The sequence below is a fragment of the Ammospiza caudacuta genome, chromosome Z (assembly GCF_027887145.1).
Source record: "Ammospiza caudacuta isolate bAmmCau1 chromosome Z, bAmmCau1.pri, whole genome shotgun sequence".
Taxonomy (NCBI): Eukaryota; Metazoa; Chordata; class Aves; order Passeriformes; family Passerellidae; genus Ammospiza; species Ammospiza caudacuta.
The window spans coordinates 77,916,875-77,977,078 of record NC_080632.1 but is presented as its reverse complement, the minus strand read 5'-3'; the positions used below and the strand labels follow the sequence as shown (position 1 = coordinate 77,977,078).

At 56.1% G+C, this 60,204-nt stretch overlaps 3 protein-coding genes across 13 annotated transcripts; 2 read left to right on the top strand and 1 right to left on the bottom strand.

The window, feature by feature from the left end:
- Window positions 1-365: 365 nt before the first annotated feature.
- Window positions 366-7,442, bottom strand: CREB3 (cAMP responsive element binding protein 3). 3 transcript variants are annotated; one of them, XM_058823797.1, is made up of 11 exons: window positions 7,378-7,442; window positions 6,495-6,933; window positions 5,665-5,802; window positions 5,324-5,582; window positions 4,992-5,104; window positions 4,694-4,786; window positions 4,081-4,187; window positions 2,672-2,740; window positions 2,432-2,516; window positions 2,216-2,297; window positions 366-1,795 (listed from the first exon to the last, which is right to left on the bottom strand). In XM_058823797.1, the coding sequence occupies exons 3-11, from the start codon at window positions 5,800-5,802 to the stop codon at window positions 1,455-1,457; spliced, it is 1,287 nt and encodes a 428-aa protein (XP_058679780.1). In that variant the 5' UTR covers window positions 6,495-6,933; window positions 7,378-7,442; the 3' UTR covers window positions 366-1,454. The 3 variants fall into 3 exon arrangements, with proteins under 3 accessions (XP_058679780.1, XP_058679781.1, XP_058679782.1); XM_058823798.1 differs by lacking the exon at window positions 7,378-7,442 and adding an exon at window positions 7,243-7,318; XM_058823799.1 differs by lacking the exon at window positions 7,378-7,442 and having other exon boundaries at window positions 6,495-6,587; window positions 6,802-6,934.
- Window positions 7,443-7,961: 519 nt separating this feature from the next.
- On the top strand, window positions 7,962-42,790 carry TLN1 (talin 1). Of its 2 annotated transcripts, none has more exons than XM_058824255.1 (57): window positions 7,962-8,004; window positions 14,017-14,183; window positions 16,388-16,485; window positions 16,719-16,848; window positions 17,082-17,234; window positions 17,514-17,656; window positions 18,056-18,183; window positions 18,665-18,725; window positions 18,998-19,102; window positions 19,454-19,609; window positions 19,849-19,950; window positions 20,176-20,252; window positions 20,413-20,593; window positions 21,251-21,364; window positions 21,689-21,797; window positions 21,978-22,186; window positions 22,305-22,403; window positions 24,368-24,535; window positions 24,806-25,100; window positions 25,197-25,363; window positions 25,697-25,825; window positions 26,130-26,243; window positions 26,436-26,549; window positions 26,706-26,840; window positions 26,991-27,119; window positions 27,217-27,319; window positions 27,391-27,599; window positions 27,681-27,800; window positions 27,962-28,159; window positions 28,487-28,626; window positions 28,730-28,823; window positions 28,977-29,066; window positions 29,237-29,359; window positions 29,540-29,683; window positions 29,973-30,134; window positions 30,222-30,362; window positions 30,593-30,774; window positions 31,129-31,261; window positions 31,382-31,483; window positions 31,574-31,744; window positions 31,909-32,058; window positions 32,187-32,288; window positions 32,392-32,511; window positions 32,805-32,951; window positions 33,627-33,793; window positions 34,034-34,217; window positions 34,457-34,582; window positions 34,866-34,982; window positions 35,060-35,245; window positions 35,344-35,451; window positions 38,459-38,564; window positions 38,706-38,830; window positions 39,124-39,249; window positions 39,383-39,445; window positions 39,676-39,858; window positions 40,521-40,646; window positions 41,589-42,790. In XM_058824255.1, the coding sequence occupies exons 2-57, from the start codon at window positions 14,054-14,056 to the stop codon at window positions 41,718-41,720; spliced, it is 7,626 nt and encodes a 2,541-aa protein (XP_058680238.1). In that variant the 5' UTR covers window positions 7,962-8,004; window positions 14,017-14,053; the 3' UTR covers window positions 41,721-42,790. The 2 variants fall into 2 exon arrangements, with proteins under 2 accessions (XP_058680238.1, XP_058680237.1); XM_058824254.1 differs by having other exon boundaries at window positions 7,969-8,004; window positions 14,020-14,183.
- Window positions 42,791-46,087: 3,297 nt separating this feature from the next.
- On the top strand, window positions 46,088-59,596 carry TPM2 (tropomyosin 2). 8 transcript variants are annotated; one of them, XM_058824203.1, is made up of 9 exons: window positions 46,088-46,294; window positions 47,187-47,312; window positions 53,398-53,531; window positions 54,554-54,671; window positions 54,793-54,863; window positions 55,613-55,688; window positions 55,820-55,882; window positions 56,198-56,267; window positions 59,299-59,596. In XM_058824203.1, the coding sequence occupies exons 1-9, from the start codon at window positions 46,181-46,183 to the stop codon at window positions 59,379-59,381; spliced, it is 855 nt and encodes a 284-aa protein (XP_058680186.1). In that variant the 5' UTR covers window positions 46,088-46,180; the 3' UTR covers window positions 59,382-59,596. The 8 variants fall into 8 exon arrangements, with proteins under 8 accessions (XP_058680186.1, XP_058680188.1, XP_058680185.1 ...); XM_058824205.1 differs by lacking the exon at window positions 55,613-55,688 and adding an exon at window positions 55,093-55,168; XM_058824202.1 differs by lacking the exon at window positions 59,299-59,596 and adding an exon at window positions 56,599-57,376.
- The last annotated feature ends 608 nt before the right edge of the window (window positions 59,597-60,204 follow it).

The window sequence follows — 60,204 nt, the reverse complement described above, 5'->3', positions numbered from 1 at the left end:
GAAAGCAGCGGCGGGGCTGACACCGGCTCCTCGCGCTTCCGCCAGGGGAAGCTGCTGCTTCCGCAGCGCTGGAGGCTTGCGTGTGCGTGGTGGGTGCTGGCTGCTCACCACATACACTTTTCTCCAAGAGTGCTTTTGCACCTTTGAAGCGGGGTGAGAGCAAAGCAGCAGCCCTGCAAACCCACACTGTGCCTCAACACACCCCTGTGCAGAGCCACAGCTAGGCGACTTCCCCTGCATTGCTCTGAGAGGGATTGCCCCCAAACCTCCCCTGGGTTTCACCCACAAGGCTCCCAGCCCCATGTAGAGCCCCAGCAGCCCAGCACCTTGCCAAAACAACCAGAGAGGACACAGTCACACACCATTAATATTTATTTAGACTCTATTAATAAGGAAGCTATTCATTATTATTCTGATCCAATTTGAAGCTATCCCTGCTCATTGCACGGAGAACTGGACCAGATGACCTTTAGAGGCCCCTTCCAATCCAAACCATTCTATATGACTTTACGGAATGTCCTGCAGTAGGACAAGGACATCTCTACAGGTACCACTAAGCTGCACTCTGGCAAAGACACTGCTCACCAGCTCAAAGTGCTTCTGTTCAACCCAGAACCATTGACTGCATCACCAGCCAGCACAGCAAGGCTTGGGCACACAAGGACCTGGCTTTGAAACTGTCCTGTGGCCAGGAAAGCCTTCAAAAGAGCAAGCAGCTCTGCTGCTCTCTGAACACGCTGCCTCAGCAGTCTGGCTCAGGGCATGCCTGCTCCCTGAAGCCCAAAAGCCTGCAGGAGATGAAAGGCTCAGCCCTTACAGTAGGCAAACAGCACACATGGCTCAGGAAGGACTCCAAATTACCTCCTCTAGCCAGGCTGGGAGCTGTGGCCATGGCTCAAAAGCTAGCAGGAACAGGTGACATGCTGGGTCTGTCGCAGCAGCAGGCAGGACTACTCCTGTGAGAGCACTGAAGGTCAAACTGCTCCCTCACACCTTAGAAATCAGGCAACACTGCAGGATTAAGGAGCACTGACATGGAACATATGTTTGGGGCCACAACACAGACTAGGAAGTGCCTTCATCTCCAGCTGGGCAGTGAAGAAGCAGGGCAGCAGCCTCCACTGCCAGCTGCATCCAGTCAGACCAAGTACTGGCATCTCAGTCCGACTGCCTCCACTCTCCCTGCCACAGCTCATCCACACAAGCCACCAGATGCACTCTGGGCTGCAAGCCACATCAGCAGCCCCAGTGAAATTCTCAGAATTTCCTGTCCCATGTCAGATGGAGTCGGATAAAAAATGTCAGATCAATTCCTTCCTGGTAAACCCTCTGAGTCACTGGCAATGAGAAGAGTATTCAGAAGAAACTGCTTGGAGAGATAATCTGTTACTGCAGATCTGTCCCTGCTCCACGGGATGCCCAGTATCATCCCAAGGAGCAGGATGCAGCACTGGTCACATCTCATTGGCATGGTGCTGCTGGATGAGAACTCTGTCAGGGTGTTCTACCCACTCCTGACCCTTGGATTTCCATGGCACCAACACTGCTGCTGGCAAAGGGTCACTCTGGGGCGGGCCCGGCTTGGAGCCTGCTGCTATCGGAGGGTCAGAGGATGAGTTGCTGTTGAAAGATCTGGGACTGGAGTTAAGTGGACTCTGCCCCTCTTCCCATGACTGACTGAGGTTGCCCAACAGCAAGGAGTCTCCAGGCTCTGGGCTGAAGCCCTCCAGTTCCGTGTCATGCTGGACATCAGGTGCTCCCTGGTTCGGAAACTCGCGGATCTGCCGTGACAGCACTGTAAGAGAGGTAGAGCCAACTCCGTCATTTCCAGCCTCCCACCCTCCTGTGCTAAGCATGGAGCTACCACAGAGCCCAGGAGAGAGGACAAACTGTTTAACCAGGACTTCCTCTTCCCAGGGGAGGTGGGGAGAGGATGCTGCACAGCTGCCAGGCACAAGCACAGTTTGTGCTCCAAGAGGGACCGGAACTCTCCTGTCCTTGCACCGCCCCTGGCACAGGGCCCTGCTTTCAGGCAGGCCTCTGCAGCAGGGCTGAGGAAGAGTCCAGAGCTGGGGCAAGACAGCAAGAAAAACCTAGTTGTAACCCCAGGCAAGGGGATGCTCAGTTGGAAGCACCCCAGAGCTCAGGCTGTCTCTGGGGAAGGCAGCACTTCACCTGGAGCCACACCTCAGCCCCAGCCTGGGCACTCACTCACCCTTGAGCTCCTGCTGTGGCTCCACACTCCCGGGTAAGCGGATGCTGGGAGACAGAATGAGGCAGAAGGACAGAACCAGGATCTGGAAGCAGAAAGATCAGCACAATCTCAGCAAAGGAGATGGACAGGCATCACTAAATGCAATAAATACCTCTCTCCCTATCTTGTGAGGACAGCAGGAACTCCTCCACGGACACTGGGGCTGAAGCCACTTACCATGGTGCAGGTTTTTCTTTTGGTAGTTTTGGGGGCGGACCGTCTCACCAACGCCTGCAGTTTCTGCAACTGCCTGAGCAGTGACCTGCAGTAGAGCAGGAAATGCAGGTTAGCACAGCAGGTGGACCTACACCTGTACATTTCCCTCCACCCTCTGCAGCCAGGGACAGGCCACAGTCCTGAGAACAGGAACAGCCTTCCCCACCACTTCTCCTGCCAAACCCAACAAGACAAACTCACATGTTCTGCTTCTGCAGTTGCTGCACCTTCTTCTCCAGTTCATGGTTTTCAGCTGTGCAGGCTGCCACCCTTCCCAGGAAGGATGAGAGGTGTAGGGGAAAAACAGAGATATTTTGTTGGTCAACAGTGGAGACTTCACATCAGACACCACCTCTGGGTGGCTGGGGCAGACAAAATTGGTCCTGGGGTCCACCTGGTATCATGTGCAGCAAAGCCCAGACAGCACCACCTCATACGAGATATGGGCAGGAATGAAGACCTGCCAGTACTGCAGAGAAGCAGGATTGATTGAATCCAGTTGGTTAACCCCTATGGATGCTCACTCTTAGCATCACACTAGCCCTGCAGATCTGTGACATCAGGCTGTATTACTAGCTAGCCTGACCTGAAAACACATTTGCCCTGGCAGGTCAGCTACCTGACTTGAACAGAGCAAGCTCTGGGCCATCTCCAAGCACAACAGAACCAGACAGGCTTCATCCTGGTGTTCTGAACCCTCTGCAGGGAGCTCTTGCCCCACAGAGCCAGCCTCACTTTTTGCTGAGGGTGACAGCAGCCCAGCAGCTGAACAGCACAGCAGCTTGTAACAGGCACCCCCTGATCCCAGACCTGGCAATGTCATCAGCACAACTAAGGCCAGGCAGGTGGGGAGCTACCATTCTCTGACAAGTCATGTATTCATTCCCTGTCCCTTGTTATCAGGCACTGAAGGTCCTGTGCACCAAGTACCAAAACAAACAGATTTCTTCTTCCTCTCCCTGCCAGCCTGAAAGTCCCTGGGCACAGGCCCTTCCCTTACCAGTCCTGAAGGTCACAAGCACACAGCCAGCTCTGTGTCGCTGACAGCCCTATCACAGAGCAGGAAAGCACAACAGCACAGAGTGCACTGTCCACAAAATCAAGCAATTAGAAAGTCCTAAGGGCATCTTAGGAGTAGGATTTCTGCTGGACAGATCACAAGCCCTCTGCTCAAGGACACATCTACCACTGCCTGCTTCCTCCCATGACTGAGGGAGAGACTTGTATTATTTGTATCATTTTTGAATCTACGTTATGATCATTATATTAATACAGAGAACCATCTATTAAGATCTGATCTCATCTGCAGAGGGCCTGGGTGACTAGAAATTATAAGTTAAGACGTATTAGAATGAAGGTGATTAGAAATTGTAAGTTAAGTCATATGATAGATCCTGTATTGCAGCAGTTATAGCCTGTACTACATTGATTCTGCTTGTAGAGAAACTGTGCACTCTACTCACAAACCGTCTGCTATACTAATCGTAACATGATAGGAAAATGAGGTTCTGGCTGAAATGACAATTTAGGGCCATCATCATTCTGCCAAGGATCCATAAAAGAACATATGGCTCCCCTCAGTGTTGGATGACACTGCTATGTGAGCATACCTGTTTTCCAGGCCATCTACATAGATCTTCCTGCGGCGACGACTATCCTGAGCTGCCTGCTTGTTCCGAATCTTACGACGCACTTTCCTCAGAACTCGCTCCTCAGCCTGCAAGGATCACCTCATTAACAGCAATCCCAGGGTGCTGGCAATCCCACCCTCTCAGACTACCCTCACATATCAGTGACCAGCCCTAGTGCTCGTGTCCTCTGTCCTTCCCACACCGCTGAATAAACTGCAAGGCAAACCCTGGCCTGCTGATGCAGCCAGCAGCTTCCATGACTTATCGAAAATAAGGTGTACCTACGGAAAATTAAAAGCACACAGACCACAAGCCACTAGGCAAGCAGGAAAAAAATAGCTGGAGGCACTGTGGTGTAACTGCCTCCTGCAAACAGCCATGAGTAGGGAGACTGACAGCAGCCAGAAGCTGCTGTGCACATGGATGACACCCTGGACTCAAAAGAAGGAAAAGGACACCAAGCCCAGATGAACACTGCCCTGAATGCAGCACCTGGACACCAATATTCTCATCAAGGTACTGTCCTGCGGTTTCAAACCCCTACACTACCTGATACATTTGAGTGGTCTGTTTGGTTCTAGTGAGAACTCACTTTGGTCAGTGGCAGACAGGTTGGTAATATAACACCTTCTTTCTCCAGAAGCTGCTTCTCCTCCTCTGTCAGGACCAGCTCTGGGAAGTCAGACTAGAAAACAGCAAAAAAAAGCCTACTGAGAATGTATAAAACAGGGAGTCCATCCTAGGCCAGCAAGGGCATGCAGCAGACACAAAGAACTGGAATCAGTAACGTCATGCTTTCCCTCAGCAATACGCCTCATAGGAGCCAAGTCAGAAGAGAAGGAGAGATGTGAGAAGCAAAGGCTGGGGTCCACAGGCATGGGAATCAGTACCTGTACCATGGATCCAGGCACAAGCTGGGGTTCATCTTCCACGGCAACAGCAACAGGGGAAGTGGTGCTCTGTTCCAGTGCCTCACTTGTGCCTTCCAAACCCACCCATGCCCCTGGGGAAGGAAAGACAAGTCAAATGCTGGGCCCCACTGAGGCAGCACCTGACCAGCCAGCTTTGAGTGGCATGAAATAGCAATTTTACAACTACAGAAAGCCTCTACTCTCGGCTCCCTCCATCTCTGCCTGACACCCACCAAAACAAACCAGTATGGGACTGCTTTTCTCTCTTCTGCCTGCAGCCAGGGCAGAAAGAGTCCATTCACATCACTCACCTAGCTCAATGGTAACATCTCCTTCTGTCACATCAGACCTCACACTTTCCAGTGCAGGCCAGTCCTGGTGAAGGGAGTAGTTATGATCAACCAGCACAATGTCTTGGCTGGCAAAATTGCTACCAAGGCAATGGGACAGATGCTGATCCTCAGAAATGCTGCTGTCATTGTTGGCAGGCAAATAACTGAGCCTGTCTGGTTCATCTTCTAAAGGGCTCAGCAGTGAGCTGATGAAGTCATCCATCTCCTTGTCCAGGAGCTGCAGAGGAACAGCTTTTACTCAGCAGGGAGACAAACCTCCTAAACCTCAGCTCAGCAGCAATTCCTCACAAAGAACTCACCTCAGGCATTGGCAGGCCCCAGTCTTCCAGCAGACCATTCTGCTCCCCTGGGATTTCAGGGCAGGGAGCATCATCCTTCAAAAGAAAGTCAAGCAGATCCACATCTGCCAGGGCATCCAGTTCCTCTGGGCACGACATCTGAGCACGACACCCAAAGTGAGCACAGGCACAACAGGAGACACCAGCCTTGCTTTAAGGTGTCTCTCAGACCCTATAGACAAAGTACCCCCATGCAATGTCAACAGCAGGGATGGGCAGTTCACAAGTATTTCTCCAGCCAGGCTATTACAGCACCACCAGTGACAACAATACAGTATTTTCCCCATGAGATTATTGGGACCCAGCCACAGGAGCCACGCTCCATCCACCCAGAGCATAAAAGCTGAAGGAAGGAGAGGAAAAGTGAAACAATCCCAGACTCAATGGTGTGGAGAGCATGCAAGATTCTGCTGTTCCACAGAAGCCTGAAGGTGCCATAACCCCTGGTGTGCAGCCAGCAGGGAGACCTTCTTGTCCCATGAAAATTAAGAACAGTCACTGTTGAGGTTTTAACTACAGAGATTCTGTAAATTACTAAATTATGATCAAATTCTAAGTAATCAATGACTGAAGAAAAATTAAATGGCAATCAAACGGCGATTAAGTGATCATTGAACAGTGATTAATGATTTGACAGACCTAGACTTAGCAATTCAAACAGCTGTCAAACCTTGTACTATTTACCATACTTGTAATAAATAAGTCGATATTGAATTAAATAAATAGATGGACATATATAAATGTCACTAGCACGCAATATACCTTTAAGCTGAAAGTAAAATACTCCTTACCTTGCTGTAGGGATCAGACACTGCTAAAGAGTCTCTCAGCCCTGAGGAGTGACCTGGAGAGCTGTTCCTGCTGCCAAGGACGTCAGGGCCCAGCTGCAGGAGAGCAGCAGAGCTCGGTGGCTGGAGGCGGCCACAGGCACTCCGAGGGCAGGGAGGGACTTGCAGCCAACCCTGCCTGGCCCTTGTGCACCTGTGTGGCAGCTTCAGCTCTGTCCGGCCCCAGCTCCGGCGGCTGCTGTTATGTCCTGACAAGACATGGCCCAGGAGCCTCGGACCCTGAGGAGATGCGGCCCCGCATGGCGCTCACCGGGATCAGCCCGGCCGGCTGGTGGGCGACGCCTCAGCCCAGGCAGTGCTCAGGCTGTCAGAGCGCAGGCATCCATCGCACCTCTCCATCAGCACTGCTAAGCTTTCACATCTAGCTGTCAAGTGCCACGGTCTGGAAAAAAAGAAACCCAAAAAACCCCATAAAAAATAGAATACCACCAAAACCACCTGAAATCCCACCCAGAACCAGAAGGTCAGGGCAGTCCCCCGCCAGGGCGGCTGCGCCTGCTGATTGAGGGAAGAGCTGCCAGCAGAAAGTTCAGCAACAAGAGGAGCTGGGCAAATCCGGGCAATGTCAGGACCCATGGCTTCCACAGGAGCAGCTTCCCCCCAGGGAGTGTGCGCCAGGCGGGCAGCAGGGCCAGCACAGGAACAGGAGGAGCAGGTGCGGCAGAAGGAGCGCAGAGGCCGGGACACCCACCCGAGGAGAACCAAGCAGCCCGTCTCAGCCCTGGCCGTGGGCCGGACCCGGATCCCCTGATCCCCGGGCCTCCTGGACCCTCCCAGCAGCGGAGCCCCGAACCGCGGCCGAGGCCGACGCCCTCCAGCCCCTCACCTCAGCCTCAACCTCAGCCTCGCCTCCCCCAACGCACCGCGGTGACGTCACCCGGTCTCCCAGCGGGCCCCGCGCGCATCGTCCCTGCCCCTCCCGCGCTGACGCCCCGGTCGCTCATTGGTTGGGGGAGGAATGGGGGGGGCGCCGGGAGCGCGCGCGAGCGGCGGGAGCGCGGAGCGGGCGGGGAAAGGAGGGGAGGGGAGGGGAGGGGATGGGATGGGAGGGGATGGGATGGGGGAGACGAGTAGAGGGGAGGGCGGTGGGTCCGGGGTCATGCGAGGCCCTGGGGGTGTCCCGGGGCGGGTGGGCGCCCGGGCGCCCGGGGGTGCGGTGCGAGCAGCGGGTGGAGTACGGCCACGCTGCGCGGGCGCGGAACCGTGCCCAGCCCCGGGCCGTCGGGCCAGGCCGCGCGGGCACAGAGTAGCGCTGTCCGTGGGAGCGGGATGCCCGTGGCGCGGTGTCCGGGTGGAGCGCAGCCCCGGGGCATGGTGCGCGGCCGTGCCGTGTCACCCCGTGGCGCGCCGTGTTCTGGCGCATGCGCAGCGGGGGGGCGGGAAGCGGGCGGTGCCGCCCGCTCAGCTCCCCTCAGCGTCGCGGGGCCGCCGCGCTGCTCCTGCCCGCGCAAAGGTACGGGGACGGGGGACGGAGGACACACGGTGTCCCGGTAATCGGGGAGGGGGGGCTGCAGAGTGGGGTCCTGCGGGCCGGCAGTGCCCTGGCTCTCGGGGGGCTGCCGGAAACGGATGTCTCGGGAACCCTGCCCTGCACCCCGCCCGGTAAATGGCGGGGAGGCAGGGAGGAAGCAGCTTTCCGGTTACCGGGGTTTCCCTGCTCCAACCGGGGCTTGTCCGCGGGGCTGCCGTGACCGGAGGGCTTCCGGGGTTCACTCTGGCATGCCCAGATCGCCCCTGGGGCCGGCGCCACCCGAGCACCGACGCCCACTGGAGGCTCCGGGGCAGCACGGGCTGGCGCGGCCACGTTATCCCTGGCCACGTTATCCCCGGCCCTGCCCTTGCCCTGCCTCACCAGGCTCGGGCCTGGAGTCCACCGTGGCGAGGCCCGGGGCAGCATCCTCACCTCGGGGGTCCCTGGGGACCCAACTGGACAAGCCTGGCCGTGGCCGACGGTCCGCGGACCTTGGGGAATTTGGGGCACGCCAGGCGCAGCTTTTCCCCCGGCACCCCGCTCACCCTGCCAGGACGTGGGGAACAGCGAGTGGCAAGGGTGTCTGTGTCCTGCTGCGTGGTTTTGGGTGGGACACGAGGGCACAGCACTTCCCATGGCCATACCGAAGCCAGGGAGGTCACCGCAGCAGTTCCCACCAGGACACACAGCTGGCCCGGGATGGGGCGCTGGGGTGGTTCCCAGGCAGGATGGGAATTGCCCCAGTCGGGGAAGGCGTGGATCGCCCCCTTGTCCCGGCCGAAGCAACTAACCAAGCAGGGGGAAACGCTGCCCCATCCTCTGGCTGTTCCCTGCCGGATCCTGCCCCAGCCCTTGCAAATTCCCTATCCCTTTGAATCTGCCGGCAGGATGTCTACATGCTTCTGCCGTGGCTTCATCGCTGGCTGTTAGACCCATATTTGGTAGCGATAATTGTTTACTCCCTTCTCTCTCTCCGAGCCTCGCTGCTGAGAAGGGGAGGGCACATATTTTTGGGATCTTTAGTTTTGCCAAAAGCTGTGAGTTGCCCAGTGAAGGGTTCAGACTGCCTGCCAGGTCATAGGGTGAAAGTGCCCAAGTGCTAAGCGAATGTGTGATGGTGCATGGGAAGCACCAGTCAAGCACTCCGTTCCCTTGCTGAATGGCAGCGGCGGGAATCTGGTGCTTCCCAAAGTGACACATCCCATTAGATTTAGAGAAGGGGGAGTGGGAAGGTTGGGGAAAGGGGAAGAGGATCCTGTGGGATGCCCTTCTTTTCAGAACTGAGCTTTGGTGGCTGCTGGGTGAAATGACCCCAGAATGCAAACATGCTCTCTTCTTTCTTTCACCTTTCTGCCTGCCCAACAGCACAATGCTGGGCAAGTTGCTTGTTGTGGGAACCATGGGTGCCCAGATCAGGGCACCCAGTGCTTTCCAGAGGTCATGACAGCATGAACTGCACCTCAATCCCCGCTCTTAGGGTCCTGTGCTAGAGGACCAGCTTGCTAAGGATGCAGGGGAGGCTGTGGCTGGAGTCCCACTGGCTTTCATGCCTGCCTGCATCATGGGCAGTCTAGAGGTGCCACGATTTGTGCTCCGTTCCTTTGGAGGTCAAGGGATGCCCAGCAGGAGCAGACAGGATGTGAGATGTGTGCGAAATGTTGGCAGTCAATAGCTGGAGCTGCTTCAGCTCAGTGCATGTGAGCAGGCAGGCAGGCTGCGGCTGCGATCCTCCAGCCCAGCTGCCTGGCCCCTGCCCATTTCCCATGCAGAGCAGGGCTGCCCTCCCTGCAGGAGTGAGACGATGCTCCTGTCCTAGCCATGGGCAACAGTGGAGTGGTCACAGGGGTGCTGTGTCTGGCCTTGACAGCCACTCATGCTCCCCGGGAGCAAGCTTAGCTCGGCTGGAAGAAACTGTCCTCCCATCTGACGTGGACATGCAGCTGGGAAAGAGGAACTGGGCTGAACGGTCTCACCAGCGTGTGACACTAAACCAGCTGGGGCTGCTGGCTCAGCCTTCCCATTGGTGCAGGGCTGAGCTCTGTCTGCCTCAGTGCCTGCTGTGGCTCTGTGTACTGGTCCTGCACTGGAGAACCCAGCCAGAGCCTAGTCTGGCTTCTTTTTGACCCTGTTGATGCTGCTGGAGTGCACATGCTGACATAATGGCCAAACCACTGCTGCAGACATTGCGTTTTGGTGGCCTGGTATCTTCCTAGCTGTGCCAGTGGCTGTGCCTGTGGAAAACCCCAACACTGGGATGGTTTGCAGCAGATAAAGCTTCCTGCAGCCAGCTCCCAGTCCAGGGGGTGTCCACAGTGGGGCTTTTCCCATGTGAAATCTGGTATTGACATTAAAAAAAGAGGGAAAAAACCAAACTCCATTACAAGACTTCTTTTGGAGAATCCCTTAAGAGAGAACGTAATAAAAATGGCAGAACTGTTGCATCTGAAGATTTGCAGCTTTTTCTGGAAACTCATCACAAGTGTTCCAGGTGTCCACAGTTGAATTCTGCTTGATTTTTTTGTCTTTTAACACACATACGCTTCCACGTAACCGTTACTGCAGCAGTGAACTCCTCCGACAAAAATACAGTAATTCCATCACGTGACCAAAAACCCACTGTCTGTGTCCCTGGCAATGTCACGGTGGTGCCTTGGGCCGCACAGGTCCCATCTGCCCGCAGCCCTGCCTGCACTGAGCCTGCCCTCAGGCAGAGCCCGGAGGCCTCTGCTGCTGTCTCGGTTTTGCTCACCTTGCGTGGGGTGCGATGGAGGAGGAAGCCACAGCAGCTCCTGGGGGAAGTGGTGGGACCACACCAAGGTTAACCCGTCCCTGTCATCACCTTGCGATTGGCTCAGAAGTGTGCCCGTGGTTCAAAAAGGGTTGTACACAACTTGCTGTAAAATGCAGAAATGTGTTAACCCGGCTGTTTTGGTGCCTTATCTGTTTTTGCATACTGACAATGTGATTGAGAATAGGTTTGACTGAGAATGGGTTTGCTTTCTCTGGAGGTGAGCCAGCAAAAATTTGGTGTGTGTTCATCAAGACTTGGTTTGTTTGGGTTTTTTGTTTTTCTTCTTTCTAGGGGGACAGCTTGACTTTCGCTGTCCTTTTTTTTTCTGGTTTGCAGTGCCAGGCTCCCACGCTGTCTCATTTGTTACATCCAGTCCAGCTTTTCTCTCTCCACATGGTTCACAGAGGGGAGAGATCTGTAGGGACCAAGTTGCCAACCTTGTGTGATTAGTTGCCACATTTTGCTGGCAAACCTCACCCCGGTTTGAGAGGGTGTCCTTTTGCAGCAGAGGATGTTTCTACTCTAGACACTGCTGTGAGCAAAGTTCAGCTGCTAGAGCCTTGACTTTTTCCATAAAATATGGAAATTGAAGTGAACCATCTTCCTTTTTTCTGAGGTTTTCCTTGATGTCATCAGCATCTTCCCTGCTGACCTCTGTAATATTTTTGTGTTTGGGAGTGGGAAGGCTTGAGCAGTCATCTTCTTGTGGGGTCTTGGGAAGCACAGTGACCCCTGTGAAGGGTGTGCTAAGGGGTGCCTCTGGTGCATGCCTGGTTTTGGGTGGCTTTGTGAGGGCAAGAAGCGGATGCAGAACTAGTGGCAGATGTCCTGGCTCCTCTCAGTTCCTCTCTACTGTCTGACGTCCTCCACTCCTTCCTCCATGGTCTCTGACCTTGTCTTGTCAGTGGCATGTTCTCCTTTTCCTGCAGAGGGATGGAAAGCAGCTTTATGCTCAACTTGAGAATATTTTTAGATGTAGAGAAGTTGGCCTGGTGACTGCAGCAGCCTGCCCTGCACATAAAATACTTGGAAAACCCTTTCCATGACAGGGTGTTCCTCGTTTGTTCAGCCCCACAGCTTTGCTAGTGCTTCCGGATAGATGGCAATGGCACGGGCGAGTGCCTCTGCCACCTCCTTCCCTCCACCGATGGGCTCTGGAGCTGAAGTGCATTTCATTCCTCAGCAGCGGAGACAGTGGGGGCCACGGGCCTCCGCAGAAACATTGCAGAACGGCTCAGGAATGCAGAGCTGGAGCCGCTCCATGTGCTGGCGGAGGCGGCACGCTCCTTGGTCCCTGCCTCCCACCCTGCACCACCAGCGTGGCTTTATGGCTCTGCAGGAGCAGAGCCCCTGCCCTCTGACTTGCTCCTGGCCAGAACTGGACACGGATCCTGCCCCTAGGCTGCTCAGGTCTGTGTTTGAGAGCAGCCTGCTGCTGGTGTACCCCCTCCCAGGTGGACTGGAGCTGGCAGCACTGGGGAGGGATGTACAGACTCACCAAGTGCTGCTGCACTGCGAGGAAGGCTGCCAGCACATTTTACCCAAGAACCTTCCCAGGCCAGGCTGAGGATGCAAGATCAGCTTTCCCTGACAGCCATAATAGGAAGTCTGGCAGGAGCAAATGAATCTAAAAGAGAATAAGCAGATGTGTATCCCACCAGTGCTCTTGCATCCTCCCATCACTGGAGTTTAAGGACAAGGCAGCCTGGGTCAGCAGAACAGGGGACTCGCTCTGTATGAGCAGGCACTCAGGGAGGGGAAAAGGCGTGTCCCTGCTGGAGAGCATCGGGTTGGGCCAGACAGGGAATTCTGAGGGAGGCATGGAGTAGTGGGGCAGGAGCAAAGGACTTGGGAGGGACTCTGAGGGGTTTGGCAACTTGGGAAAGCACTGAAACCTGTTTCACAGTAGATCTGTGAAGGGAAAGGCTCTTACAAGCTGCATCAGGCAAGTGGAGCACTTACATATGACCTCCTTTTACTTCTGTTACTTCTTTCAGCTTTTACTCTGCAATACAGATATTGCAGTTCTGATTAGGTGTTATTAAAGCTCTGGTGTGTTGGAGCTCTGTTGAGGAACGCTTGCTCAGAAGCTGCTCTGTGCAATCCTTTAAGCCTGAACTCTGCAACTACCTGATAGGAGGTTATATTGAGATGGGGGCCGGTCTCTCCTGCCATGCCTGCAGTGAGAGGACAAGAGGAAATAGCCTTAAGTTGAGACAGGGAAGGTTCAGATTAGATATTAAAAAAAAAAATCACTGTTAATGTGATGAGGCATTGGAGTAGGTTGTCCGGGGAGGTGGTGGAGTCACCATCCCTGGAGGTGTTTAAGAGGTGTCTGGATCTGGTGTTAGGTGATATGATCTAGTGATTTAGGGTTTACTGTGGTAGTGCTACGTGGGTGGTTGGACTAGGTGATCTTCCAACCCTGATGATTCTGTGATTCTGTTCTATGAAGCTGATCCTTCAAGCTGGATTCTGCTTGAGTCCTTTTTCAGATGTCATGGTCTGGCTCTTGTATGCCCATGCATTGAGACCTGTCACAGGTGGTCCCTTGCCCTCCTGTGCATTGCCCTGTGCCTTGGGCTGGGATCTGCTGCCAGATACCAGATCTCATGAGCACACCTTGGGTGTGATTGGTGCTTTTCCCAGGTAATTGAATTTAATGTGTGAATTCAATGCCTGGTGCCCTTATCTTGCCTCCCTGTGCAGCTTCAGGCTTTTCCATCCCTCTGTACTCAGGCTGCCAGCTCAGCACCGTCTGCTGGCGACATGAGGGGTCCTGATAGCTGGGGCAGGGCCCTGCCAGCTCTGGGTCAAAGCTTGGTTTTCCTCTTGTGGCTTCTGTGTCATGGCAGGTTTAATTATAACCCCTTCCATCATGCTCTCACAGCTTATCTAGTGTGCTCCCTCATCCTCACTTCCTTTCCCTGGCAGTATCTTTCTTGGGTACCAGCTGCTGTCATTCCCACAAGGCAAGTAAATTTGGCTTTAGGACCTTAGGGCAAGGAGGTGGGGGTCCCAGTGCTGGGCTCAGGTCCCAGGTCTGGAAGGTGGGACCTCACAGCTTGCCAGCACAGGCTGCAGCCCTTTCTTGCCACTGGAAGCTGAATCCTGGCTTTCAGGTGCTGCCAAAGGGGGAGGGAGCAAGCACACTGCACACTGTTTGGGGCCAGCCATCAGAGCTCACCGTCTGTCTCCTCCAGCAGGTGACGCAGGAGTGGGGACAGCCCAGCCGCCACCATGGTTGCCCTCTCGCTGAAGATCAGCATTGGCAATGTGGTGAAGACGATGCAGTTTGAGCCCTCCACCATGGTGTACGATGCCTGCCGCATGATCCGTGAGCGGGTGCCTGAGGCACAGATAGGACAGTGTAAGTCCATGGTGGGACTGGCTGCCATGCCAGGGCTGCCTTGGCTTAGCTCCTGGCATTTCACTCGTCTCCCTTTTCTTTTCTGTCTGTGCCTCTCTGGCACTTTGCCAGAGAAGTGGTGGGGTGGGAGGAGTGGGGTCCAAGTCCTCTTGCCCAGTTGATGTGAGGGTCTGAGTTTCTCAGACTCCCTCCTCAACATCCCAGAAAAAAGTTTGTGTGTTTAGAAGTTAGGAAACTACATTTGGAAGTGAAATAACTCTTTAAGCAATTTGAGTCCACTGCCCTTTCTGTCTCTGCTCTTCCGTCCTACTTACATTCATCACCACTAGCTAGGGATATGTGAGTTTAAACAGTTGCAGGGGTAATAGCAAACATTAATAAAACATTTGAGTTAATTTTTGATTTCTTGGGCTATATATAATCTCCCCTTGGTCTGTATCCCGCTGGCAGCTCTCTGCCAGACCCCTGCTGGTGCTCCATTACCTTTCTAGGCTGCCTCAGCTCCAGTATTTTCTTGCTGCCGCTAGGCTCACAATTTAGTCTATAGCTCATGAGCTCATGATGTGACTCACACCCACGCGGATGTGGCCTGTCCCCATCATGGATGGGGGGTTGGAGCTCTGGGACGCTGTCTCAGGGGCTCTCCTGAGTCCCTGAAACCCCCAGAAGCGGCTGTGCCATGGAGGAGAGACAGCAAAGTGGAGGTCAAGAGTCGTGGGAAGAGGAGGGGGAGTGCAGCGACATCTGGGAGCAGCACATTCCTTGAGGTTGAAAGGAAATGCCTTCTTATACCATGCCCGGCTGGTCAGCAGTCCAGCAGACTATGGCTTTCAGCTTCAGCAAGGGACTTGATGTCTTTGGATATGCAGGGCTATAGTGGTGTTGGAAGGAGCATTGCATTTCCTGCTCCTGGGTGTGAGCCAGCCTGTTTATAAAAAAAGCAGCAAGGGGAAGGCCTTAAAGGGAACTTCTTATTCCTGCGTTCCTTTTCAGTTGCTCACAGCCTTTCTTTTCCTGTGTGTTCCTTGCAGCTTTTACTTCTCTTTGCTGTTTCTTACACAGTGGCACTTGGGCTCCTTTTTTGAGCTGCCCTGTTTTTTTGTCACCTTTGGGCTGGGGGAGCTTTGGTGTAAGTTTCCAGCTTTGCTCTTACTCTGTCTCAGGAAGTGCCTCTCCCTGCCCAACCCATGGATCTGGGGCAAGCTGCTCAGTTTTCAGCGCTTTGGATTTATCCTCTTGGAATTTGCTTTGAAAACAGTTTGGTTTTTTGTTGTTCTTTTTTTACTTCAAAAATAAAATGGCAAGCTTTCATGATTTTTTTTGCTCCCTGTTTAGTAGGATCTTAACAGCAGTGTTAGCCAGGCAGGCGCAGGGCGGCTCAGGAATTTGTCCCTCCCCAAAGAGAGCTGCCAACAAGATGACGAGTTATAAACATAGCCAACCAAGACAGCCTGCGGCGCAGGATTGTTGCAGAGGTGGAGAAGGACCTTTCCAGGGCAAAGCCAGGCGTGGTCCTGGCCTCTTGCTACATAAAAACGGGCCTGTCCCTGTAGGCCTGAGCTGGGGAGTCACTGGCGAGGATCCAGCAGCAGCCCTTTCACCAGGCACTCCACCCTGAGGGAGCAGGATTTGGTGAATGATATTTACTCACCACCTCTGAGACCTTGTAAGCCTTGAGCTGGTTCTCGTTCAGCAAAGAAAGGAGTCCCAGCTCCTCTAGGTTCCATCATTCAGGTTGTCTCTCTGTCTTTTCAAACTGTACTGTGTCCTGAGGAGATGCAGACCCTACCACCAGAGTACTCTAAGTGTGGATTGCCTAGATTTTATAGACCAGTTCCCAGCACCCTTCCTGGTGATCCCCCAGCATTTTACTACCTTGCTTTCATTACTACTACACATTGCACTGAAGATTTCAGAGAGCTGTCAGCCCCAACTGCAAGCTCTTCCTTCTGTTGTGTCTGTCAGTTCCAAGTTCAACATTGCGTAGGCATGCTGCAGATGATTTTTTCCACAGATAACTGTGGTAAAACCTCAGAGCTTGCGTGCCAACTTTGTTTGTCATTAGGTTTGGGCTTCAGCCTTCACAGGGCTGCTGTGCTTCACACACTGGCTTGCTCCGGTGCATATTCCTGGGCACAGAGTGGCATTGGGGTGGCCTTATGCTGCTCAGGACTACCCTGTTAGAGACTGTACCTGTTTTTCAGCCAATGATTTTGGGCTCTTCCTCTCGGATGAAGACCCAAAGAAAGGGATCTGGCTGGAGGCTGGGAAGGCTCTGGACTACTACATGCTTCGCAATGGGGTAAGTATCCATCCCACATCCTTCCAGCTGCATCCTTCGCTCCATGGTTGGATGTCTTGCTCATGGCGTGGAGGTGGTGTGGGTGCCTGCTGTACTGCCTTGTGTTATGCCCTGCAGCACGCCCTGTCACCCCACTATTGCACCAGGCAGGGGGGAGCTGTTTGCCTGACTGTGGGGTGTGGGTGCCCTGCACTGGTGCCACTGCTGGTAGCTGTGCTCTGCTGTGCCTGCAGGATACCATGGAGTACAAGAAGAAGCAGCGGCCCCTGAAGATCCGCATGCTGGATGGGACAGTGAAAACAGTGATGGTGGATGACTCCAAAACTGTCACGGACATGCTCATGACAATATGTGCCCGGATTGGTGAGGAGAGGACAGTGACAGGGGGGAAGAAAGGAGGTGGGGAAAGAATGGCAGAATCTGACAGGCTTCTGGGGGAGAAGCAGCAGCAGCTCTGTTGCAGATGGCCTGGCAGCAGGGGTATCTGAGGGGTGCGTGACTCTAGGGAGGAGATACTGCTCTGCACCCCTGCGTTGCTCCGTGCTCTGTGTTTGGCAGAACAGTCCTTCTGAGTTTGGTTCTCTGATCTCTTGCAGGCATCACCAACTATGATGAGTACTCACTTGTACGGGAGATCATGGAAGAGAAGAAAGAAGAGGTTACTGGCACCCTCAAGAAGGACAAGACCTTGCTGCGAGATGAGAAGAAGATGGAAAAGCTCAAACAGAAGTTGCACACAGATGATGAGTGTAGGTGTACTGGGAATGGGGTCAGCCTGTGCCGACAGCCTTGGGGGAGGGGAATAGGGACCCCTGTAAGGGGAAGAGGGTGTGGGGAGAAACATGTGCATGAAGGAACATGTGTCTACACTTCCTAGAATATCTCCTGCCTGTGGGCCCAGGGCAGACGGGTGAGAGCTGGGATGCATCAGGCAGACATCCATTCCTCACTCAGCATAAGCAGCCCCAGGGCCAGGACCAGCTGTGCCTTAGTGCCTGTCCCTACTCACACCCTGGCATTGTCTGCAGTGAACTGGCTGGATCACGGCCGGACCCTCCGTGAGCAAGGCATCGATGACAATGAAACACTGCTGCTGCGGCGCAAGTTCTTCTACTCTGATCAGAACGTGGACTCGAGAGATCCTGTGCAGCTCAACCTGCTCTATGTGCAGGTATAGCTTCCCAGAGCACCTGGTTCCACTGCCTCCTGCCAGCCCCTGACAAGTCTGGTGGCTGAAGGTTTTGTCAGGAGCCATGATGGGGAGGTACTTTGGGATACCCAGCTATGTCCTGGCTAAGAGCCAATACTGGCTATCCCAGCCCTGTCCTTTGTATACTCCAGATCTCCCCAGGGAATGCCAGTCAGCTCTGTCTGGTAGGAACCATCCTGAAATGCTGCTGCTGTTCCTCCCCCAGGCTTGATGCCTCTGGAGAGCAGCCTGGTCCTACATACACCTGTTTTTTAGAACCACTTCTTTTAAGTCTGTAAAACATGTGCTTGATATGGAGGAGAGCAGTGACAGGGCTGCATGGCTGCCCAGCCCACAATGGTGTCTTCTATTCCCAAACAGGCTCGTGATGACATTCTGAACGGTTCCCACCCTGTCTCCTTTGACAAAGCCTGTGAGTTTGCTGGCTACCAGTGCCAGATCCAGTTTGGGCCATACAACGAGCAGAAGCACAAACCAGGCTTTCTGGAGTGAGTGTCCTGGGGAGCCCCTGGGCTTGTCTTGAGGCAGCTGGGGTAGCTTGGCAGCACCGAGTGCCACACTGCCTTGTGCGGCTCTGGGGGTCTGGGTGCCCCTGGAGCAACCCCTCTCCTCCCTCACAGCACAGTGCCCAAGCACAGGGATCCACACCAGCTATGAGGGCTGCCAGCCCCCCATCATCTGGTAGCCCTGTAGGGCCATGCAGTCAGCTGCTGTGGGGGTGGCCCCAGCCCACCCCCTGGCCTGCCTTGATGCCACACAAAGGGCTGCATTATCAGCACCTTTTCCCCACTCTTAACTAGGGGAAATCCAAGGACAGCTTTCATAGCTGGAGCAATCTCTCCCACATCCTTACTGCTTCCAAAAACTTCAGCTTATGCCCTTGTCTGTGGCTTTCAGTTGGACTTTTTCATAGTCAAGGACAGGCTTTGGGCTCTGCTGCTAACAACTCACTTGGCTGTCTTTTGGCAGGCTCAAGGATTTCCTGCCCAAGGAGTACATCAAGCAGAAAGGAGAACGCAAGATCTTCATGGTATGTGCAGTGTGGAGGTTGAGATCTGGACTTTTTGTTCCTCCTCACTAAAGGTTGAGGCACTCCTGTCTGAGGAGGCAGCACACACCAGTCTGGTGGGTGAGAAACAGGAGCAGGAGCTGTAGGTGGGCAGACAGGGCAACTCCTGAGATCTCAGAGATCAGAGCTGGTGCAGGGGATGCTGGTGGGGTGGGGAGAGCTCGGAAGAGCTGTGCAATGGTGTCAAGGCAGGACTGTGGATCTGGTGCAATGTTCTGTCTTGCTGTTGGCAGGCCCACAAGCAATGTCAGAACATAAGTGAGATTGAAGCCAAAGTTCACTATGTGAAACTTGCCCGTTCCCTCAAGACATACGGGGTCTCCTTCTTCTTGGTCAAGGTACAGCAGCAGCACCCCTGGTCCCACTTCAGACTCACCAAAATTCTGCTTCTTCAGCATCCATCTGTTGTGTCTCCAACTGCTTCCCCTCAATCTATGTTGCTCCAGTTTTTTTTTTTGCATTTCCCCTGTTGCATTTCCCTGTGCACTGCCTTCCTATTCCTGGGTTCATGCTGTTAAGTTATATTCAGCATTGTCAAGATATATTCAACATTGTCAAGTTGTGATAATTGTCACCACTAGAAAGTGTGGCCTTGCGGGTGTTTTGGTAGCAATGGCAGACCTCAGATGTCTGTGCGCCTGTGGATCCATCCTGGGGATAGCCCACAGACCTTCTGTTATGGCCCACAGGAGAAGATGAAGGGGAAGAACAAGCTGGTGCCACGACTGCTGGGGATCACCAAGGAGTGCGTGATGCGTGTGGACGAGAAGACCAAGGAAGTGATTCAGGAGTGGAGCCTGACCAACATCAAGCGTTGGGCAGCCTCACCCAAGAGCTTCACCCTGGTAGGGACCAGCACTGGTCTCCCATGCCTCCTTTCCACTGGTACCCCTGCACATGGGCTGCTCTCACTCCAGCCCCTCTCTCAGCTGTTGCTCCATGGTGGCACAGCCTTGCCCTGCTCTGGTGCCTCTCCCAGTGCTTGCTTTGATGGCTAGTGCTCAGGTGCTTAGTGCATACCAGAGGGGCTCAGGATGGCTGCCAGTGCCCTGCTCCGGTGCTACCCTGTGCCCTGCTGTTGCAGGATTTTGGAGATTACCAGGATGGTTACTACTCAGTGCAGACAACAGAAGGGGAACAGATTGCCCAGCTGATTGCTGGCTACATCGATATCATCCTCAAAAAGGTGAGACTGTGCTGAGAAGGGCACTGATAGCCTGTCTCCAGGGAGGCATACAGAATGTGCCTTCCAACTGCCTCCACTCAGCCATTGGCTGATGGTACTGCTGGGAAAGCTGGAGGCAAGGCAGGGGGACCCTGCCCTGGGTCACCCTTTGTGAGCTGGTATGGTGTCTGGGCTGCAGGAGAAGGGGGAGGGCTTGGGAGTATCATTTTCTCTTTCATTTTGCAGAAAAAGAGCAAAGACCACTTTGGACTGGAGGGTGATGAGGAGTCCACCATGCTGGAAGACTCTGTGTCTCCAAAGAAGTAAGTCTCCCAGGAGCAAGGCAGCTGCCAAAGACAAGTTGAATGGAGAGTGTGCTCAAGCAAAGCTTGCAGCACAGCAAGGAGGAGGAGCTGCCACGCTCACAGAGCCTGGTGCCAGCAGTGCAGGCATTCCTTTACCTGGTATTTCTCCTCATCTCAGGTCGACAGTCATGCAGCAGCAGTTTAACCGTGTAGGCAAGGCAGAGCTGGGCTCAGTGGCCCTGCCAGCCATCATGCGGACAGGGGCTGGAGGGCCAGAAAACTTCCAGGTGGGCACAATGCCACAGCCTCAGCTGCAGATCACCAGTGGCCAGATGCACCGAGGGCACATGCCTCCCCTGGTAAGCTCTTCTTGTGCTCACCATAGGGCACAAACTCTGAGAGGTGACTGTCAGGCTTGTGTAGACCAATCTGTTTGGGTCCATGACCAAGCACTGTCTTACTGTGAAGGGCAGGGGCTTTGTGCCACTGGTTTTGTGTGCTTGCTGGCCTGGCTGAGCCAGTGTCCTCCTGCACCTTCTCTGCAAACTTGAGCTACACCCCAGCATTTTAGTCTGGCTAGGGACTGCAGTCTCTCTTTTCAGCCCCATTAGGTCCGTGGTTTGCAGCAGAACCCAATGCCATGTTTTGGTGCCCCCATCTCCTGTGCAGCTGGAGGAACACTTGGAAAAGGCCACAAGGAGGCTGATTTCTTTTGCCCCATGCAGTCTGTTGTGGGCGCTTGCTGTGAAAGCCTTGTGGGATCTCACAGTGTCTTTTTCCAAGTCCCCGAGAGCTGTTTAGCTGTGAGATTTAGTTGCAACCATGGTGGGATGAGGCATTTTCCAGTGGGAGTTGCAGAGGGGAAACTCCCTTTTTGCTAAGTCCACCCCACTATGTGGAGAGCTACCTAGTGCGGTGCCATCAGCAGCACATTGCAGGGGAGCATTTGAGCCAAATATGTAATCCTAGATTCCAAGCCTTTGGCATATCTCACTCTTTCTGTCTCTGTGTTGCAGACCTCAGCCCAGCAAGCCCTGACTGGCACTATCAACTCCAGCATGCAGGCTGTGCATGCAGCCCAGGCCACGCTGGATGACTTTGAGACCTTGCCACCTCTTGGGCAGGATGCTGTGAGTGCTGGGTGAAGGTGGGGTGCTGGGGGTGAACCTTACTGGAAGCTGGGCTGGGTCAGGCTGGCCGCATTCCCAGAAGTATTAGCAGCTCCTGGGAAGATCTGCTGCCTGGAAAGAGATGGGGTTGTATCCCACTCTGCGGGGAGACATGGAGGAGACACTTGGCCATGTTGTTTGGTCAGGGTGGACTAGAGAATTTGGGTGGCTACAGTTCTTTCCACTTTTTTCTTTGTATCCTCTTTCTTGCATTTCTCTCTGTGAGCATGTGTGCAGCTATCCACCACTTCTACCACCTTCTCCTGATCCTTTTCTCCCACTCAGGCATCAAAAGCTTGGCGCAAAAACAAGATGGATGAGTCGAAGCATGAGATCCACTCCCAAGTGGATGCCATCACTGCTGGCACGGCCTCAGTCGTCAACCTTACTGCAGGTATATGGAGAACTAGAGAAGAGGAATGCCCCAGTTCAATAAAATATCTGGTCTCTCTTGTCTGGCTGAAAGACTCCCTCTGCTCCGTGAAAGGAAAACCACATCAGTGACAGGTGTTAGGATGCTCCTGGAGCATCACTTGGAGCACATCCCATCCTGACTCCTCTCTTACCTGTGCAGGGGATCCAGCAGACACGGACTACACCGCTGTGGGCTGCGCTGTCACCACCATCTCTTCCAACCTGACGGAGATGTCTAAGGGTGTGAAGCTGCTGGCTGCGCTGATGGAGGACGAGGGAGGGAACGGGCGGCAGCTTCTGCAGGCAGCCAAGAACCTGGCGAGTGCCGTCTCAGACCTGCTGAAAACAGCACAGCCTGCCAGCGCTGAGGTGGGGAGCTGGAGGGGCTGTGGGACTGAGAGGAAGGGGGAAGCCAAGGGAAACCACTGAGTGAAGTTTTTAAGGCTTGCTCATGAGCTTTGTGTCGGTTTTGCCTTGTTCCTTGCAGCCTCGCCAGAATCTCCTGCAGGCTGCTGGCCTGGTGGGACAAACCAGTGGGGAGCTTCTGCAGCAGATAGGGGAGAGTGACACTGACCCCCGGTTCCAGGTGAGTGCACCCAGCAGCAACCAAGGACTGCCACTCCATAAAACTATTGGCCTTTGCACAGGACTTCACAGGAGGAGCCCAAGCTGAACATTCGCCAGTGCCCAGTCGTGACTTTGTGAGGGAGGGGACAGACCATTGCCCATCTCTGTCTCTAGAGTGATATAACAACTCTTATCTTGTGGATTCTGTGTAGATCCCAGAAAACCGGTGTGCTTGGAGCCTGCCTTCCTCTGAACCAAAGACGGTAAAACAGGCCTGGCTTGGCTTGGTGGTCCCTGCCATCTCCAATGTGAAGGGGGCTCCTCTGGGAACTATAATCTGAAATCTTTGGAGAAGGGCTCTTGCAAATTCTGCTTTTCTGGTGGTTGGATCTCAGAAGTCCATGCACTCGGGTTGCTGCTGGAGCAAGTGCTGCTCTGGAGATCACCCCTTGCAGCCACCTCAGTTCCTGCCTGCTGCTCCCTGCCTGTGGGAGATGCCTGCCTGTCCCCATCAGAGACCCAGTATGGGTGGAGCCTTGTGTGGCAGTTTTTTTTAGATGAGCTGTCTGCCAGCTGGCTTTCCCATGATTGCTCCTGCCAGCACAAAGGAGGTAGCAGTGTTCTGGGGAGAACAATCCAGACATTTTAGAGACCAAAATGCTCCAGAAAAAAGGCGTTTCCATTCATGGCAGCCACACAGATTCAACAGAGTAGAGAGGCCTTGAAAGATATCCAAGGGTAGCTGAAAAGCTAGAAGCAGAGCAGAAAGCCATGTTTGGCCATGCAGCAGTGCCAGGACAGAATATCCCCAAAGGTCAGATTTTGGACCTGGAAGACAATTTGCAGTCAAGCAGCAGGATGTTCTGCCTCACAGTTATCAGACCTGAGTGTATGTACTTCCTTTGATGGGCTCAGATGCAGTGGTCTGGGGACTCTGGAATTGGATGCATGCACTCTCCAGTCTTTCCTCCTGTCGCACAAGGTGATGGATTGCAGTTGGAGTAGTCTTGGCTTGCAGGAGGCAAGGGAATGCTGTGACTCTTCTGGTTTGGTGGCCAGAGGCTTACTTGTTGTGGGGTGCAGGGCTGTTTGCTGTGATCACACACACAGCAGCAGGTTGGCAGCAGCAGTAGGCGGAGAGCCCTGCCCTGCCTACCAGGATTTTTGCTATAAGGGGTGGTGCTACCAGTTTTCACCAGCAGTGTGCCGCAGGGGCTAATCCTGAAGGCTGCAGCATGCTGTCATATCTGGTGCCCTGCAGGAAAGCAGTTCACCATGTGCTGGTCCCTGCCTCTTGCCTCCTGGCACTGGCTGTGTACCTGCCACCCAGGAGAGAGTAGGCTGGTTGCCTTGTCACACCTCTCTGTTAGCTTCAGGAATAACAGCAGAGATGTATTCTAGCTTGTCAGCCAACAAGTTAGAATTGAAGATGAAAATAGCTGGCATACCTGCAATGCCCAGAGGTGGCCAGCATGGGAGTATCTCCCACTTGCCTCTTGCTGGCAGCTGCCCATGGTGTGGGTGTGCCAAGGCTGGCTTGTGCCTGCTGTTTGGCCGGAAGGGTTTGTCATCTTTTCACCGTGTTCAAATGTTTGCAAACCAAATCAAATCCAGGAAGTACCAGCAGTGCCTTGCAGCAGTTTCTTCCTGTGGTACAACTGGGGACAGGTGGTTGTCTGGGGAGTCGGTACTGCAGTGATGCTGAGCATTGCCCAAGCTCCTATGGGTGGTGTTTGTGGCAGTGCAGGCTGCAGCTCAGGGCCAGGCTACAGCCTCACTGCCAGCTTTAGAACACAGTGGAGATGGGATCAAGGTGCTGCCAGCCTTTCCCGCTATTCAGTGCTGCTGGTGCTGGGACAGAGTGGATGAAAGGGCCCTGAGGGCTCACATTTCCCATCTGAATATTTCACGAGAGCCTTGCAGATGGCTGCGGCTGCTCCCACTGCCATGGCTGCCTCGTTGACCCTTTCTGTCCCCTCCCAGGACATGCTTATGCAGCTGGCAAAGGCAGTGGCCAACGCTGCTGCTGCGCTGGTGCTCAAAGCCAAGAACGTGGCTCAGAAAACGGAGGATGCTGCGCTGCAGACACAGGTGATCGCAGCCGCCACCCAGTGTGCCCTCTCCACCTCCCAGCTGGTGGCCTGCACCAAGGTAAGCAGCAAGGTTAATCCCTGCCTCAGCATGCGTGTGAGCTTCACCTGGCTGGGGGGCAGCTTTGCAGCGGGGTCCTAAGTGTGCCAGGACCACATGTCCTAAGGCAGGACATTGGGAATCTGGCACAGGATGCATGGGCTGCCTCTTGTTGGAGGCCCTGCTGCTGTGCCCAAGCAATGGTGATCCTCTTTGGAGGAGCAGAAGTTTGGGATGGCTCCTCCATGGAGCATACCATGCTTGCTGCCCAGCCTTTGTTCTCCCTTCCAGGTTGTGGCTCCTACAATCAGCTCCCCAGTTTGCCAGGAGCAGCTGATCGAGGCTGGCAAGTTGGTGGCCAAATCAGCTGAGGGCTGTGTGGAGGCCTCTAAGGCAGCCACCAGCGATGACCAGCTCCTGAAGCAGGTGGGGGTGGCAGCCACAGCTGTCACCCAGGCCCTGAATGACCTACTGCAGCACATCAAGCAGCATGCCTTGGGTGGACAGCCCATCGGGCGGTACGACCAGGCCACTGACACCATCCTCAACGTCACTGAGAATATATTCAGCTCCATGGGCGATGCAGGTGAGAGTGAGACAGCCAGGGCAGAGAACAGTGGGTATGGAGGTGTCAGAGAGCCCTTGGGACTTGCTAACAGGCCACACTTCCATTCTGTTCCAGGGGAAATGGTGCGTCAAGCTCGTATTCTGGCCCAGGCCACCTCTGACCTTGTCAATGCCATCAAAGCTGATGCTGAGGGAGAGACAGACCTGGAGAATTCACGCAAGCTTCTGAGTGCAGCCAAGATCCTGGCTGATGCCACTGCCAAGATGGTGGAGGCTGCAAAGGTCAGTGTGTGGGGAAGGGTGGATGCTGGCTTTGGCCCTGTCCAAGGCTCAGTGCTGTGTAGGGGATGAACAGCAGCTCCCAGAGCAAGGTCTTGCATTGAGCCAGGGACCTGTGGTGTGGGCTCCTCCTGTGAAGGAGCTTGCAGAAGCTGTGTGTACTAGCAGAGAAACTGTTATTGCTCCTGCTGCTGGACTCTTCCAGAGAGGCTGTTAACATCTCCCAAGTACTATAAACAGGGCTGTCTTGTGGGGGCCAGAGTAGAGGTGCTGCTCCAGGAGGAAAAGTGACTCTATGGTCCCTGAGAGGTGTGATGGGTTTTCTGTTTTCTCCAGGGAGCTGCAGCCCACCCGGACAGCGAGGAGCAGCAGCAGCGGCTGCGTGAGGCAGCAGAAGGGCTCCGCATGGCAACCAACGCTGCAGCCCAGAACGCCATCAAGAAGAAGCTTGTGCACAAGCTGGAGGTGAGGTGCTGGGCAAGGATCTGCAAAGGGCAAGCAAGCACAGTCAGTGAGCAAGGCCTGTCCAGGAGCCCCCATACAGCTCCTCTTTCCAGAGGGGTAAAGTCCTTTTCAAGTACAAGTGTCCATGCTGCGTCACAGAGAGATCTCCCTTCCGTTGTGTGCACTGTGTTGTTTTGGGGTGCTGGGAATGCTTAGGTGCCACAGGAGTAGGCACAGGAGAAGTTGTTTGGGGGATCTTCGCCCTGATCATGGCGGGGGGGCTCAATACAGACTGCCAATGTTAACCTGTGCCTCCCTGTGCCAGCATGCAGCCAAGCAGGCCGCCGCCTCGGCCACGCAGACCATCGCTGCCGCGCAGCACGCCTCCTCCTCCAACAAGAACCCTGCTGCTCAGCAGCAGCTGGTGCAGAGCTGCAAGGTAATGCCCTGGGCCTGATCCCGGCATCTCCTGTGCTCCCTCTCCCTGTCTCATCTCTCATTAGCTATGCTGGTGTTTCCTGCTCCGCCACAGTGGTCAGACTGGACCCTTGGGTCCTCACTTAGGTCCTGTAGGAGCTGGTCTGGGTTGAATCCATGTGTGATCCTCTCCAGTGACCCTATTCTCTGGCAGGTGGTGGCTGAGCAGATCCCGATGCTGGTGCAAGGTGTGAGAGGAAGCCAGTCCCAGCCAGACAGCCCCAGTGCCCAGCTGGCTCTCATTGCTGCCAGCCAGAACTTCCTGCAGGTACCCGTGCTGCCCAGAGCCTCCCATGCCAGCTCTGGCATTACAGCTTTCCTACCGTGCCTGTCCCTTTTAAGACTTCGGGAGATCTTCTGCACATAGGCAGCTGAGATGCTGCCTGTTTGTTCTCTTCTCACTGCTTTTTTTCTGGCCCAACAGCCCGGTGGGAAGATGGTAGCTGCAGCCAAAGCCACTGTCCCCACCATAACGGACCAAGCCTCTGCTATGCAGCTCAGCCAGTGTGCCAAGAACTTGGCTGCAGCTCTGGCTGAGCTCCGCACAGCAGCCCAGAAGGTGAGAGACTGAGTCCCATCCTGCAGTGAAACACCAGCTGTGCAGAGTGGTGGGGAATGGTGGGGACAGCCTGGTGGCGGGTTCTGGTCTCTACCACAGCCAAGTGGGCTCAGTGGTCACCTGCTCACCTTCCCTTCTGCTCTGTCACAGGCTCAGGAGGCGTGTGGACCCCTGGAGATAGACTCTGCACTGGGTCTGGTGCAGAGCCTGGAGAGGGACTTGCAGGAAGCCAAGGCAGCTGCCCGTGATGGCAAACTCAAGCCTCTTCCAGGAGAGACGGTGAGGGTGCAGGGAAGGGTGGCTCAGGGTGGACTCTGGGGCAATGGAGTTGCCGAAGGTGCAGCTCACCAGCATGTCTCAACTCGGCCCCATGCAGATGGAGAAGTGTGCACAGGACCTGGGGAACAGCACCAAAGCTGTCAGCTCTGCCATCGCTCACCTCTTGGGAGAAGTGGCCCAGGGCAATGAGAACTACACAGGTACTGGCCTCACAGCAGGGCTGGGGGAAGGGGCACTGAGCTGACAGGCATTGACCTCTCCATCCCCCCAGGAATTGCTGCCCGGGAAGTGGCCCAGGCCCTGCGCTCACTCAGCCAGGCTGCCCGTGGTGTGGCAGCCAACACCTCCGACCCGCAGGCACAGAGTGCCATGCTAGAGTGCGCCAGTGATGTCATGGACAAAGCCAACAACCTCATTGAGGAGGCCCGGAAAGCAGTGGCCAAGCCTGGTGACCCAGAGAGCCAGCAGCGCCTGGCCCAGGTGGGGACAGGGGGTACCCCAGGCTGTGGGAAGGGTGTGGAGCTGGCTGGGAGGTGGTGACCTCTCTTTGCTTCCCTGCAGGTGGCCAAGGCAGTGTCACAGGCCCTGAACCGCTGTGTTAACTGCCTGCCAGGGCAGCGGGACGTGGACGCTGCCATCCGCATGGTGGGAGAGGCCAGCAAGAGGCTGCTCTCAGATTCGGTGAGCTGAGCTGGGGCGGGAGGGGAAGGGGAAAATCTGGCGATGCAGGCTAGTCCAACTGCATTGGGTCACTCTTGCGTATCCCCAAGCATGTGCCAGACTTTCATCTGCTGTCTCCTACTCATCTCTGTGCCTCTCCTAACCTCTCTCCTTCCTTCCAGTTCCCTCCCAGCAACAAGAGCTTCCAGGAGGCGCAGAGCCAGCTGAACCAGGCAGCAGCAGGGCTCAATCAGTCTGCCAATGAGCTGGTTCAGGCGTCGCGTGGCACCCCTCAAGACCTGGCCAAGTCCTCTGGCAAATTCGGACATGACTTCAATGAATTCCTGCAGGCAGGAGTGGAGATGGCCAGCCAGTCTCCGGTGAGAGGAAATGCTTGTGGGGTATCCTGAATGAAGGCAGAGATTTGGGGTATCTGAGAAGGTAGCTGACCAAAGACAGTGTCCAGGCAGTGGTGGTTAGGGTGGCTGTGGCCAATGCAGCCAGGGAGATGGGGACTGGAGCTGTGCAAAACCACAGCAACAGGGAGAAGGTGGCTTAGGTTAGTCCAGCAAGAATTCATGTTTCCTTGCTGTTGGTGGACAAGTTGGATGAAGGGAATTAGCTCAGCTTGAAAATCCCCAGAGTGGACCCAGGATAGGTGTGGACTTTAAGAGGTGCTGCAGAAAACTCATTTTGGCTTATTGCAGAATAAGGAGGACCAGGCACAGGTGGTGTCGAACTTGAAGAGCATTTCCATGTCCTCCAGCAAGCTGCTGCTGGCTGCAAAGGCTCTCTCTGCTGACCCTGCTGCCCCCAACCTGAAGAATCAGCTGGCAGCAGCAGCACGGTAAGAGGAGCTGCTCCCTGAAAGCTGCTGGCCATAGACAGTAGTGGGGCTGGGTGGTGGGGCATGCATTGATGTGTATATCTTCCTCCCATGTCCCTGGCAGGGCTGTGACTGACAGCATTAACCAGCTGATCACCATGTGCACCCAGCAGGCCCCAGGCCAGAAGGAGTGTGACAATGCCCTGCGAGAGCTGGAGGTAAGAAGCCACATATTGACAAGGCACTGGAGGGGTTGAGATGTTGGGTATGGGGGAACTGCATCCCACTGCAAAGAACAGGAGGGAATGAAGAGGAGATGCAAGTGGAGGATGCAAAATTTTCCTCTGGGTGTGACACCTGTGTCCCTGCAGACAGTGAAGGAATTGTTGGAGAACCCCACCCAGACTGTCAATGACATGTCCTACTTCAACTGCCTTGACAGTGTCATGGAGAACTCCAAGGTAAGCCCTGAATGGAGGTTTAGGGAAGACCAAGGAGGGCTTTGGAAGGATATGTGAACAAAGGGAAAGGTGATTCCTCCCCTACCAATGAAACACAGTGAACTCTGATCCTGGGAGCACTGTGGGAATCGGAGGCGATCTCCATAATCAGTGTGTGGTGTGTCCTGCAGGTGCTGGGAGAGTCCATGGCTGGCATCTCTCAGAATGCCAAGAACAGCAAACTGCCTGAGTTTGGTGACTCCATCAGTGCCGCCTCCAAAGCTCTCTGTGGGCTGACAGAGGCAGCTGCCCAGGTGAGACACACTCAGTCCCAGCCCTGAGCCTTACCCCAGGGGCATAGTTGTTGCATGCGCCCCCACCCCTGCCTTTCCAAATCAGTGGGAAATGCTGCCAGACTCCTCAGCAACCCATGTTCTCTGTCAGACTCCCTGCAGTGTGCAGGCTCTCTCTCACCACATCTCCCATGTTCCTAGGCTGCCTACCTTGTGGGGGTCTCAGATCCCAACAGCCAGGCCGGACAGCAGGGCTTGGTGGATCCCACTCAGTTTGCTAGAGCTAACCAAGCCATCCAGATGGCCTGCCAGAACCTGGTGGACCCTGCCTGTACTCAGTCCCAGGTGAGTGTGGGGTGGGGTTCCATTATAGGCATTTGAGTGCATCAAAAGGAATGAAGCTAGTTGGAAATGCTACATCCCAAGATGATGGCTACTGTCTCATTAGGCCCCATCAGCTGCACTGGGAACCAGCCGGCAGCTTTGGTGCAGTGGGGCATGCAGGATCTTGATGATCCTTCTTTGGGGCCCAAAAGGGATGCCTGTCGTCACTGGTGCCCTTCACAGGGTGGGTGAGAAGGGAGAGCTGTAGGAATAGCGGGTGAGTCCTGCCTTACTCTGCTTTCCCCTGCAGGTGCTGTCAGCAGCCACCATTATGGCAAAGCACACCTCAGCCCTGTGCAACACGTGCCGTCTGGCGTCCTCCCGCACTGCCAATCCTGTGGCCAAGCGCCAGTTCGTCCAGTCAGCCAAGGAGGTGGCCAACAGCACTGCCAACCTGGTGAAGACCATCAAGGTGCAGAGTCCCTTCTGAGGCAGTGTGCTGGTGATGGGATTTGGGGTGCAGAGGGGTTGGATAACTGCTCTGGTCTCTCCACACCAGGCCCTGGATGGCGAGTTCAACGAAGAGAATCGGGAGCGGTGCCGTGCTGCCACCGCCCCTCTCATAGAGGCTGTGGATAACCTGACAGCCTTCGCTTCCAACCCAGAGTTTGCCACCGTTCCTGCGCAGATCAGCCCAGAGGTGGGATGCTGCTGGGACAGGGAGGATGGCGCCTGGCTGTGACAGGCTCTGCTCTGGGATGGAGCGAAGCTGTGCCTTCCCTGAGGTTGGGGGGCCTGCACTGAGGGGGTGTGATGGGGAGGTGGCAGCAAGCCTTGGGCTTCAAGGGGCTGCTCCAGGGTAAGGGTCATGGGAGAGGGAGCAACTTCCCATGCACACTCCCTTGCCTCACCTGTTGTCTCCCTGTGCAGGGGCGCAGAGCCATGGAGCCCATTGTTATTTCAGCCAAGACCATGCTGGAGAGCTCTGCTGGCCTCATCCAGACTGCCCGCTCTCTGGCTGTCAACCCCAAGGACCCACCGCAGTGGTCAGTGCTCGCTGGCCACTCGCGCACAGTCTCAGACTCCATCAAGAAGCTGATCACCAACATGAGGTGAGCAGAGTCCTGCTGTGGCTGTGGCCGTGGCTCTGTCCCTGCTGGCACATACCCCTGCCCTGAGCAAGCGTTCCTGGGGATGTTCTGGCTCATCATCTCCTTGGACACAGCTGGTGCAGGCAGGCAAGGGACAGGATGGAAGACACTGTCCCTTTTGTCCTTCCTGGAAGCTGCTCCTCCAGTTCTCACAAGGGTTGATGGGAACACACATTGATGTGCCCAGGCTCTATTACACTGAGTTGCCCCAAAGCCTGGGAGAGAGGTCTTGCCCCTCACCAGCACCAGCCAAGGCTGGGGGTAAAAGGGTGGTGCAGCAGCTGCCAGTGCTTGGCTGATTCATCTGTTACTCAGGGACAAAGCTCCAGGACAGCGGGAGTGTGATGAGGCCATTGAGGTCCTGAACAGATGCCTGCGGGAGGTGGACCAGGCATCTCTTGCTGCCATCAGCCAGCAGCTGGCCCCCCGACAAGATATCTCCCAGGAGGTGGGTCAGGGATATGCTGTGGGCAAGCCTAAGGCACTGGGCATCTTTCCCTGGGCTCTCAGCAGCATGAAGGGACCCCAGCCCTGCTGCAGCCTCATGCAACACCCTCTCTTTGCACAGGCATTGCACAATCAGATGATCACAGCTGTCCAGGAGATCAGCAACCTGATCGAGCCTGTGGCTGCTGCGGCACGGGCTGAGGCCTCGCAGCTGGGGCACAAGGTAATGGGGGTGTGGCACTTCGTGCCTGGGGAGGAGAGGTACAATGCAGCTGGGCTGGAAGCTGCTGGTGCTGACACTGCTCTTCCCTAGGTGTCCCAGATGGCTCAGTATTTCGAGCCACTCATTATGGCAGCTGTTGGCGCTGCCTCCAAAACACCCAACCACCAGCAGCAGATGAACCTCCTGGACCAGACTAAAACACTGGCTGAATCCGCCTTGCAGATGCTGTACACAGCCAAGGAGGCTGGTGGGAACCCCAAGGTGAGCAGGAGGGGCACATGTCAGTGGCGTGCCCTCCTTTGCATGTGGGTGCTGCATGGTGTACACACGTGTGCCAGACATGGAAAACCCAGAGTCAGTGTGCAGCATCCCTGTTGGGACGGTTGCCACTGCCTGTCTTCCCTCACTCTGGCTTCTCCTTGTAGCAAGCTGCCCACACGCAGGAAGCTCTGGAAGAGGCTGTGCAAATGATGAAGGAAGCTGTGGAGGACCTGACCACCACCCTGAACGAGGCAGCCAGTGCTGCAGGTGTCGTGGGAGGCATGGTGGACTCCATCACCCAAGCCATCAACCAGGTGAGGGGAGCAAGGAGAGGACCTGGACAGAGCTGGATGTGGGAGAGGGGGAGAGTCAGGGTCAAACCCTGCAAGCTAAAGACCTTGTGGGTCAGAGCTGAAGTCAATCTCCTGGTGGTCTCTTGCAGCTGGACGAGGGGCCCATGGGTGAGCCAGAAGGTACCTTTGTGGATTACCAGACCACGATGGTGAAGACAGCCAAGGCTATTGCAGTGACTGTGCAGGAAATGGTGGGTGCAAGCAAGCCTGTCACTCTAGAATGCACTGCCTGCCACTGAGTCAGGCTACTGCCCTCCTCACCCTGTCCAACTCCTGCTCTTCTTCCATCAACAGGTCACCAAATCCACCACCAACCCAGATGAGCTGGGCATACTGGCCAACCAACTCACCCACGACTATGGGCAGCTGGCACAAGAGGCCAAGCCAGCTGCCCTCACTGCCGAGAATGAGGAGGTGCGAGCCCGGGGGAAGTGCTGGAGTGTGATGTGGGGCAGAGCAGGGGCTGTTGGGGCATGAGAACAGAGGACAGGGACATTTGAACCTCCCATTGGAGCTGGAGACAGGCAGCTTTCACACCTCCCCTGAAACATGAAATAGAAACAAGGAGCAAATCTGTGTTTCCTTTTTCCTTCCCCTGAGTGGGAGGATTGGGAAAGAGGAGCTGGGTGGCGGGTGTTTCCCAGCGGGTGTCACAGATGCAGGGCTTAGTTCCCTGCTGACTCTGTCACATACACATTCCTCTGCAGATCGGCTCCCACATCAAGCGCCGGGTGCAGGAGCTGGGTCATGGCTGTGCTGCCCTGGTCACCAAGGCTGGAGCCCTGCAGTGCAGCCCCAGCGATGCCTACACCAAGAAGGAGCTGATAGAGAGTGCACGCAAGGTTTCTGAGAAGGTAGGTGTTGAGAGGTCAGTGGTGAGGTGGGAGGGATACTGGATTCAGCCATGTGCCCTTGGAGCCACCACTCCAAGGGTGGTTTCCCGGTCCTGTTGGAATCTGTTGGCCACACTCCCCCTGCCCAGCTGCTGGGGTGGAGGATGGATCCCCCTCTGCAGACACTATAACAGCAGCTGGTGGGTGAGTGTGATGCCCAGGTGCTGCAGCCTGCCTGGGAACACTGACCTACACACTGGTGACAGGCCAGGGCTCTCCAGATCAGTTCTCCCCTTCACCTTTTGCTGGCATGCTGTCCATCAAGCCAATCTAAAGAGCACACTTCTGACAAACAGATGAAAAAAAATGTGGCTTAAAAAGTCTAGTTGGTATGGGTAGAGCAGCAGTGCTTGTCAGCAAAAACACAACAGTAAACACTTGTCAGTTGTGCCTGGCATCTGCAACTCTTACTAATTTGAAAACTAGCTGAGTCCAGCATCTCTTAGACCACCAAACATGATAGTTGCAAGGTAAAAATAAATAACTGTAAGCTAAGAAGGGGTGTGCAGACCAAAATATTCCCAGTTCCTGTCCTTGGTATGAAGCAGCACCACCCTTGGGGGTGTTGGAGGTGTGTGCAGTGAGGGTTCCCTGAACCTGTGCTGCTCCCCCAGTCACTTTACTCATACCCCACAGGTGTCTCATGTGCTGGCAGCTCTTCAGGCTGGGAACCGTGGGACACAAGCCTGCATCACAGCAGCCAGCGCTGTCTCTGGCATCATTGCTGACCTTGACACCACCATCATGTTTGCTACAGCAGGAACCCTCAATCGGGAGAACTCTGAGACCTTTGCTGACCACAGGTATCCAGGCACCCTGTCCACCAATGCTCAGCCAGAGACAGGGGTTTCAAGCTGTGTCCCATGGTCTTTCGGAGCTGTGGACCAGCCCCAAGGAGAGCTTCAAGCTCAGGTCGTGCTGGCTCAATTTCCCAGAACTCCAGCTTGTACATGGGAAAATCAGGATCCACAGTCTCTCTGTACCCCAGGGACTATGTGTGCAGTAGAGAGCTGTGTCCTTCCTGACACACTTTTTCTCTCCAGGGAGGGCATCTTGAAGACAGCCAAGGCACTGGTGGAGGACACCAAGGTGTTGGTGCAGAATGCCACAGCCAGCCAGGAGAAGCTAGCCCAGGCTGCCCAGTCCTCTGTGTCCACCATCACCCGCCTGGCAGAGGTGGTGAAGCTGGGTGCTGCCAGCCTGGGATCTGAAGACCCCGAAACCCAGGTGTGATGGGGTGTGTGGACTGAGTGGAGGCTGCCGGTAGCTTGCTTGGAGGGGTTGAGGGATGCAGATGTCATGTGGTGCTCAGGCTGGATCCCAAGAGTTGGGTAGAGAGGGGGCTGGGCTTTGGCTGGTGCTAGCTGAGCTGGACTCCCTGTGTGCCCTCTAGTGCCCAAATTTTCACTGCTGAGCCACCAAGAGTGACTTTAGTTCAGCCATTCTTCTGATCTTGCTCTCCCCAGGTAGTCCTGATCAATGCTGTGAAGGATGTGGCCAAGGCACTTGGAGACCTGATTGGTGCCACCAAAGCAGCTGCTGGCAAAGCTGGAGATGACCCTGCTGTCTACCAGCTGAAGAACTCTGCCAAGGTCTGTGCTGGTTGTGATGGGAAGAAGGGGAGAAGACAGTGGGGCTGGAGAAGGGTTTTCTTCTGCCTGTGTGGGCATAGGAACACACCTGGGGTGCAGTCCGGACAAAAGAGTAGAAAGGGACACATAAAAGGTGGAGCACAGCTTGCAGAGGAGCAGTTGAGGCAGTTTGAGTGGAGTATGGGGATGGGGCAGTTTGGGACCAATCCACAGGGGAAGGACAGGTGCTGGCACCAGGCCAGAGCTTGTTTGGAGATTCACCTGGCTCTATCTCTTCCCATAGGTGATGGTGACAAACGTCACTTCCTTGCTGAAGACAGTGAAGGCTGTGGAGGACGAGGCCACGAAGGGGACACGGGCACTGGAGGCCACCATCGAGCACATTCGCCAGGAGCTGGCGGTGCGTACGGCCGTGGGCTGTGGTGCCGTGCTGCTCGCCTCTCGCCCTGCACCTCACCGCTGCCTCTCGCCCCACAGGTCTTCTCCTCCCCGGTGCCTCCTGCCAAGGTCTCCACCCCGGAGGACTTCATCCGCATGACCAAAGGCATCACGATGGCCACAGCCAAAGCGGTGGCCGCTGGCAACTCGTGCCGGCAGGAGGATGTCATCGCCACGGCCAACCTGAGCCGCCGGGCCATCGCAGACATGCTGCGCTCCTGCAAGGTGGGGCGGGCAGTGGGGGTGGATCTCTAGCACGGATTTGTGGGTGGAGGAGGATGGTGCTGGATGTGAATAGGGGTTTCCCTGTGTCCGGGTTGCAGGAGGCAGCCTACCACCCAGAGGTGAGCGGGGACGTGCGGCAACGGGCGCTGCGCTTTGGCAAGGAGTGTGCTGATGGCTACCTGGAGCTGCTGGAGCATGTGCTGGTGGTGAGTGTTCCCACTCCGGTTCCCAGGGTGGGCAGAGGCTGACCGTGGATTGCCTGGGTGTTCCCTAGATCCCCAAGGTCCTCTGGGCTCTTCACCTCTTCCCACTTAGCCCTTTGCACAGCCCACGTTGCTGCCTGTGCTGGCACAGCATGTGTCCTTGCCCCTGCCATGGAAGCAGATGTCAGAGAGCTCAACAGGCTCTAAGAAAGGGCATAGGTGTCGTGGGAGGCATGGTGGACTCCATCACCCAAGCCATCAACCAGGTGAGGGGAGCAAGGAGAGGACCTGGACAGAGCTGTATTTTGCTAACAACAGATGGAGATTAACTGACTACAAACAGATGGAGGCTGGAAATCAATAACATGGTAGCATAATCTTGTAAAAATACAGCTTCCAGTAAAAGTGATAGGAATAATGGACCTCAGGCAGTGGGAAAACAGTGTCATGCCCACAGCACTATGTGTGGGAGATGAACAGTGCCTGCCATAGCAAAGATAATGACTGGAAGCGCCCACTGCACCCTTTTGATCCAGTCTCCCTCTGCCTGAGTCCTCCCAAGGACTTCAGCTGCAACATTAGTTTACAAGAAGTAAATTAAGCCTCTAGCGTGGTAGGAAAGATCCAGTGAAGTCTTACCAACAGCTTGCATTCTTGGCAAGACCACAGAAGTGGAGTCAGGGGCACTGTGGGGATGTGCACACTCAACCCCTGGTGCTGTGAGATCTCTCAACAAGACAGAGACTGACAGTGATTCAGCTCTGTGTCAAGGTTGCACTAAGCTGGTTAGTGAGAGTCTGCTGTCTGGGATCACCAGCTACGAAGTGGTGGAGCCCAAACTGTGGTTTCCTGCAGGGAAATCCCCCTTAGGCAGAGAGTAACCAGCACTGGCAGCAGCAGGGGGAGGTGGGCAGGAATCGATGGCTAGAAATAAAAGCTGCGTAGAGAAGTCAAAGGGTGGTTTTATTCAAGGGAGGCAACCACTGGGGTACAGTTCCAAGGGGAGCAGTGAGTTTTCCATCCTCTGCATCTAGATCAAATGTCTGCCTGGAAGATGCTTCAGGCACACATGAATCATGGCAGCCAAGGCTGGAGTGCTGAGTAGAAATTCTCTGGCTGACCTGTTGTTAACAGATGATTAGGCTAATGACTTAGTGTGGCAGTGCCCGAGGTCAGCCTACTTGCAGGAACACGCCATTCCCCCGTATTTTGGGTGTTACCATCCTGCTGCTGTGCAATGTTTTGACTATCATACATTGGAACATCCTTAAAAATGTTCACTGGAGGTGCCTCTTAGTAAGCTTGTAGCCTCCGGGGTGCCTTCAGCTCCAGACAGAGATAATTTAGCAGTTTTCAACATGTTGTCATAGCAGACAGCAGACTTAATAATAAGGCATTTAGACTAGATGTGCTCATGAGGGCAAACCAGCCATCACTGTGTGCCATCAGCTTGAGTACTCTGAGCTTCACGCTGCTCTGGTCTCTCTGCTGGGATGGCCCAACACAAGGCCAGGAAAAGGCCATGACTCACCTCAGTCTCCACAGCACTCTGGTCTGTGAAGGCAGGAGTGAAGCTCACGGGTCCTGTTTATCAAAGGACAGCAGGTTCCTGGGAAACCACAAGCAGGAAGGATCTAGGGGAATGGGAGGGGAGATGGCATATGGCAGATGGGGTGCTGCCTAATTCCCCAGCAGCAGCAAGGTCATTGCTGTACACTTTGTCCCCAAGGGACAAAGGGAACCAGTGCCTTCTGCAGAGCATGAACAAGTATGGTTAGGGTTCAAGAATAAGGGTTATTTGTCTCAGGCTGGAAAACATGGCTCCCGGCAGAGGAGTGGGAAAGCCTGCATATTTCACTGGGGAGGGGTAGGAATTTGAGCCTCCATGGGGACTTGGTATTTGGTAACAATAGGTCTCTCCCTCCAAAAGCAGAGAGATTCTGTGGCTCAAAACTGCAGTGAAACAATTCAGGGTGGGGAGAACTAAGGTGCAAAGGGTGTGAGGAAGAGAGTGGATCCATGGCTACTCTTGAGTGTAGGTGGCTCCTCTGGCTGTGGGAGCCTCATCCAGGTGCCCTGTCTTGCCTGACCCTGCAAGGCTGAAGTAAGAGCTCCCCAGGATCTCTGATCCTTTGTTCCCACTGCTCCTCTTGACTGCCCTTCACCCCTCATCAAAAAGCACCCACCTTCCCATCCCCTCCCCTATCTCCCCTCCTTCTGGCTGGGGCATTCACTGCTTTCTTTTCTCTCTTCTCCCTCCTCTCTGTCAGCCGGTGAGTAAGGCAACACTGGGGTGCCTGCTGGTGTCTAACCTCAGCATGAGCCTTGCTCATGGCGTGTCTGTGTGCCCAGCCCAGTGCTGGGGTGGGACTTGCGTGTGTCCACAGGGACCCTGGGGCCCTTGTGTTTGTGTTTGTGTACTCACCCCTGCTCTAGCTGATGGGCAGCTGCTGCCTGTCTGGTGCAAGTTGGGCCAGCAGTGAGCTCTGCTTGTGCATACAGACCCTGTGTGCGTGCACACGTGTGCTGTGGTGTGTGCATGTGTCCCTCCAACCCAGGGAGGACCCTTAGGGTACTGCCTGCCACCTCATCCTGATGGGCCAGCCCTCCTTGGCTGGGATGTCACTCCAGGGTTTGCCCCTTTGCCCAGCTTGTGTTTGCAAACAAACCTCCAAAATGGGGACAGGAGATATGGAGCTTGAAATGATTTGCAGGGGAGAAATCTTGGTGTGGGTAGCTGCTGAGAGCAGAAAGGCTTGTGCTGAGGGTCTTGTGTCTGTAAGATGTCCCAGAAGCTGTGAATGCAGGAGGGCCCTGGGGAAGCTCATCCTATCCTGGGGCACAAAGAGAATAGCCAGACTCACTTGAGAAAGCGTCTCAGACAGTGCCTGACGTGTACACATGTGGGAGGGGGCTGGGGGATCCCACCCTACTTCCCTGGGGAGTGCACCCCAAACAGACCCATGAAGTTCCCCTTTTCCAGGTGCTTACATCTGCTCCTTCTCCACAGATCCTGCAGAAGCCAACCCATGAGCTGAAGCAGCAGCTGGCAGGCTTCTCCAAGCGCGTGGCCAGCTCTGTCACTGAGCTCATCCAGGCAGCCGAGGCCATGAAAGGTAAGGAAAGATCCTGCTCAGAGGAGCATAAACAAGGGCTGGGATTAGGGTGGAGGGCTCAGCAGCTGCTGGAGGAGGCAGGGAAGCTCAGAAATGAGACTGTGTGGAGGTATAACCTGCCTGGCTTCCCGGTGTTCCTAGGGACGGAGTGGGTTGACCCAGAAGACCCCACTGTCATCGCTGAGAATGAGCTGCTGGGGGCAGCAGCTGCCATTGAGGCTGCAGCCAAGAAGCTGGAGCAGCTGAAACCAAGAGCCAAGCCCAAGGTAGCAGTGCTGAGCCTTGTCTGACCTTTGTGTTCAGCTTGGGGTGGGCTGGGGCTCCCCTGTCTGTGCTTTAGGTTTGAAGGCCCATCTGACAGCTGGTCCCTCTTCCTGTACTCCTGCTACCTCCCACATCCCCGGCTGAACTTTCCTTGGGTAGCCCATGTCCCGCTGCAGCCCATAGCCCTTAATCCAGCTTTATATGTTTGCCCTCCGCCGCCTGCAGCCATCCTCCTGTTCTGCTCCATCTGTCCCAGCACTCCTGCTTGGGACTCATATTCTGCTTTTGCCCACAGCAAGCAGACGAGAGCCTGAACTTTGAGGAGCAGATCCTGGAAGCTGCCAAATCCATTGCTGCAGCCACGAGTGCCCTGGTGAAGGCAGCCTCAGCAGCCCAGCGGGAATTAGTGGCCCAAGGAAAAGTAAGGCCATAAGAGGGGAAGAAGAAAATGCAGAGAAGGGTTCTCCCTTCTTCTGGGGCTGCTTGTAACTCTCATGCCTGTGACAAGAGGTGTGCAGGGTGGTGACCCTTACTCCTCTCCTCCTTCTTCATAGGTGGGTGCTATCCCAGCCAACGCAGTGGATGATGGACAGTGGTCCCAGGGTCTCATTTCAGCCGTGAGTATCAAGGTCATGCTGAGGGGTTCAGGGGAAACTTTCCTCTTGACTGCTGTTGCAAACACAAGGATGCTCTGCTCTTTTGCTTGTCCTCAGTGGAAGAAGCAGCCATGTTTCTTCCTCCCTCTCCCACATGCTGTGGAAGCTGGTTCTTTCCATCCCATGCCCCACCACCTCCCTGGAGCCGATCAGGGCTCCTGTACCTCCCCTGACAGCCTCTCTTGCCACAGGCACGCATGGTGGCTGCTGCCACCAACAACCTGTGCGAAGCCGCCAACGCCGCAGTGCAGGGCCATGCCAGTGAGGAGAAGCTCATCTCTTCCGCCAAGCAGGTGGCTGCTTCCACAGCCCAGCTCCTGGTGGCCTGCAAGGTGAAGGCTGACCACGATTCAGAGGCCATGAAGCGGCTCCAGGTGAGTCCTAGGCTGCCTCTTCAGCCCCGGTTGTTTGAAGGGTGGCTGGGAGTGGCCTGAGGGCAGGTGGATGCTTTCCAGGGCTCATGCTCCCTGCCTGCATGCCATCAGTGGGAAGTTCATTGGAACACAGGCTCCAGGTTGCTTGGATTTCACTGCTAGCTGTGTGCCAGGCATGTGAATGATGCTGGGCTGCTCAGCCCGGCAGCATTCGGAAACAATGACCTGGCACAGGAATATCTGAAATGGGTGCACTCCCTCACTGATATTCAAGAGGTTAATGTGTGGAGGGCGTGTTCTGTAGCACCGTTAATCCTCAGAGGCCATGGCACACAAGAGGTTAATGCCCATGTGTTGGGGGGTTAACATGGGGTCTCAGCTCTGGGGCCAAGGGCTGGGGAGAGGCAGCAGGGCTGCCTCCTAGTCCCTGCCCTGCTGCTCAGAGAGGAGCCAGAGCCTGCCTGGGAGCAGAAACGCCTGAAATGGTCATGAGCGGGTGACAAGGCAGCGAGCCATGTAAAGGAATCCCTGCCTGCAGCTCCCAGCGCTCCTGGCTGCCAGTCCTGCCTGCTGCCCAGCCTGGGGCAGAAGTTCCTTCACACCCCTGGACAGCAGTCGTGGGGCTGTGACTCACACTGATGCTCTTCTCCTCCCTGCTGCAGGCTGCTGGAAATGCTGTGAAGAGGGCATCAGACAATCTGGTGAAGGCAGCACAGAAGGCAGCTGCTTTCCAGGACCATGATGAAACGGTGGTGGTGAAGGAGAAGATGGTCGGAGGAATTGCACAGGTAAAGAGTGGGGCTGCTCAGGGCAGGAGCAGCTCTAGGTGCCACCACAATCTCTGTGCCAGTCTCAGAAGCATGTCCTACACCCACCAGTACAGGTCATGTCTTGAGAGAGCCTCACAAAAATGCTGTGAGTTCAGCCATCCCACTGTATCATTGCAATGGGCCCCTGGCCAGGTAATAATTGGCATAGACTCCATGTATTAAAGAAGGCTGATTAATATATCTTTATTAAGAAACCCATACTTTTATACCTTAGTTCGCTACAGGTGTACTTGATTGGTCCTTTAATCCAAACACCATCACCATTGACTAATTAAGAAACCACCCTTTGGTAAACAAATCTCCATAACACATTCCACATGTTCACAATACAAGGTGCAGCAAGAATTGTTTCTTGTTCTTTTCTCTGATCTTCTCACAAACTTTTCCCATAACAATGGGAAAGCCTGGGAAAGTTGTGTTTTGCTCTGTGGCCAGAGAGCTGCTGCCACACCACTGAGCACCAGTTAAATAATGAGGCCTCACCTTATCCCGCCACAAGTAGCAGTGGGTGATGGTGCATGCTCCCAGTAGTGTAAAGCCCTGGCTTCTCCTTGGTGCAGAGCCCACAGTATCCTTTGTGACACAAGGAAAAAGCAGAGCAGCGGGACAGGGTGACATCTACCTAGTGTGGGCTGTCACAGTCCCAGTGCTGACTCCCTGCAGCTGAGACCCTTTACACACTACATAGGGCAGAGCTCAGAAGCTGTGCTGTTCTGCTTTATGTCCAGAGTACCATGCTCCCACCCCAGGGACAAACAGTCCTCATGCCCAGTGAGGCAGTGGCTGTGAGGGAGGGCTGCAGCAGCCAGAGAACGCAGCTCTGGCGTTGGCACTGCTGTGGCAGAGGCTCTGGCCATCCCCGTGGGGGGCAGTTGTGACCTTGGGGCTCTCTCCTGGCAGATTATCGCCGCCCAGGAGGAGATGCTGCGCAAGGAGCGGGAGCTGGAGGAGGCGCGGAAGAAGCTGGCCATGATCCGGCAGCAGCAGTACAAGTTCCTGCCCTCGGAGCTGCGGGACGAGGAGCAGAACTGAGCCGCACGCCCTCCGCTCACCGCACAGACTGCTGCCTGCCCACCTGCCTGCTCCTATTTAAGACGACCCGCCACAAGCGAAGGGCTGTCTGGGCTAGACCAGAGCTCTGCCCGCACCCAGAGCAACGGGACTAACTCAGCTGCCCCTCCAAGCCGGTGCCGCACCAGCAACTCCGCTTCGCTGCCCAGCCACCTTCCCATGCACACCCAAGGCACAATCAGAGCGCTCGGAGGGACTCGGTTGGGGTGGGAGCCGGGGCTGCACTGGCTCAGGGCTCACCCGCCAGCCCCGGGGTGCGGGCCCACAGAGCTCTCCACTGCAAGGGGATATTTACTTGTGCCTTCTTCCTTCCCTCTCGTGCCCCTTTTTTTCTCTCCTCCACGCGGGATGGGGACAGGCGGGTGGCTTCCCCTCTCCTTTGCCATAGCATGCAGGGAGCAGCCACCCCTCGCTGAGCTCTCGCGTGGAGCTGCCTTTCACCTCCAATGCCTTATTGCTGGCTGAATCTTCCTCTGCAGGTACTCTGGAAGACCCTGCGTCCACCCCATGAGTATCTTTTTCTGCCCAGGCTCCTCTGGGGCAGCAGGGCTGTAAGCCACAGTGCCTCCACTCAGGATGGGGGATGATGTGATGATTTCCCTCCCAGAGCTGTTTTTTGCCTTCCTGCGGGGCTTCCCCCCGACTGTGGCCCCAGCCAGCTCTGCCTTCCTCCTTCCCAAGTGCCTGCATTGTTTTCCAAGATTTGCAGTATTTTTGTAACTTTTCCATTTCTCTAGTATTGAGCCTGCAGCTTCCAAAGTTCATTTATTTCCCTGCCTGCTCATGCCCTGCACACTAACACCCAGCTCTTGCTGGGGTCCCGTAGCCCAGCATCCCACCCCTACTCGGCTCCAGGACCCCTGTCCCTTCCCCTTTGCACTTGCTGAGGCTTCTCTCACCATTTTGATACTTTTAAGCATCCCATACTAAAGATTGAAGGAAACCAGCTCACTCCCACCCCGGGGTGGGGTGGGGGATGCCAGTGTCTCCTCAGAAAGACACATTCATCAATAAAATCTGGTTTTCCTGCTTTCTTGCCAACTGGGTATCAATGGGCCTCTCCAGCAGAAGGGGAGGGCAGGGGGGGCCTGGGCGCCTTCCCTCCCAGCAAAGGGAGGGAGGGAGTGTACCACGGGTGCTTATACAGCATGGAAAATATTTGAGGCACGTCCAGCCCCAGGCACCCGGCAGGCCGGACCCCCGCTGCCAGCCATGTGCTGGCCTCGCAGGTGCTGCCGGGGGGCCACCACTGCAGGAGGGGGTCTTGGGGATTTTGTTTCTTGGAGATTTGGGCTTCAGGGAAGGCAGGGTGGGTATTTGTGTCTGGAGCTCAGCTCCTGGCCCCATTCCTGCTACCAGCCATATATACTCCTGGGTAGGGTGCAGTAGGAGTGCAGGTGGGGTGACTCCCACCCCATAGTCACTGGTGGGCCATCAGTGGGGAAGCAGCAGTCTGTTGTGGTGTGGGTCTGGGAATGTGGCCGGGGCCTTCCCGGCTGCCAGCGTTGATCTCACGCCCCGAAATAGCCCCCCAGAGCCAACCTGTGCGGGCAGCAGCTGCCCCGGCGTGTCCCCACCTGTTCCCACCCTGTCACTCAGCAGGGATTTGGGGGGCCTAAGCAGTGGCAGGGCAGGCAGAGGTGATGTGGGGTGCACCAGGGACGTTGCAGGGTGCAACGGGGGCACAGGCAGGTTGGCACGTGTCCTTTGCCTCTGGGGCTGTTCTGGTACTGTGAGCTACAAACATCAGTGGCAAGGGCAGCATCCTGCACTATCCCCAACAGCAACCCCTGTCCCCCTGTGGTCACGTCCCTGGGGGTGTGGAGGGGCTGTTTCTCCTAAGACCTACCCCTGGCCAGGCTCCAGGGGGGATTTGTGGCTCTCACAGGCATCCCAGTCCTCCCAGCTGTCCCCTGACAATCTGCGCTGCCCTGACCCAGGCTCTCACGCAGGTACCGGCTTGGACATGGGGCCCTTCGCAGTGTCCAGCAAGGACAGTGAGCGGGCACAGCATGGCAGCAGCTCTGGCCTCGTCCTGGCATGCTGGGGACAAGGGAGCTCCAGTGGCCCCTGCACAGGGCTGTGAGCACATCCACTGCTGTGTCCTCCAGCTTGGGTACAAGCAAGAGGCGGTGGCATAAATACCAGGGGAGGGATATGGGGGTGTGATTAACCATCACCCCTCACTCTCACACACTGATCAAAGGGTTATTTTGGCAGGCAGGTTCAGGAAAGCACATACAGAAGTTTGGAGCTGGGATGACCCAGTCATAAGGTACCAAGCCACCACAGGGATCCAAATTCAGCTAAGTTGGAGGTTATTGGGCAAACCATGTCCCAACTTCTTGGGGAGTCCAGGGATGGGGCAATGGGGGATTGCACCTGGAAAGGTCCCATTAGTCATCAAGCTTTTCCTTGGGAGTAAGGTCGGACCCTAGTGTGAAATATGGAGGGGATTGCCATCCTTGGAGACCTTAGTCCAGGACAAGGCTGGGCATGGGGCAGCAAAGGGAGGTACGTGCACCCATGTCTCTCTGCACTCCCTTCTCTCACAGGTTACCTCAGAGGTCAGGCTTACGGGCAGAGTCATGGACCTTGGCTCCTGGATGACTCCAGCAGTGTCCATCAGACATGGCTATGAGGCTGGGACAAAGAGAGCAGAGAGAGAGAATAGCATCCTTTGGGGGCACATCTGAGGTCTGGCCTGGCTCCAGGGCAATTTCCTTGCTGCTTGCACCATGGCCATCATTATATTTGCCCCATGCACTGAGCACGTGAAGTTGCTCAAGGCCATGAAGTTGCCCCAGGCTGAAAAACATCTCGCAGAAAAACAATTATTCTCTCCCAGGAATGATGGGAGATGAATCCTCCCCCTCCCTTCAGAAGCCACACGCTGGCAGTTACAGACTTCCTTGTCCAAATATGTGCCTAATTTATCAGTACTAATAGCTTCTCTCTGGAGTCCAGCAGCAGCTCTTCTGCCTTCCCCATGGAGCCAGCAGCCTGCTGGTCCTTGACTGCTCCCACCCCTCCTATGCCCTCCACCATCCGGGCCTGAGGGGTCCTAAAAGGCACTTTCTCCAGCTGTCAAAAACTTTTTGTTCCTCTCTTCTTGGAGCTCTGGTACCCAGAAGTTGTGTCAAGCAAGGGTTGGCTGCAGCCCAGGGGCAATAGGCTGGGGGAGCCTGTGCACCCCTCCTGTCCCCATCCCATCCCAGCCTTCCACACGTGCCAAACAGCTCCCATGGCCCCTCCACCAGCTCCTTCCAGCCCCCCCGGCCCACAGCCCACCCTGCAGCTGGGAATGTGCCAGAAGCATTTACGATCGTTATTAAAGTACAGGTTATTTTTGGAGGAGCTGGGATTTGAAGGGTTTGCATTTTTTTGCCTGTGGAATACAGTTTATTTAGAGCAGAAAAATGAAGAGGGGCAGTGAGCTGCCTGTATGCCCTGTGTCACTCTAAAATGCCACTCTAGGGGCTGTGCATGCGGCAGGTGTCCTTGTGGGTGCCAGGGACAATGGCACCAAGGTGCAAGACAGAAGGACGGTGGGTGCCAAGAAGTCTGCACAGAGCCCTGGCCCTCCTGCCCCACCAGAAGCTGGATGGGAAAGTCAGGGGCTCTGCTCGCTTCTCTCCTGGGGGTTTTTCGCTGTGTGGGCAGTGCCAGCCAAACGTGTCCCTCAGTGCAATCACAGCCTGAGTGTGACCCCTACAATTCAGTGCCAGCCTACTGGTGTTCCCAAGTGCCATGCCAGCCCTTGAGATGTCCCCAAGCCAGTGCCAGCAAGCAGGATCCCTCAGGCCCCAGGGTGCTGTGACAGGGCATGTGGTGTACCTAGGGCACTAGCATGAGGACAGCTCTAACTGGGGCCAGTGCCACCGGGGTGCCCGTATTTAGTGCCCCAGGATGTCCCCTGCCCGGTGCCATTGGGGTACCCCAGCACAGTGCCACGGAGTGTCCCTCATCCAGTGTCACCACCAGGGTACCACCACAGTGCTGCCGCGGAGTGTCCGTCACCCTGTGCTACCAGGCTGCCCTCAGCACACTATGCCACTATCCCGGGGCGTCTCTTGCCCAGTACCACCGGACTGTCCCCAGCGCCGTGACCCGGGGCGTCCCTCGCCCTGTTCCCCGGTGGGTGCCGGGCGCCAGGGCTGCGGCGATGCCCGCCCGGGGGCCGCCCCCCCGTCCCGCTCGGTGCGAGGGCCGGTGGCGAGCCAGTCCCTAAAAGGTGCTGGCGGGCGGCGGGGGAGGTACCGGGGCAGCCCCCGCCCGGCACGGCCCCTCCCCAGCTTTTAGGCAGCTCGGCGGGGCGGGGAGCGCAGTGCCGGTGCTCCCTCCGCTCCCGGTGCTCCCGCCGCTCCCGGTGCTCCGCGTCCCTCTGCCGCCCCGCGCCTCGTCGCCGACACCCCGCCACCATGGAGGCCATCAAGAAGAAGATGCAGATGCTGAAATTGGACAAGGAGAATGCCATCGACCGCGCCGAGCAAGCGGAGGCTGATAAGAAGCAGGCGGAGGATCGCTGCAAGCAGGTGAGTCTCCCACGGGGTTCCCCGGCAATACCTGGGCACCCTCCACTCGCGGGGTGTCCAGCCCCAGGACTCTGTTCTTCTGGGAGTCCAGCCTGGGGACTCTCCACCCTAGGGTTGTCCAGTCCTGGAAACCCCATCCCACCGGGTGCCCAGCCCTGGTGATGCCATCCCACAGATTGTCCAGCCTGGGGACACTGCACCCACTCTCTAGGATCACGCAATCCCCATACTGAGCTCCCCACGCTAGTTCCCCAGCCTGGAGTCCCCTGTCCTAAGCATGTCCTGGCCCAAGGACCTTGCCCCACTGGGTGACCTGTTTGTGGATGCCAGCTCTAGGGATTGACAGCCCTTAAGACCTTCCCTCTCTGCGACCATGTCCCCAAGGACATCACCCCATGTGGATCCAGGAACCCCATGTTCCCCAGGAACCAACACTTCAGTTTCTTACCCTTGACCCCTTACACTGGTCCCCCCAAACATGTCTTATCTCAGTGGGACGCCCCAGTTCCACCTCCCTATCCCTGTGCCAGGGAGAGTCCTGGGGACTGCATACTCCCACTGCAGCCACAGAAATGGGAACACAGATTGGTGTCCCCCAGAGCTGTATCCCCAAGACAGGAGCTCTCCAGTGCCCTATACAGGGAAGGAGACCACCACCCCCTTACCTCCACCAGGCTCAGGGATGAAGGGGGTCCAGGAAGTTGCTGTACACCGAGAGCCCCCCAAGGACCTGTAGACCCAAAGCTGTCAGAGGACATGTCCATGTCCATGTTGTCCTGCTGTGCCCCACACAGGCTGGGTGTCCCCAGGAGGAGAATGGGAGGACAGATCCCCTTCCAGCCTTGCAGACACTGCCAGCCCCGCTGAACCCCACCCTTTGTCCTTTCCCCAGCTGGAGGAAGAACAGCAGGGCCTGCAGAAGAAGCTGAAGGGCACTGAGGATGAGGTGGAGAAGTACTCCGAGTCTGTCAAGGAGGCCCAGGAGAAGCTGGAGCAGGCAGAGAAGAAAGCTACAGATGTAAGTAGGCATGCCAGCAGCTCCTCCCCTACACAGGCTCTGGACCTCGGGGGGGTTAAAGGAAGAGGGGGCCCTTATATGGAAAGCGTCCGAGGGGAAGACTGTCAGGATCCCATTCCTTCGATGTTGACACTGAACCGGGCTGATGGGTCCTGTGTGGGCTGGGGGGGCAGGCCAGCTGTGGTGAGCAGTGCTGGTTGCTGGTCCTGTCCTGAGCTTTGTGGGGTAGCCTACAGCCTGGCTCCCCAAAGCTAAGGGGGACAAGTGTCCCAAGCTGTGTCACAAGTCCCCCGGCACACACGTCCTCAATGCTCGTAGGAAAAACTGTGGTGCTTGCTAAACTGTGGCAGATCAGAGAAACAGAAAAATCTCTTGCTGTGATTAACTGCTGAGTGCTGCCTGAATGTTTGGGGTGTATGGAAGGGGATTTGGGTGGATTTGGGGTCCAGTGTTCTACTTCGTACCCTGAGAAGGACAAGGCCAGGAAGAGTTTTATTTAGTGCCATGACTGATGTTTCTCCTGGGAAATAGATCCCTCTGGGGAGATGTTAGGAAGGTGTTGAAATTGGCTTGTGCCTGGCCAGGATGAAGGGTGGAACAGCTGTGTGCGGCCACGGGGCCGCTTGGGAATGGGGTATAACGACCTGTGGTGCCACACAGGGTATTTGACACCCTATAAATAAATACTCCTTTTGATAGCCAGCCCCACTTTGATGAAAACCAACCCTGGAAATTGGAGGAGAAGCTAAAGGAGAGCCGTCTGGAGCACAGCCAGCAGGGCATGGCCAGGCTTTTCAGGACTGAGAACAAAAAATTAAATCCCAGCTGGTTTATGGAGCTAAATGGGGGAGATGCGTCAAATCTCTGAGGCCCCCGCCAAGGACAGGGGTGAGCGGACAAGGACAAGCAATGGCAACACCAGTCCTGTGGCCTGGTGTTGCCATTGCAACAATCTCCTCAGACCTCTTTGCTGGTCTTACAGATGACTCTCCTTTAAAACACTGAGAATCCTCTGGAAGGGCACGTTTAACCTAGCGTGGGGCAGGCATGTCAAGCTGGGCAAGGTGGCTGCTGTGTGCAGCGGGGCTCACACTGATCTAATGGTTCTGTCCTGGTATGGGACAGGGCAAACTCAGTGTGGCTGAGAGTGGACGTGACGTTCGCAGTGCAGGGCTCAGAGGAAGGGGCAGACAAAGACTGGGCAGATGTCAGCTGTGGGGTGTGGAGTGCTTTGCTGCTGGCAGTGGGCTGTGCGATGCCATCCTGGGCAGGGAGGGTGTTTCCCTGAGCTTGGTCCACAGCAATTCGGCAAATCCATGGGCTTGGAGAGTCCCATATCAGAAGATACAGTGCATGGGAGCCACAGGAAAGGGCCAGAGCAGGAGCCGTGGTGAAGGAGCCGTGTCAGGCTGGAGGCTGGCTGCACCAGGGCTAGGGCTCCATCACCAGCACTGCCCTCCCAGGTCCATGCCAAAGCCTGGAAGGCTGCGCCATGTGTGGGGCTCTGGGAGTCCCCTCCTCACCAGGGACCAGAATGTGCTGACAGCTCTAAGTGCCAGGGCTGGTGTCACCTCCTCCCTGGTGCAAGGTGCAGCAAGCTCCTGCTTCCAGCAGAGGAAGCGCTGGGTGGACCCCAGAGCACACTCACCCCAGGCAGCCCCGCGTCCTCCCTGGCTGCCAGGACAGTGGATGCTGTGAGCACAGCGTGTCCCAATTCCTCACTCGGCTCAGGCTCACACCAGCCATGCAGGCAGCCTTCTGCTCTTGGCAAAAATGTCATTGCCTTAAAAGAATAAACACCCACCTCAGTATGGCCCTGCCCTGCTGCTGGCACTGGATGGTGGGGCAGGAAAGCCATAGGGACTGCACTAAAGAGTGCAAACACTTTGCCCCAGGCACTTGGAGAAGTGTCAGAGAGTGCAGAGCAGGGAATGCCTGATTCTTGATCAGCAACTCCACAGAGATTCCCAGCAGCTCTGCGAGCCCACTGTGGTCCTAGAACCTCTTGTCACCAGGAAGGACAGCCCATGGTGCCCAGGTCAGGATGGGCAAGGGCTGATGGAAATGGTGCAGCTGGGACAAGAGGTTTAGGGCAGAACAGCCCTCTTCACCGCCCCACATCCCCAGCATTGGCCTGTCCCCAGCCACCCCAGAGGGGCCTTAGGGAAACTCTGCCGTTCCCAGGCCATGATCCCAAAAGCTTCACCCGTGTTCCCGCCCCAGCTGCTTTCCCCAGCCAAGACTTTGCTCTTATTTGGCGATTCCCTGAGCTGGTGGGAGGGAGCTGGACTCTGCTGGGAAGTGACTGCATCTCGGGGTGGGGCCACGGCAGGAGGCACTTAGCCTGGCGACTGGGGGATCAGGGTGGCTGCCCCCTAACCTGTCCCCCTTCTGCCTGCAGCCGGCATGTCCCTGCCCCACTGCTGCCAGGAACCCTTGCTCCTGCACTGGGCCCCATGTCCTGGCTTGTGCATTGCTGACATCCAGGCCTTGGACTGGGAAGGGGCAGGACCAGCGAGACCCACGGCCAAGCCCAAGGCTGTGTGCTCCCAGGGGACCCACAGTATCACCTCTTCCGCTGCTTCTTCGCAAGGGGACACGGATCTGCAGGGTGCAGATAGCAGTGGGGCTGAGTCACCCCCAGGACCCCTGGTCCTGGAGCTGATGCCAGCTGGTGAGGTCAGCCTGGGAGCTGGCATTCCTGGAGGCAGGTGTGAAGTGCAGCCAGGGAGCTGTCAGTACATCTTAAGGGAGGACTGAGTGCCAGCAGCTCCAACATCTTCTGATGGATCAAGACATGTGGCCCAGCCAGGATGGAGAGCCAGAAGCTGGAGCTTTGACCTCCCCCTTAGGGCACAGTCCCCGAGGCAGGAGATGCCAGGGTCTCCATGGGCCCCCTGAGTCTCTGTGGGGCTGCAGGATAGGTCCTCACATTGGGGAGCAAATACCAAGGGACTAAACGTGATGGATGCTGGGCACCTGGCTGCAGCCCAGGTACCCCTGGAGAAAGCCCAGGAGCAGGCTCTGCTCATGCCTCTGACTGACTTCCCATAACAAAAACTCCCCAACCCTCCTTAGCTCTGCAGCAATGGCTGGGGAAGGCAGCACTTGGCAACTAACATGGGTACATTGCTCCTGTGGCCATGGGGGCTCCACAGGACAGGCTCCAGCACTCACAGACTGCAGGGACTGCTGGAAAGGAGTCTATTTCCCTGAGCTCCTCTCCACTGCTCTGGGGTATTTCAGTGTGACTGTGCACCCCATCCTGGGGGGCAGCATGCATCCTGGGCACGGAGAGAAGTGTGTGCCCTGCCTTGGGGCCACCGTGTGCCCTCCCTGGGGTACCACGTACCCCCTTAGGGGATCATGCACCCCCCCGGGACCATGCGTGCTGACCCAGGGTGGGGGGACACTGTGCCCTGCCCAGAAGCAGCTATGCATCTTGCCTTGGCGGGGATGTAGAGACAGTGACCAAAGCCTGGGAAGGACACGCACGCTGCCCGGGGGCACCCTCTGTCCTATTTGGGATGAGTGGCACTGTGCATCGCTCCCGGCGTGGGAACTCTCTCCTGCCGTGGGTGAGCACCGCACGCCTCGCCCGGGGGAGCGGCGGAGCAGGTCGGCCGGAGGCAGCACAGCAGGAGCAGGAGCAGGAGCAGGAGGAGGAGGAGGAGGAGGAGGAGGAGCAGGAAGGGATGGAGGCAGGGCGGGCGGCGGGAGCGGCCGCTGCCTGAACGCTTCCTGCCCGAGCCGGGCGGATCCCACAAAGGGTTCGGCGGTGTGGCCTCCCCGCCAGCAGCCTCCGCCATGGCCAGCCCCAGCTCCATCGATGCCGTCAAGAAGAAGATCCAAAGCCTGCAGCAGGTGGCCGACGAGGCGGAGGAGCGCGCCGAGCACCTGCAGCGGGAGGCCGATGCCGAGCGGCAGGCCCGGGAGCGGGTAAGGGCCGCTGGAATGGGAAGAGGGAGGGCGGGGGGCACCCGGCAGCTCCTCTGGATCCCCCGCCGGCCCGGCATCGCTTCTGGCGGGCCGGCCCCGGTGCCCTGAGCCCCGGTAGCCGGGCCGGCTGCCGCCGGGGCGCAGCAGCGCCGGGAGGTTCCCGGGGAGCCGCGGGGAGCCGCCTCCAGCTGGCGAGAGCCCCGGGGCAGGGAGCTCGGGCAGTGCCTGCCTCGGGCGGCCTCCGCCCGCCGCCTCCCTCCTCCGTCGGTGTGGCGAGAGAAGATGCTGCGGGCAGCGGGGTTCCCCGGCTGGCCGCAGCGGGCAAAGCCAGCCCTGCCTTGGGATCGGGTGCCTCCTGGGAACGGATCTCTTCCCTCGCAGGCCGGCGTGCACAGCTCAGAATCCCACGCCCAGGCTCTTGTGCGGCTTCCAGCGGACTCAGCCGTTCGGCCCGCAGAGCTTTAGCTCCAACCTGTCTCTTCGTGGGGACACGCCACCCCTTCACACTGCCCCAGGCCAAAATTTTCCATTTTGGCAGCGGGATGGTATGCCCAAGCTGCAGCTTTTTCCTGGTTTGTCTTTGTAGTTGTTGGAGCTTTCTGTTTTCTTCCTTTCTTTCTTTTTCCTATGCCCACTCATTCAACATTCTCACCATATCAGGAGCGGCAGAGCTGGGTGCGGTACCCGGGTTGTTGTCACTCGGGCTGTGTGCGGAGGAAATGGCCCCTTCCTGCAGCCTCAGATCGGGTTCCCTGGTCACTGGGAGCTGCCGGGAGAGCTCATATTCCCAAGTGTCCATCCGGGCAGTTCTGACCCACTTGGGGGGTGATTCCCCGGGAAAAAAAATCTACCGACGCAGTGAGGCTGATGCTGCAGGCACAGGGCTGCCCTGTGGGCGCCAGCTCCGGTTCCCCGTTGGGCGGTCTGGCAGGGGACGAAGTCTCTGAGTGTCTGTAGAAAGGGCGATCATGGGGCAGTGGCGGCTGTGGGGCTGGCAGCTGTGGGGCTGGCAGCTGTGGGGCTGGCAGCCGCCTCAAAGAGGTGCCGGCTGCGCCTGTCCCCACCCCGCCAGCTCCCCACAGGGGATTGCTCAGTGGGGCCATGGAGGGTGACAGCCCCTTGCTGCTCCCATAGTCCCTGTGCTTGGCTAGTATTCGCGGGGGCATTCCCAGAGCTGGGGCATGAGGCTGGCTGTGTCCAGGCACTGCAGCCAGCCAGTCCTGCTGCAGCCTGTGAATACAAGCAGGAGCCTCTGTCTCCTGGGTTGGTGCATGGAGCTGCTCCTCACAGTGAGATCTTATTGCCACCCATCCCTTGATATTCGGGGGTTTGTCTTCCTCGCACCCTCCTAGTGGGAAGCGGGGCTGAGAGCTGCTGAGGCAGCATTTTCTGACTGTGGCGATGGAGCAGGAGGCCTTTACCAAATGGAAAGAGTGCAAGGCCAGGCGTCAACAGGCTGGCGGAGGGCCAGGGCCACTGCTCCTGGCCGGCCCCAGCTCCCAGGCCTGTGCGTGGGGAGCCTGGGAAAGGGAGGGCCCTGGTCCTGCCAGCCTCATCTTGGCCAGGCGCCAGCCTGCTGAGGGCGACTCGCTCCACTGCCCCCGGCACTGTGCTGTGCATCAGCTGGGGGGACTCCGTGCTCAGCTTCAGGCTGCCCTGTTGCACAGGGCCCTGGGGGCTCCTGCAGGAGAAGCTCCCGGCTCACTCCACCGCCTCTGTAAACAGGAAATCCACAAGCAGCTCTGATCTCCTTTTCGGGAGCGAAGCTGCACGGGGCATTCCTCCCCCTTTACTCACTGCTCTGCAAACCCCAAATACCATCCCCATGACGGCACGGCTGCTATGACCACCCTGCCCCAGCGAACGTGCCCTGTTCCCCTCTGGGGCGGGAGCTGGAAGTGTAAGGACATGGTGGGGCTGCACATGGCAAGGCTGGGAGAAGCCAGCATCAAACAGCCACTAGGGATGGAGATAACCCTATAGAGAGGCGAGGGAACGCATGGTCAGGCAAGCCATTCCAGTGAACATGGGCTTGTCACGCAGTGCCAAGGGGCGTTCCGGATGGTAAACAGGAGTAATAATTGAAAATGCTTTTTACAATTTATGTATTTGACATGGGATGACTGAGGGGTTTCTGTTCCCCCAGGCTGAGGCTGAAGTGGCTTCCCTCAACCGCCGTATCCAGCTGGTAGAGGAGGAGCTGGACCGTGCCCAGGAGCGTCTGGCCACTGCCCTGCAGAAGCTGGAGGAAGCTGAGAAGGCGGCTGATGAGAGCGAGAGGTGGGATGGAAAGGGACAGTGGGAATGGTGTCAGCTCACCATGGACTCCAGACAGCCCCCTTAGTTTTGCAGTGGGGGTCCCTCTGAGGTGACCTTGTTGGGGTTTCTGTTCACTTTCCTGCAGATTTCAAAGGCAGAGAGCAAAGCCACAATGCAAAGAAGTCCCCCAGATACAGACACTCTTATGCAGAGCACACATAACATCCTGAAAAATTTTATCTGGTATTTATAAAAGCACCAGACTGTAACCAAAGCCAGAGGACGTTATGAGTATGTTTTATTTCCCAGAGCAGCTTAAGATGCCCAAGGACAAAATAAGAACCCAAGAGGAAACCTCTGTGCTGGTAACAAAGGTCAGATTTGAGGACTAGACAGCCTCATTCAAAAAGACTTCTAGAGGGTGTATGTTGCCCCATCCTCAGGGCAAGTATGTTTCCCAGGCTGGAGCTGTGCAGGCAAGGACACTCAGTTTGTATGGGAGCACCCAGCATGTTACAGTGTTCCTGGCAGTTATGTGAGCTCTTCCCTCATTGGCAAAGATCAGTTTGAGCAACAGCATTTAGTGAGAGGAGGAGAGTCTCCTTCTGTGGGGGTTTGGTAATTCCCTATTTGTGAGCATCACCTTGAATGAAAAAGGCTTTGCCACAGGACGTTTTCCAATATTTCCTAAGGGCTTCCAGCCTGTCAGGCTGTTTTTGTGGAGGTTGTGGCTGGCTCATCCTGGGCTGGACACCTTTTCCCACCAAACATGGGGTCAGAACCTGCCTGCTTGAGTGCCACCATAGATATACCTCACTCTGGAACATAGCCCTGGGGCCAGTTCCACTGTAATTCTCCACAGGAGCATTTTTACGGTACTGTTGGTGTGATCCTACTGTATGCCATCCTCCCTGAGCAATGTCCCGTGTCTCTGAAGCTAGAGGGTGGTGTGATTAGGGTACAGGATGTGCAGATGGGCAGGCAGGATGTGCAGATGACACCTTGACCCACAAGCAGTAAAATCTGGCATGGTCTTTCCTCAGAGGCATGAAGGTCATCGAAAACAGGGCCATGAAGGATGAAGAGAAGATGGAACTCCAGGAAATGCAGCTGAAGGAGGCGAAGCACATAGCAGAGGAGGCTGACCGCAAATATGAGGAGGTGTGTACCCCATTCCCCAGTCCAGACACCCTGGCAGGACCCAGAGCCATCTCCTGTTAGCCCTATGCCCCCAGTTGAGGCAGGCACAGGGCTAACATGGGTCACTCGCTGCCATCAACAGGTTGCCCGCAAGCTGGTCGTTCTTGAGGGAGAGCTGGAGCGCTCCGAGGAGAGGGCAGAGGTGGCAGAGAGGTGAGTGGGGCTCCTGGTGGGCAGCATGCAGGGGCCCCACACAACCCTTGTCCCAAATCCCTGGCAGACATGGGGAGGGGGATGTCTGTCCCTGGAAGCAGCAGGGTGTGTCACTGGGGTGGTCTTTGGGTTTGCAGGCTGGGGGTAGGGGTGTGCCAACCCACTGGCATCATATCTTTGACCCTGTTCTCTGCTGTCCCCCTCCCGGGGTGCCCCTCTTCCACCCCAGCCGAGTGAGACAGTTGGAAGAAGAGCTGCGGACCATGGACCAGTCTCTCAAATCCCTCATTGCCTCAGAGGAAGAGGTACTGGGGCAGGGGCGCGGGGCGATTAGCAGCAGCCCCCTCTCTCTGTTGCTGTCTCTTGAACCATGCGAGCCACCTCTCTCCTTTCTGCACCACTGCCTCCAGCACCAGCCTCCCCTTGCCCACCTCTCCAGCAGGTGCAGGCTGGGCACGCTCCTCCATCCCTCCATCCCTGCTTCCCTGGCGGAGCCAGCAAGAGCTTGGCTGGTGGTGATGCATGAAGTATCCGTGCAAGGAAGCACAAGGAACGGATGAACAGATGCGTCCTGGCAGCTCCTGCTTGCAGTGGCTCTGCTCCTGGTCCACCTGCACTGAGTTTTCTCCTTTCTCAACTTGTTTTCTCTCTTTCTTTCCTGCTTCCCCGTGCCTGTTCTTTCTGCTCCTGCCTCTCTCCTGCCCTCTGGCCCTGCTCCCCCCCTCCTGCCGGCCCTGCTTGGGATGTAGTAAATGTGGTGACCTAGAGGAGGAGCTGAAAATTGTCACCAACAACTTGAAGTCCCTGGAGGCCCAGGCTGACAAGGTAGGACCCAGGGAGGCTGCTAGGGTTGGGAAGAATGCGTGGGGTTTGGGAATGCTGCAGTCTCCTGCTGGGGTGAAGGACAGCTGGAGGCATGCCTGGGGACTCACAGGTGCTTGTCTCTGTCTCTGCAGTATTCCACCAAGGAGGATAAGTACGAGGAGGAAATCAAGCTTCTAGGGGAAAAGCTGAAGGAGGTAAGGGTTGGAGGGCTGCCACAGAATCAGTGTGTGCCATCCTGAATGTGTTTTGACCCCATTATGCCTATGTCCTCTCACAGTTTCCTAAGTTGCAACCCAGCATCATAGCAGGTGGTCTGGGATGACTTTCATTAGTCTGTTCTGATTTAGGGTGTGAGGCTTCATGGAGCCTTCTTGTCCCTTGCCTTTCCCATGAGAGGGCTTCTGGAAGAGGGTGCCAGAGATGCAAATGGGGCAGATTTGGAGTGCAGTGCAGCCTGCACCACCCACTGTGTCCTGCAGCTCACCCTTTCCCCGCTGTGTTTCCCACAGGCTGAGACCCGGGCGGAGTTTGCCGAGAGGTCTGTGGCAAAGCTGGAGAAAACCATTGATGACCTAGAAGGTAAAATGTCCCCACCAGCCCCGTGTCCTTCTTTCCTGGGGTGGCACTGGACACACCATGCCCCTGGTGGGGCTGGACAGTTCTTGGCCAGAGGGAGGGGTGGTCCGGATTTCTGGGAGCAGAGCAGCTGGATGCTGCGGCATCTGGTGTGGGAGCACAGAGCTCCTGGGGTCTGGGCCCTGCTCTCGGGTAGGCAATAGGGTCACATCCATGCTGCCTGTGCCCGCACCCCCCTGCTGCCCTCAGCCCGCTGCTCACAGCCACTCTCTCTCTCCACCTTGTGTCCTCCACTCTATTCCACCAACTGCTCCCTGCCTGCCTTCACCTGCAGATGAAGTGTATGCGCAGAAGATGAAGTACAAAGCCATCAGCGAGGAGCTGGACAATGCACTTAATGACATCACCTCCCTCTGAGCCCCACGCTGGGCACCAGCACTGCACCTGCTCCCTGCCTGTCACTCCCCAGTTTGGCTGTTTGCCTGCCTGGCCATCCCACCTCTCTCCCTACCCTCTCTGTCCTCCTCTGTCCTACCTAGCCTGTGCCTGTCCATCAGCTCCTTTGGGACAGGAGCTGACCCGGGGTGTTCCCGCTGTACCCCTCTTTGGGGAGACAAGGTGTAGGTGCTTAGAGCTGTTTGTTCAGGGCAGGAGAGCAGCCCCACATACTGACTGGACAGTGTAGTTGTAGGCCCATGCCACAGCATTGCCCTGGGGATCAGGACTGTGCCCAGAAGCCCTTTGTTCCAGCAGCTCCCTCCTTGGCTCCCCAGCAGCAGAAGCACTGGGGACCCTGCAGCTCCAGGGCTGGGGGGCCATTTCCCCCCCCATATACTTCCAGCAAAGTCCCCTGGTGCTGCTTGCTGGCCCCAGCATGGGGATGACCTGCACTGGGGAAGCGGCACCTTCACTGCCAAAGCTCAGGCCTGGGGGATAGAGGGTTGGATCCAACTGTGCAGACACCTTGTTCCCCGGCAGGCAGGCGACCCTCACTCCTCCCTCACCCTTCTGTCCTTTGCACATTGCTCTTCAGTTTGCATCTCATGACTTTTCTTTTGTGTTCTGTCCCTCTGGGTTAATGAGTTGATATCAATAAAAATTTAACATTGGTTTCTCCTTTGTTTTCTTCATGCCACTCTGTCCCTCATCTCCTGCTGTCTCATGTGGGTGCTGTCTGCAGTGTGGTAGGAGGTGGTTGCAGGCAGCTCACAGCCACGGGCCCCCCAGGCTGACTATGGCTGAGACCCAAGAGGCTCCCATGCTGCCAGGCTGAGCGGGACGGGGCCATTGTGCTGACCCCTACCACCCCCTGACTCTCGTACGCAGCTTTCCCCATCTCATGCCATTTTCTCCATGAGTCTTTTGGTGTGAAACATCAGGGTTAGACCCGGTCCTGTCCATTCCCTGTCTCTACTCTCAGACATTGCCTACAAGCAGCAATCTCATCCCTGTCATAACTCCTGCATCACCTTCTCTTGGTGAAGAGGCTCGTGCTACCCTTCAGTAGTGATCTCTTGTGATCTCTAAATTGGTCTTGATCCACCTCCTCCTTCCTCACTACCCTACCCTATCCCAGAACCCAGTTTCCAAATTGGTCGACCTACAGCCTTGTCCCTGCACAAAGACTGGCTGCCTCCTGCCAGTCCAGCTGTATCCCACCACTGGCTGGGTGGCTTGTGGTGTTTCCAGTGAAGGCTTTCAGGAATGCTGTCTCTTTTCACTAACTCACTTTTTTCTCTCTCTTTCCTGTGCTGCGTTGATGTCTCTCCATTTTCTCTAGAGCGCTCTCAGCAGGAGGCCGAGAAAAACCGTGTTCTCACTAACGAGCTGCGGGTCATCCTTACTGAACTTAACAACTGAGCTGCCCAGAGCTCCTGGCCCCGGCCCAGCCTCCCTGCCCCATTTTGGCCAGGCTGGCTCCAGGCTGGGAGCCCCTCCCCACTGGGGTGAGGCAGGGTGTGAAGCCTTGCCTTATCCTCATAGGGGTAACTACCCTGATTGGGCAGGACAGGGCGCCCCTCTGGAGTTGATCAGTTTTTGTGGGAGAGATATGAAAGGTTTTGGGATGTTCTGGGATGCCCATGTAGTCATGGATGTCCTCTGGCATCATCCTGGCTCTTCTCGGGAGGGATGTGGTGGTTTGTACTGCTGCCTTCCTCCCCTTGTCCTGCGAGTCAGTGGGCAGCCTCTTCCTCCTCACTCTGGTCACCCCAAATTGTGCAGGATGGATCCCCTTAGAAAGAGGTCCTTGGAGGGTGCTGGGAAGGTTGGGAAAAGAGCTAGGGATCCAGCAGCACCTGCTGCCCCAAATTTGGGACAGGGAAGAGGCTAGCAGGGCACACTGGGAGATAGGGCTGGGTGGACAGCAGTCTTGTTCCATTCCTGTCTCTGGGGGAAGCAGGATGCCATTTGGAAGTGAACACCAGAGGGAGGCTGCCTTGGCAGAAGGCTGCCTGGCAGAGCTTATCCTTGTAGCCTTGTTAGCTCTGCTCCTTATCTCTGTTGTCCTCTGCCCACTCTCCTGGGCTGTTCATGGGCTGCTTTCTCACTTCTTTTCTTCATGGAGCACTGCTGGGTCATGCAGCAGGCATTGGTTCTCTGCTTCTGCTGGCCAAGGGTTTTTGCATGTGCCTGCAGCTGGCCAGTGGTGATGCCCCAGTGTCTGGCCAAATAATGGTACTCGCCAGCGGCACCTGTGCTGCAGAGTGCTCAGCCACGGGCAACGGGGCAACCTGGGAAGATGGAAATGCTGAAGAGTGGTAACTGCCTGTCCCAGTGACCAGCCTGACTGGCCTGGCTTCCCTGGCAGATCCCAGAATGGCTGGACTCATCCCTGCCAGAATTGGGGCTACCTGTGTGGACTATACTCCACAGGGGATTCCCCGTTTGACTGGGGGCTGTTGCTGTACTGAAATGTCCATCTGTGTGTGTGTGTGTGTGTGTTTGTGCTTGTGTGGTGTGTGTGCATCCCGCTGCACCTGGGTACATTTGGTTTGTGTCTGTGTGCGTGGCTGGGTGTCCCTTGTATTCACAGAGAGCCTGGCCAGTGCCAAAGAGGAGAATGTGGGGATACACCAGGTCCTGGACCAGACCTTACTGGAGCTGAACAACCTCTGAGCTGCCCTCGCAAGCCCCTATCCCTTTTCCCTACCCAACACATACACCCCACTGGCATGCTCAGGATGCGGTCATCGGCTGAACTGCATCTTGGCCAAACCCACACCTCCATTGAGAAGGGAAGCTCAGCAGCCTTGCACTGTTGCTCAAGGGGATCTTGTTTGTGCACAGCCTAACTGGCTCTGTCCTGTCTTTATGTCCAAATATTAAAGCAGTTTGACAAGACTGATGGTTGTGTTTGGTCCTTTGGGTGGGTACAGGCACTGGGAGAGGAGATGTGGGTCTCCCTCCCCAGCTGATGCATGGAGGGTCTGCAGGACCTCTGTGGCTGTGGGGGGCTTGGAATGATAACCACATGGTTTGGACTGTGTTCCCTCATCTCCATCACTTCCTTGGAACACAGACGAGACCTCAGGTCTCAAACTCAAACTCACCATCCTCTTCAAGTACACAGTGATAAACCATGTCACTGGTGTGTCCCCTTCCACAGTCTGCATGCTACTGGTTTGGCAGCTTGGGAAGCCACAAGGTTCTTGATATCTCCATGGAGGGTTCATGTTTACGACAATGAGGAAACACACAAGCACATGATCATGCATGCACACATTATTAGTTGTCAGGGTCTTCTCCAGGTATGGGATTAGCTGCTCACCCTTTGTACTAGTTGCAATTTCTTTTGCCAGTGACTGAATGCCTGCCTGAGGGACAGCTGTAGAAGCTAGCAAATATTAATGCAGCAGACAAATGTTCAGGAAGTTTCTTCCTGGCTTGCTGTACTTTCTCCAACTCAAATTGAAGAGCAGCCGGATGTGTCTCATTGCTG

What these genes read in the sequence shown, in the direction of transcription:
- CREB3 (XM_058823797.1), bottom strand. Translation starts at nt 5,802, where the DNA reads ATGTCGTGCCCAGAGGAACTGGATGCCCTGGCAGATGTGGATCTGCTT. An exon ending in GGGGCCTGCCAATGCCTGAG is followed by an intron (nt 5,583 to 5,664) that starts GTGAGTTCTTTG and finishes GTTCCTCTGCAG; the next exon opens with CTCCTGGACAAGGAGATGGA. An exon ending in GCCACAGCAGGAGCTCAAGG is followed by an intron (nt 1,796 to 2,215) that starts GTGAGTGAGTGC and finishes CCTCTCTTACAG; the next exon opens with TGCTGTCACGGCAGATCCGC.
- TLN1 (XM_058824255.1), top strand. Translation starts at nt 14,054, where the DNA reads ATGGTTGCCCTCTCGCTGAAGATCAGCATTGGCAATGTGGTGAAGACG. An exon ending in CCTCGCAGCTGGGGCACAAG is followed by an intron (nt 31,484 to 31,573) that starts GTAATGGGGGTG and finishes GCTCTTCCCTAG; the next exon opens with GTGTCCCAGATGGCTCAGTA. An exon ending in AACCAAGAGCCAAGCCCAAG is followed by an intron (nt 38,831 to 39,123) that starts GTAGCAGTGCTG and finishes TTTTGCCCACAG; the next exon opens with CAAGCAGACGAGAGCCTGAA.
- TPM2 (XM_058824203.1), top strand. Translation starts at nt 46,181, where the DNA reads ATGGAGGCCATCAAGAAGAAGATGCAGATGCTGAAATTGGACAAGGAG. An exon ending in GCGGCTGATGAGAGCGAGAG is followed by an intron (nt 53,532 to 54,553) that starts GTGGGATGGAAA and finishes GTCTTTCCTCAG; the next exon opens with AGGCATGAAGGTCATCGAAA. An exon ending in AGGGCAGAGGTGGCAGAGAG is followed by an intron (nt 54,864 to 55,612) that starts GTGAGTGGGGCT and finishes CTTGGGATGTAG; the next exon opens with TAAATGTGGTGACCTAGAGG.